This window comes from Panthera onca, chromosome A1 (assembly GCF_046562875.1).
Source record: "Panthera onca isolate mPanOnc1 chromosome A1, mPanOnc1 haplotype 2, whole genome shotgun sequence".
Classification (NCBI taxonomy): Eukaryota; Metazoa; Chordata; class Mammalia; order Carnivora; family Felidae; genus Panthera; species Panthera onca.
The window spans coordinates 155354047-155426135 of NC_138339.1; the positions used below are offsets into that span (position 1 = coordinate 155354047).

A 72089-nucleotide genomic window follows, 5' to 3' on the forward strand; every position below is an offset into this window, starting at 1 on the left:
CCATTCTGACAGGCGTGAGGTGGTATGTCATTGTGGTTTTTATTTGTATTTCCTTAATGATGAATGATATTGAATGTCTTTTCATGTGTCTTTTAGCCATCTGGATGTCTTCTTTCGAAAAATGTGTCTTCATGTCTTCTGCCCATTTCTTAACAGAGTTATTTGTTTTTTGGGTGTTGAGTTTGATAAGTTCTTTATAGATTTTGGATACTACCCCTTATCAGATATGTTCTTTGCCAATATCTTCTCCCATTCTGTATGGTGCCTTTTAGTTATGACTGTTTTCTTCATTGTACAAAAGCTTTTTATCTTGATGAAGTCCCAATAATTCATTTTCTTTCTTTCTTTCTTTCTTTCTTTCTTTCTTTCTTTCTTTCTTTCTTTCTCTTTCTTTCTTTCTTTCTTTCTTTCTTTCTTTCTTCTTCTTTCTTTCTTTTTTAATTTAGATTTTAGTTAGTTAACATACAGTGCAGTATTGGTTTCAGAAGTGGAATTCAGTGATTCATTGCTTACATACAACACCCAGTGCTCATTACAATGCTCTCCTTAATACACACTCCCTTCTAGCCCAATTCACACCCACCTCCTCCCATCAACGCTTACTTTTTTTCCTCTATCATTAAGAGTCTCTTGTGGGTTGTTTGCCTTTTTTTCTTCCCCCTCCTTCCCATATGTTCATGTGTTTGGTTTCTTAAATTCCACAAATGAATGAAATAATATGGTATTTGATTTTCCCTGAATGACTTATTTTGTTTTCCATAATACATTCTAGCTCCATCCACATTGTTGAAAGTGGCAAGATTTAGTTATTGTTCATGGCTGAGTAATATTCCATTTGTGTGTGTGTGTGTGTGTGTGTGTGTGTGTGTGTACAATCAATTTGTCAGCCAATTGATGTTCATGCTCTTTACATAGTTTGGCTATTATTGATAATGCTGCTATAAACATTGGGGTGCCTGTATCCCTTTAAATCTGCGCTTTTGTATCCTTTGGGTAAATACTTAATAGTGCAATTGCTAGATCATAGGGAAGTTCTATTTTTAGTTTTTTGTTTTGTTTTGTTTTGTTTTGTTTTGTTTTGTTTTTAATGGTTCTCCACAGTGTTCTCCAGACTGACTGCATCAGTTTGCATTCCCACCTGCAATGGAAGAGGATTCCATTTTTTCCACATTCTTGCCAAGACCTGTTGTTTCTTATGTTGTCAATTTTAGCCATTCTGACAGGTTTTAGGTGGTATCTCATTGTGATTTTGATTTGTATTTCCCTGACGAGTTATGGTGAACATCTTTTCATGTGTCTGTTAGCCATTTGTATGCCTACTTTGGAAAAATGTCTATTCATATCTTCTGCCTGTTTCTTAATTGGATTATTTAGGTTTTGGTGTTGAGTTTGATAAGTTCTTTATAGATTTTGGATAATGACCTTTATCAGATATGTCATTTACAATATCTTCTCCCATCCCATAAACTGCCTCTTAGTTTTGTCGATTGTTTCCTGTACTGTGCAGAAAGTTTTTATCTTATGAAATCTTGATAGTCCACAATAGATTTTGTTTTTCTTGCCTTCAGGGAGGTGTCTAGCAAGAAATTACTCCAGCTGAGGTAAAAGAGTTTGCTGCCTATGTTCTCCTCTAGGATTTTGATAGTTTCCTGTCTTTCATTTAGGTCTTTCATCCATTTTGAATTTATTTTTGTGTATGGTGTAAGAAAGCGAGCCAGTTTCATGTTTCTGCATGTCGCAGTCCACTTTTCCCAACAGCATTTGTTGAAGAGACTGTCTTTTTCTCATTGGTAATTTCTTCCTGCTTTGTCAAAGATTAGTTGACCATAGAGTTGTGGGTCCATTTCTGTGTTTTCTATTCTGTTCCATTGATCTATGTGTCTTTTTGTGTCAGTATCATACTGTTTTAATGACTATAGCTTTGTAATATAGCTTTCCATCTGGAATCGTGATGCCTCTATTTTTATTTTTCAGGATTGCTTTGGCTATTTAGAGTCTTTTGTGGTTCTATACAAATTTTAGGGATGTTTGTTCTAGCTCTGCAAAAAATGCTGGTGGTATTTTCATGGGGATTGCATTCAATGTGTAGATTGCTTTGGGTAGTATAGACATTTTAACAATATTTTTTCTTCCAATCCATGAACATGAAATGTTTTGCCATTTCTTTGTGTCCTCTTCAGTTTCTTTCATAAGTCTTCTATAGTTTTCAAAGTACAGACCTTTTTACCTTTTTAGTGAGGTTTATTCTTAGGTGTCTAATTGTATTTGGCACAAGTGCAAATGGGATTGATTTCTTGATTTCTTCTTCTGCTGAACCTTTGTTGGTGTATAGAAATGCAACAGATTTCTGGATGTTGATTTTATAACCTGTGACTTTCCTAAATTCATGTATTAGTTCTAGCAATGCTTTGGTGGAGTCTTTCAGATTTTCTACATAGAGTATCATGTCATCTGCCAAATGGTGCCACACTCTGTGTTTTAACTCAGGTGTGGCTGTGTTTCAAATTTCCAGACTTTAAAGATCCCAGGGCATGGATCTGCCCTGATCTTCTGGAGGGTGACCTCCCTGCATTATGTCTTGTGCTGTCTTATCACAGAAGACAAACATGTGACAGTGCAGTGGATCAGAGTTTATGGTAAATCACAACACACAGCCAATGCCAGGGTGTGCAGACCTCCACCTGGGTCTTTGTTCCTCTATTAGTGAGTCAGACAGTTTGATAGCTCCTGCAGGGTCCTTTGTCCTCAGAGAGGCCATTACCATTTACCGAAAGCACTCCAAGCAGGGCAACTGCTTCTCTCTATGTGACCCTCAGGATCCTTAGGCCGCCCACTGCAGGGGCTTTGTTCTGCTTTCCCACTGGAGCACTGCTCACCTTCCCAGGTGCAAACCTGGCAATATCTCAGACCTTCAAAACTTCAGAATATGTTCTTTTCTATGTATAAGAAAGTAGTTTTATAAACAGTTTATGGAAAAGTATTTATAAAAACTTAATGGAACTCCTTTTTTCCCCGTCAAAGGTTTTGGGGAATAATTTTCTTGTGTAGTCCTTTGTGTGTGTTTTCTCTTTGTGTGTGTGTGTGTGTGTGTGTGTGTGTGTGTGTTCTTTCTCTCATCCTTCTTTCTGGCTACTCCCAGAATGGTCAGACTTCCCTCCCCGGGGGAGCATCCAGGGTGCTTTTCTCCCACAAACTCTATGCAGTTCCGACTTTCCACAGGTCATTTTTCTGGTTTACATATGTGCAGCGTTATTCTCTAAGACTTCTTATAGATCACTTGGGTGTTCTGAATGATTTGATTTTTATCTAGCAGTGCTTGAGGGAGGAGGCAAGCTCAGGGTCACCCTACTGCTCTGCAATTTTACCAGCCATCCTTTAATAATTCATTTTTGCTTCTGTTTCCCTTGCCCCTGGAGAAGTTTCTAGTAAGAGGTTGCTACTTCCAATGTCAAAGAGGCTGCTGAATGTATTCTCCTCTAGGATTTTGATGGTTTCTTGTCTCACATTTAGGTGTTCCAACAATTGTGAGTTTATTTTTGTGTATGGCATAATAAAGTGGTCCTGTTTAACTCTTCTGCATGTTGTCGTCCAGTTTTCCCAAAACCATTTGTTGAAGAGATTTTTTTCAATGGGTTATTCTTTCCTATTTTGTTGAAGTTCAGTTGACCATATAGTTGTGGGTCCATTTCTGGGTTTTACAGTCTGTTCCATTGATTTGTCTGTTTTATGTTTATTTGTTTGTTTTGTTTTGCTTTTGTGCCAGGACCATACTGTCTTGTTGATTTCAGCTTTGTAATATAGTTTGAAGTCCAGAATTGTGATACCTCCAGCTTTGCTTTTCTTTATCAAGAATGTTTGGCTCTGGAGCACCTTGTTGTCTCAGTCAGTTAAGCATCCCACTCCTGATTTCAGCTCAGGTCATGATCTCACAGTCTTGAGTTTGAGCCCCACACTGGGCTCTGTGCTGACAGTGTGAAGACTGCTTGAAATCCTGCTCTCTGCCCTCCCCCCACTTGTGCTCTCTCTCTCTCTCTCTCAAAAATGAATAAAATAAAAAAAAAAAGAATTCTTGGCTCTTTAGGATCTTTTATGAATCCATATAAAATTTAGAATTGTTTGTTCTACCTCTGTGAAAAATGTGGTATTTTTATGGGGATTGCATTAAATGTGTAGATTGCTCTGAGTAGTATAGACATTTTCACAATTTGTTCTTCCAACCCATGAACATGGAATGTTTTCCCATTTTTCTGTCTCCTCTTCAATTTTTTTTTTCATAAGTATTTTCTAGTATCTTAGAATCTGCACCAGTTTATGGATTATTTTTCAGAGGAATTCTGAAATGACTTTCTAGAACTTCTCAGGAGATACTTTGACACTAAGAGAGTTTACAAAAACATCAATTATTATAATTATATCAGTTATTGAGAGCACATCCATATGAATGTCACTCAGTGGGAGACTCTGACTGATTTTACTAAAAGGCCAGAAAGAGAAGTCTTGTGTTAGAAGGCTGGTAACTTCTTGTGTTAGAAGGCTTGTACCAGAAGGCTGGTATATTCAGTATATTGACAGGGACCCAGAAACTAATTGGAACTAGAGAAAAATAAGAATCAGGACCTTAATGATGAGGAAAAATAAGCCAAATTTATTGAAGAACAATTGAGAAGAGGTTTGTAGGGGAAAGAACCAGAGGCTCTTATTCTTGCATAATTAAGCAGAGAAAATGATGAACAAAAGTTTACATTTAATTTGAATAAAGGAGCATGTAGAGTTTTCAAGGAAGTAATTGACAAATATACAGCTGTTGTAAAGATGATTACTCTGTAGACAAGCTGAAACTTGACAAGACTCATTTAGAAACAGTAATTCCAGCACCAGGAAAAATAATTCTTTTTAAATGGAGGCTACAGAGGAAATGAAGGTACTTTAGATTCCATCAATGAGAAAACCTTTTCAGACACTATAGTTATTGAAACTGGCATTTTTTAAAACTTTTTTTGTCATTTTAATTTTTTTCAATAATTTTTTAACTAGACTAAATTATAATTTATATTCCAAAGTGTACAAACAAAATCAAAAGTACCCATTTGTTAAACAATTACACATAAATATTAGAATAAACTAAAAATTTCCCATGTGATATGCTGAAATGGCATTACTAGTGATAAAATATGACTATGTAGCATCATTGGCAACAAAAATGAGATGCTTACATAATTTTAAAACATTACTGTTCAAATGGCTAAACATTATTTTTTAAAATATAATTTATTGTCAAGTTGGTTAACATAGTGTATACAGTGTGCTCTTCATTTGGGGGGTAGATTTCCATGATTAATCGCTTACATACAACACCCAGTGCTCATCCCAACAAGTGCTCTCCTCAATGTCCTTCTCCCATTTTCCCCTCTCCCTCACCATCTCCATCAACCCTCAGTTTGTTCTCTGTATTTAAGAGTCTCTTATGGTTTGCCTCCATCTCTGTTTGAAACTAGTTTTTCCCCTTCCCTTCCCCCATGGTCTTCTGTTAAGTTTCTGAAGTTACATATATGAGTGAAAACATATCATATCTGTCTTCCTCTGACTGACTTATTTCACATAACATAATACTTTCCAATTCCATCCATGTTTCTGCAAATGGCAGGATTTCATTCTTATTGACAAATAGTATTCCATTGTATATATAAACCACATCCTCTTTACCCATTCATCGGTTGATGGACATTTAGGCTCTTTCCATAATTTGGTTATTGCTGAAAGTGCTTCTATAAACATTGGGTACATGTGCCCCTATGAATTAGCACTCTTGCATCCTTTGGATAAATTCCTAGTAGTGCCATTGCTGGGTCATAGGGTAGTTCTATTTTTAATTTTTTGAGGAACCTTCACATTGTTTTCCAGAGTGACTGCACTAGTTTGCATTCCCACCAACAGTGCAAGAAGATTCCTACTTCTCTACATCCTTGCCAGGATCTGTTTTTTCATGAGTTGTTAATTTTAGTCAGTCTGACTGGTGTGAGGTGGTATCTCACTGTGGTTTTGTTTAAAAAGTTTTTGTTTAATGTTTATTTATTTTGAAGGAGAAAGAGACAGAGCATGATTGGGGGAGGGGCAGAGAGACAGACAGACAGAGACACAGAATCCGAAGGAGGCTCCAGGCTCTGAGCTATTACCACAAAGTCTGACATGGAGTTTGAACTCACAAGCCATGAGGTTGTGAACTAAGGTGAAGTTGGACGTTTAACCTACTGAGCCACCCAGGTGCCCCTCAAGGTGGTTTTGATTTATATTTCCCTGATGATGAGTGATAATGAGCATCTTTTCATGTGTCTTTTGGCCATCTGGATGTCTTCTTTGGAAAAGTGTCTATTCATGTCTTCTTCCCATTTCTTTTTGGGTGTTGAGTTCTTCATAGATTTTGAATACTAACCCTTTATCTGATATATCATTTGCAAGTATCTTCTCCCATTCCACTGGTTGCCTTTTAGTTTTGTTGATTGTTTCCTTTGCAGTGCAGAAGCTTTTTATCTTGACAAGGTTCCGATAGTTTATTTTTGCTTTTATTTCTCTTGCCTTTGGAGACATGTCCAGCAAGAAATTGCTGCAGCTGAGGTCAAAGAGGTTGTTGCCTGTTTTCTCCTCTAAGATTTTGATGGTTTCCTGTCTCACATTTAGGTTTTGTTTTTTTTTTTTTAATCCATTTTGAGTTTACTTTTGTGTATGGTGTAATAAAGTGGTTCAGTTTCAGTCTTCTGCATGTTGCTATTCCGTTCTGCCAACACCATTTGCTAAAGAGACGGCCTTTTTTTTTTTTTTTCCATTGAATGCTCTTTCCTGCTTTGTCAAAGATTGGTTGGCCATACATTTGTGGGTCCAATTCTGGGTTGCCTATTATATTCCATTGGCCTATGTATCTGTTTGTGCCAATACCATATTGTCTTGATGATTACAGCCTTGTAGTAGAAGGTAAAGTCTGGGATTGTGATGCCTCCCACTTTGGTTTTCTTCTTCAACATTACTTTGGCTATTCAGGGTCTTATGTGGTTCCATACAAATTTTGGGATTATTTGTTCTAGCACTGAGAAGAATGCTGGTACAATTTTGATTGGGATTGCATTGGATGTGTGTATTGCTTTGGGTAATATTGACATTTTAACAACATTTGTCCTTTCAATCCATGAGCATGGAATGTTTTTCCATTTCTTTATATTTTCTTCAATTTTCTCCATAATTTTCTATAGTTTTCAGCATACAAATCTTTTACATCTTTGTTAGATTAATTCCTAGGTATTTTATTGTTCTTGGTGTGATTGTAAATGGGATCGATTTCTTGATTTCTCTTTCTGTTGCTTCATTATTGGTGTATAGAAATAGAACTGATTTCTGTACCTTGATTTTGTATCCTGCAACTTTGCTGAATTAGTGTATGAGTTCTACCACCTTTTGGGTGGAGTCTTTTGGGTTTTCCATGTAGAGTATCATGTCATATGAAAAAAGTGAAAGTTTGACTTCTTCTTTGCCAATTTGGATGCCTTTTATTTCACTTTTTGTCTGTTTGCTGAGGGTAGGATTTCCAACACTATGTGAAACAACAGTGGTGAGAGTGGACATCCCTGTCGTGTTCCTGATCTCATGGGGAAAGTTTTCAGTTTTTCTTGATTGAAGATGATATTAGCTGCAGGCTTTCATATATGGCTTTTATGATGTTAGGGTATGTTCTTTCTATTCTGACTTTCTTGAGGGTTTTTATTAAGAAAGAAAGCTGTATTTTGTCAAATGCTTTTTCTGCAAATTACAGGATCATATCGTTCTTATTCTTTCTTCTATTAAAGTAATGTATCACATTTATTGATTTGCAAATATTGAACCAGTCCTGCATACCGGGAATGAATCCCACTTGATCATGGTGAATAATTCTTTTAATATACTGTTGAATTCAATTTGCTAGCATCTTGTTGAGAATTTTTCATCCATGTTCATCAGAGATCTTGACTTCTAATTATCTTTTTTTGGGGGGGCGGGTATCTGTCTGGTTTGGGAATCAAGGTAATGCTGGCTTCATAAAATGAGCCCAGAAGCTCTCCTTCTACTTCTATTTTTTGGAACACCCTGAGAAGGACAGGTATTAACTCTGCTTTAAAAATGTCTGGTAGAATTCCCTTGGGAAGTCATCTGGCCCAGAACTCTTATTTTTGGGAGATTTTTGATAACTGATTAAACTTCTTCACTGGTTATGGGTCTGTTCAAATTTTGTCTTTCTTACAATTTGAGTTTTGGTAGTGTGTATGTGTCTAGGAATTATAAATGTTTATGTCCCAATAGGAAACACCTAAATCAATTAATCACAAACATAAGTTATCTTTATTGCATATGACTTTAATATTCCACTTAGGGCAATGGACAGATCATCTTGGCAGAAAATCAATGAAGAAACAATGGCCCTGAATGATACACTGGACCAGATGGATTTGACACATATATTCAGAACTTTTCATCCAAAAGCAGCAGAATACACATTATTCTTGAGTGCACAAGGAATATTCACCAAGATAGGTCATATACTGTGTCACAAAAAAGCCCTCAATAAATATAAAATAATTGAGATCATACCATGCATATTTTCAGATCACAATGCTATCAAACTTGAAATCAGTCACAAGAAAAAGTTTTGAAAACCTCCAAATGTATGGGGGCTAAAGAAAATCCTACTGACGAATGAATGGGTCAGCCAAGTAATTAAAGAAGAAATTTAAAAATATATATATATACATGAATACAAATGAAAATGAAAACACAGCAGTCCAAAGCCTTTGGGATGCAGGAAAGGCAGCCCCAAGAGGAAAATACATTGCAGTCCAGGCCTATCTCAAGAAACAAGAAAAATCCCAAATACAAAATCTAACAGCACACCCAAAGGGACTATAACCAGGACAGCAGAGAAATCCCAAGGTCAGCAGAAGAGAAATAATAAAGTTAGAGCAGAAATAAACAATATAGAATAAAAAGAAAAAAAAAACAGAACAGATCAATGAATCTAAGGGCTGTTTTTTTGAAAAAATAAACAAAATTGATAACGTTCTAGCCAGACTTCTCAAAAAGAAAAGAGAGAGTACCCAAACAGATAAAATCACTAATGAAAAAGGACAGATTACAACCAACACCACAGAAATGTAAACAATTATTACAGAATATTATGAAAAATTATATGCCGACAAACTGGACAACCCCAAAGAAACTGGCCTTTTAAAAGGACAAGAGTTGAAGGAATTCAATATGAAGACATTTCTAAACTTGTCTGAGTTTAAAAATTTGTTAACAAATTAAAATCACAAAGCATGAAATTGTTTATCAAGACATTATGAGACTGTACTGTGTTGGGTGTTTCTTTTGTATAAAACAAATGGATTTATTTAAATATTAGTGTATAGTAGTTCAGATAAGTTTATAGAAAAATCTGTCTCATGAAGTAAGATAACACTGTAATTTTGTTCTTTTCGGTTTTGTTTCCTTTGTAATATTTCTTTAATGATTTTTAGACTCATTAAAAGAATGTTATTGTAAAGTGTTTTAAATAAAGCTATTTAGAAATATATACTTAGAAGAAATTCTTAATATACTCTATATTTTCGGTAGTAAAGTATCTATATCTATATCTATATCTATATCTACCTATCTATATCTACCTATCTATATCTATCTATCTATATGTATCCATAGCTATCTATTTCTATATATCATCCATATTTATATCTATGTTATCTATAATATCCCTATCTCTATCTCAATCATCACTATCTCTGTATGTAAAGAGTGTCTCAAGTACAGATTTTTTACCTCTTTGGTTGGATTTATTCTTAGGTATCTTGTGGTATTTGCTGCAGTTGTAAATGGGACTGATTCCTTGATTTCTCTTTCTGTTGCTCCATTGCTGGTATATAGAAATGCAACAGATTTCATTAAATGTATTGTAAAATGCCCCTGGCAAGGCATCTGACCTTGGATTTTTGTTTGTTGAGAGATTTTTTGATTACTGATTTACTTCCTTTGCTGGTTATTGGTGTGTTCAAGTTTTCTGTTTCTTCCTGTTTATGTGTTGGTAGTTTATGTTTCTAGGAATTTATCCATTTCTTCCTGATTGCCCAATTAGTTGGCATATAATTTTTCATAATATTCTTTTATAAATGTTTTTATTTTTGTGGTGTTGGTTATTTCTCCTCCCCTTTTTTTGATTTTATTTCGGTCATTTCTCTTTTCATTTTGGTAAGTATTGGTTGGAGTTTTATGGTTATTTAATTTTTTCAAAGATCCAGCTCCTGATATCATTGATCTGTTCTACTGGTATTTTTTGTTTGTTTGTTTCTATGTCATTTATTTCTGCTCTAATCTTTATTATTTCCCTTCTGCTTGCTTTAGGCTTCATTTATTGTTCTTTTTATAGCTTCTTTAAGTGTAAGTTTAGGGTGTGTTTGAGATTTTTCTGACTTCTTGAGTAGGCCTATATTTGTATATACTTTCCTCATAAGACCACTTTTGCTACATCCCAAACGTTTTGGACCATCATGTTTTTATTATCATTTGTTTTCCTGTATTTTTTTTTTATATTTCCTTGTTGACCCATTAATTCTTTAATTGGATTTTTTTAACCTCCATGTATTTATGTTTTTTCCATTTTTTTTCCTTATGGTTGACTTCAAGTTTCATAGTGTTGTTGTTGGAAAATATGCATGGTATGATATCAGTATTTTTGTACTTGTTGAGGCCTGATTTGTGACCTAGTATGTGATCTACTCTGGAGGATGTTCCATGTGCACTCAAGAAGAAATGTCTATTTCACTACCTTACAATGAAATGTTCTGAATATACCTGTTAGGTCCATCTGTTCCAGTGTGTCATTCACAGCCATTGTTTCCTTGTTAATTTTCTGGTGAGATAATCTCTTAATTGATGTAAGTGCGGTGCTAAATTCCTCTACTATTATTGTATTATTATTATTGAATTCCTTAATGTTTGTTATTGTTTTATATATTCAGGTGTTCCCATGTTGGAGACATAGGTATTTACAATGAGAGGCATAAGTATTCATAATTTTTAGACTTTGTTGGATAGACACCTTTATTATGTTATAGTGCCCTTCTTCAATTCTTGTTACAGCATTTGGTGTAAGATCTAGTTTGATATAAATGTTGCTACTCTGGCTTTCTTCTGATGTCCATTTGCATGATAAGTGGTTCTATATCTCCTCACTTTCAATCTGCATGTGTCTTTATGTCTAATATGAGTCTCTTGTAGGCAGCATATAGATGAGTTTTGTTTTTTAATCCATTATGACCCCTATGTATTTTGACTGGAGCATTAAGTCTATTTACATTCAGAGTAATTATTTAAATATATGAACTAAGTGCCATTTTATTACTTGTTTTGTCCTTGTTTCTGAAGATTTTCTCTTTTCCTTTCTGGCCTTTGCTGCTTTTGGTCTTTCTTTCCCACTCAGAATTCCCTTTAAAATTTCTTTCAGGGCTGGGGTAGCAGGTGATAAGCTACTTTAGTTTTTGTTTGTCTGGAAAACTCTTTATCTCTCTTTCTATTTTGAATGACATATTCTTAGCTGCATATTTCTCCCATTCATCATGTTGAATATATCCTGCCACTCTATTCTGACCTGACAAGTTTCTAACCTTATTTTTCTTCCCTTGTAGGTTATGGTTTTCTTTTCCTTTGCTGCTTTCAGGATTCTTTCCTTATCCCTCTATTTTGCAAATTTTACTATGCTATCTCTTGGTGTTGGCCTGCTTTTGTTAATTTTGATGGGAGTTCTCTTTCCCTCCTGGATCTGGTTATCTGGATATCTCCCCTTTCCCAGATCAGGGGAGTTTTCAGCTATTATTTCCTCAAATAAATTTTCTTCCCCTTTTCTCTCTCTTCTTCTGGGACTTGTATCATACAAATGTTATTACATTTGATGGAGTCAATGAGTTCCCCAAGCCTGTTCTCGTATTCCATACTTCTTTGTTTCTTTTGTTCAGCTTCATTATTTCCCATTTTTTTTCTATATCCCTCATTCGTTCCTCTGTTTCTTCCATCTTGTGTTCATTGCAAGAAGTATGTTTAAAATGTCAGTTATTGCATTTTTCTTTTCTTATTGTTTCTTCTTTTATTTCCGTGACAAAGGCCTCCCATAAGTCTTCTATTCTTTTCTCAAGCAGAGCTAATAACCTCAAAATTGTTGCTATACAATCTCCATCAGGCATATTACTTAATATCTGTTTTACTTTGAATTCTGGCCTTGACCTTATCTTCTTCTTTAATTTGGGATGAATTCCTCCATCTTGACATTTTTTCTAAGTCTCTGCCTTCTCATGTGTATTAGAAAAGCCTGTTATTTTCCTTATCCTGAGAGCAATGCCTTTATGAATAAGAGGTCATATAATGTCTGGGGCCCTGTTCTTCAGGGAGTATCTCTAGTGAGTGCTGTGTGCACTCTGCTGTGGTGTTTTGGCTGCTCTATCCTTCAGGCCAGTTGTCTGCAGAGGCTCTCCTTGCCTGCCTTAAGCAGTGTTAGCCCTGGCCACAAACCAATGAGTTTTATCTAGATGTGCTCTGGTCTGCTTGTTAAATGCGACTTGATACTGCTTCCACTAGAAATGAAGTCCTGCAGAACTCTCTGGATGGTAGATAATGTGTAGGCAGGCATTTCTGATGGTACCTTGCTGGGACTGATGCAAGCTTGACCTATATGGCAGTAATGCCAATGTGCAGGGGTGTGGATCATAACATAAGCAGGCTAGGCAGCTAGTGTTCATACTGTGCTGCTTCCTGAAGATTGCTCTGTGTTTAGGCTGAAGGCTGGGGTAGGGAAATGGTGCCAGCCATTTCCCTTGTCCCTAGACAGGCATCTCTGTTCACAGTGCCTAAGAGAAGTACTCCAAGAGGAGCAAATAATCTTCCTTCTCCGTGTCCCAGGTGTTTTTGTTTGCTGTTTCAACACTACTGTCTGCTTCTCGGTTGTTTGCCTGCCTTCTTTCCAGGAGCAGCACATTACCCTCCAGGCTCTATCCTAGCCAAGCCTGCTGACTTTTAAAACTCCAGGCTTTAGGTGTGTAGTGTGTGCAAGGGCCGGTTCTGGTCTTCTGAGGGAGGTACTGCAGTGGTCTGAGACAGGTTTGATTGACAAATGCAGTCACAGCACAATGCAAGGGTGTGGAACTTGGAGTAAGAAGGTTAGGCAACTAGTGTCTGGGTTAGATGCTTCCCACAGGTGGCTCTGCATTTATGCTGAGGGATGGAGGATAGAAGTGACACCAGCTGGCTCCTTTGTCCCTAGAGAGGCATCTCTGTGAACACTGCCTGTCAGGAACACATTCCAAGAAGAGCTAACAATATCCTTCTCGTGTGTCCCAGGAATTCTTTAGACCATTGTTTCCAGACTGCCCCCAGCTTGTTTGCCTGCCTTCTCTCCAAGAGCAGGGTAGCACTCTTAGGACTATATCCCAGATGAACCTGTTGAACTTTAGAATTGTAGTCATTAAACTTTCTGGTTGCAAAAAGTAAAAACAAAAACAAAAACAAAAAAACAAAAACAAAAACAAAAACACCTTTTTCATGTTTCCAAGAAATAGTTTTGGGGAACTATTCTCCTTGTGCATTCCTCAGTGTGCTCCTTTCTCTCTGGCCTTTCTCCATGACCATGACTCCTTCCTCTCTATAGCACCCCCAATCTATTTCTCCCCCAAACTATATCTCCACACTTCCTACCTTCTTAGATGTAGGTTCTTTCCCTTTAGTTGTGGAGTTTGTTCTTTCAGTCTTCATGCTGATTTCTGGAGTATTCAGAATGATTTGATATTTAATTGTGTTTGAGGGACAAGATGCGACTCACGACTTCCTAGTACCTCACCATTTAGCTTTCACCAAAACTGGCAATTTTAGTTAAATCTTCATTTAATGTGTTCTCTTAAATAAAATGTTTTCCCAGTTTCCACTTCTATACAGGGAACACGGATTTATTACACTGTATTTCTCTTCCATCTCTGGTTCATTTTCTTGGATATAGATAACCTGATTCACAGGCAGAAGTCCCTATGTAAAAAGAGCTTATGTGTTTACCTAAGCCATGTGTATGTGTATGTCTAGCCAAGTATATATTCAGTGGCTACAAATGACCTCAAGTTATTGGCCATTATAATTTGTGGTGACAGGAAACTCAGTTCTCATGGTGCCTAATGGATCACATTAAATAGAATAGTAAGAAACCAAAACATAAAATATTTGAAAACTCAGCAAGAATTAAAAGAGTGTAGCATTACAAGTTTTGAGAATCATAGTAATGTCATTTTAGTTGCTTTCAAATCCTTCCTTCCCCAAACTTGTTATGGTTCACTGTGAGTGGAGTTTTCTCCCATACCACATTGATGATGGATTTCATGTATGACTTGTTTTAATCAACTGAATGTAGGTGACAGTAATAGAGTCAGCATGAGCTCAGGCATTAAGAGGAATCACATAGTTATTATCAGTCCCTTTGTGCTTCTGCCATGCTCCATGTGAAGAGCAAGTTCTAGATAGCCACAGATTACAGAATGAGACCTATGTGGATTCAACCTGTACCTGAACTACAGCCTACAGAATAATGCTTCACGGAGGAGCCAAGATGGTGGAACAGCATGGAAGTTTTTGTGAAATACAGCCAGACCAACACTAAACCTTCCTACACACCTAGAAAACTGATTGTAGAATTAACACAACAATCTGCACAACCAGAACCACAGAATTCAGCAGAAAGAGAAAAAAATCATTTTTATTTTCAATTTTTATTAAAAATATTTTCTTTAATTTTTATTACTATAACTTTTCTTTTGTGTAATTATTTTCAAATTCTATTTTAATTCCATCATTTTATTTTAGTCTACTTCAGTGTATTCACCTTTTCAAATTTTTAAACGATTTCCTTTTTTTCTTTCTTTTTTTTCTCTTTTTCTTTTCTTTTTCTTGAATGCAAAAAGGAAAAACTTCATTTTTACTTTCAATTCATATTAAAAATATTTTTATTTATTTTTTTACTATATTTCTTTCTTTTATGTAATTTTTTTTCAAATTCTATTCTACTTCCACATATTTTAGTCTACTACAGTGTATTCACTTTTTCAAATTTTGAAATGATTTCCTTTTTTTTCTTTTTTTAACATTTTTTTGTTTCTTTTCTTTAATACAGAAAAAGAAAAAAATCATATTTATTTTTAATTTTTATTAAAAATATTTTTCTTTATCTTTTTTCTACTGTATTCTTTACTTTTGTGTATATTTTTTCAAATTCTATTTTACTCCCATCATCTCATTTTAGTCTACTTCAGTGTATTCATGTTTTCAAATTCTCAAATGATTTCCTTCCCCCCCACTTTTTTTCTCTAATCTGTCAAACCACTTTCAACACCCAGACCAAAACACACCTAGGATTGAGCATCATTTATTCGATTTTTGTATGCTATGTGTATGTTTAACTTTTTAGTTTTAGTATTTTTTAAAGTTTCATATTTTTTAATTTTAATTTTTCTACCTCATTAATTCCTTTTCTCCCTTCAAAACGGCAAAACGAAGGAATTCACCACAAAAGAAAGAGGATGAAGAAATGACAGCTGGGATTTAACCAACACAGATACAAACAAGATGCATGAACCAGAATTTAGAATCACGATAATAAGAATACTAGCTGGAGTCAAAAATAGATTAGAATCCCTTTCTACAGAGATAAAAGAAGTAAAAAGCCAGAATGAAATTAAAAATGCTATAACTGAGCTGCAATCATGGATGGATGCAGCAGCAGCAAGGATGGATGAGGCAGAACAGAGTACCAGTGATATAGAGGACATAATTATAGAGAATAATGAAGCAGGATATAAGAGGTATATTAAGGCAAAAGAGCATGATTTAAAAATTAGAGAAATCAGTGACTCATTAAAAAGGAACAACATCAGAATCATAGGGGTCCCAGAAAAGGAAGAGAGAGAAATAGGAGAAGGTTATGTGAGAAAATCATAGCAGAAAATTTTCCTAATCTGGGGAAAGATACAGACATCAAAATCCAGAAAGCACAGAGAACCCCCATTTGATCCAACAAAAACTGACCATCAATAAGGCATATCATACTCAAATTCACAAAATACTTAGGCAAGGAAAGAATCATGAAAGCAGCAAGGGAAAAAAAAAGTCCCTAACCTACAAGGGAAGACACATCAGGTTTGCAGCAGACCTGTCCACAGAAACTTGGCAGGCCATGAAGGAGTGGTGGGATATATTCAGTGTGCTGAATCAGAAAAATATGCAGCCAAGAATTCTTTATCCAGCGAGGGTGTCATTCAAAATAGAAGGAGAGATAAAAAGTTTCCCAAACAAAAATTAAAGGAGTTTGTGACCACTAAACCAGTCCTGCAAGAAATTTTAAGCGGGAGTCTCTGAAAGGAGAAAAGATGAATATATATATATATATATATATATATATATATAGCAACAAAGATTAGAAAGGACCAGAGAACACCACCAGAAACTCCAACTCTACAAGCATCATAATGGCTATAAATTCATAACTTTCAGTACTCATTCTAAATGTCAATGGACTCAATGCTCCAATCAAAAGACATAGGGTAACAGAATGGATAAGAAAACAAGATCCACCTATATGCAGTTTACAATAGACCCACTTTAGACTTAAAGACACCTTCAGATTGAAAATAAGGGAATGGAGAACCATCTATCATGCTAATGGTCCACAAAAGAAAGCCAGAGTAGCCATACTTATATCAGACAATCTAGACTTTAAAATAAACACTGTATCAAGAGATGCAGAAGGGCATTATATCATAATCAAGGGGTGTATCAACCAAGAAGACCTAACCATTTTAAACATTTATGTGACAAATGTGAGAGCACCCAAACATATAAATCAATTAATCACAAACATAAATAACTCATCAATAGTAATAACATAATAATAAGAGACTTCAACATCCCATTCACAGCAATGGACAGATCATTTACTCAAGAAATCAACAAGGAAACAATGGCTTTGAATGACACACTGGACCAGATGGACTTAACAGATACATTCAGAACATTTCATCCTAAAGCAGCAGAATATACATTCATCTCCAGTGCACATGGAATGTTCTCCAGAATAGACCATATACTGGGACACAAATCAGCCCTAAGTAAGTACAAAAAGACTGATATCATACCGTGCATATTTTCAGACCACAACACTATAAAACTCGAAATCAACCACAAGAACAAATTTGGAAAGGTAACAAATACTTGGAGACTGAAGAACATCCTACTAAAGAATGAATGGGCTAACCAAGAAGTTAAAGAGGAAATTAAAAAGTATATGGAAGTCAATGAAAATGATAACACCACAACCCAAAACCTCTGGGATGCAGCAAAGGTGGTCAAAAGAGGAAGTATAGCAATCCAGGCTTTCCTAAAGAAGGAAGAAAGGTCTCAGATACACAACCTAACCTTATGCGTTAAGGATCTGGAAAACAACAACAAGAACAACAACAACAACAAGAACAACAACAACAACAACAAATAAACCCAAAACCAGCAGAAGACAGGAAATAATAAAGATTAGAGCAGAAATTAATGCTATTGAAACCAAAAAACAAAACAAAACAAAACAAAACAAAACAAAACAACAACAAAAAACAATGTAGAACAGACCAATGAAACCAGAAGCTGGTTCTCTGAAAGAATTAACAAAATTGATAAACCACTAGTCAGTTTGATCAAGAAGAAAAAGGAAAGGACCCAAATAAATAAAATCAGGAATGAAAGAGAAGAGACCACAACCAACACAGCAGAAATAAAAACAATAGTAAGAGAATATTATGAGCAATATATGCCAATAAAATGGCATAATCTGGAAGAAATGGACAAATTCCTAGAAACATATACACTATTAGACCTGAAACAGGAAGAAATAGAAAATTTGAAGAGACCCATAACCAGGAAGGAAATCAATTAGTAATCAAAAATCTGCCAAAATACAAGAGTCCAGGGCCAGATGGCATTCCAGGGGAATTCTACCAAACATTTAAGGAAGAGGTAACATTGATTCTCTTGAAACTGTTCCAAAAAATAGAAATGGAAGGAAAACTTCCAAACTCTTTCTATGAAGCCAGCATGACATGGATCCCCAAAACCAGACAGAGATTCCACTAAAAAGGCAAACTATGAACCATTTTCCCTGATGAACATGGATGCAAAAATCCTCAACAAAATATTAGCCAACCGGATCCAACAGTACATTAAAAAAACTATTCACCATGACCAAGTGGGATTTATACCTGGGATTCTGGGCTGGTTCAATATTCACAAAACAATTAACGTGATTCATCACATCAATAAAAGAAAGGACAAGAAATATATGATCCTCTCAATAGATGCAGAGAAAGCTTTGACAAAATACACCATCATTTCTTGATAAAAACCCTCAAGAAAGTAGGGATAGAAGGAGTATACCTGGAGATGATAAAAGCTGTATATGAATGACCCAACGCTAATATCATCCTCAATGGGGAAAAACTGAGAGCTTTCCCCCTAAGGTCAGGAACAAGACAGGGATGTCCACTCTCACCACTGTTATTCAACATAGTATTGGAAGCCGTAGCCTCTGCAATCAGACAACACAATGAAATAAAAGTCATCCAAATGGCTAAGAGGAGGTCAAACTTTCACTCTTTGCAGATGACATGATAATGTATATGGAAAACCCAAATGATTCCACCAAAAACTGCTAGAATTGATTCATGAATTAAGCAAAGTGCAGGATATGAAATCAATGCACAGAAATTGGTTGCATTCTGATACACCAACAATTAAGTGACAGAAAGAGAAATCAAGGAATTGATCCCATTTACAGTTGCACAAAAAACATAAAACACCTAGGAATAAATCTAACCAAAGAGGTGGAAAACTATACGCTGAAAACTATAGAAAGCTTATGAAACAAATTGAAGAAGACACAAAAAAAAAAATGGAAAAAGATTACATGCTCCTGGATAAGGAGAACAAATTTTGTTAAAATGTCGATACTACCCAAAGTAATCTACATATTCAATGCAATCCCTATCAGGGTAACACCAGCATTCTTCACAGAGATAGAACAAAGAATCCCAAAATGTGTATGGAACCAGAAAAGACCCTGAGCAGCCAAAGCAATCTTGAAAAAGAAAACCAAAGCAGGAGTCATCACAATCCTAGACTTCAAGCTATACTACAAAGCTGTAATTATCAAGACAGAATGGTACTGGCACAAGAACAGACACTCAGATCAATGCAACAGAATAGAGCAACCAGAAACGGACCCACCAATGTATGGACAGCTAATGTTGGACAAAGCAGGAAAGAATATCCAATGGAATAAAGACAGTCTCTTCAGCAAGTGGTACTGTGAAAACTGGACAGAGACATGCAGAAGAATGAACCTCGACCACTTTCTTACACCATACACAAAAATAAACTCAAAATGGATGAAAGACCTCAATGTAAGATAGGAAGCCATCAAAATCTTTGAGGAGAAAGCAAGCAAAAACCTCTTTGATCTTGGCCACAGCAACTTCTTAACACGTCTCTGGAGACAAGAGAAACAAAACCAAAAATGAACCACTAGGACCTCATAAAAATAAAAATTTTCTGCACAGTGAAGGAAACAGTTAGCAAAACTAAAAGGCAGCCAACAGAATGGGAGAAGATATTTGCAAATGACATATCAGATAAAGAGTTAGTATCCAAAATCTATAAAGAACTATCAAACTCAACACCCAAAAAACAAATAATCCAGTGAAGAAATGGGCCAATGACATGAAGAGACACTTCTCCAAGGAAGACATCCAGATGGCCAACTGACACATGAAAAAATGCTCAACATCACTCATCATCAGGGAAATCTAAATCAAAACCACAATGAGATACCACCTTACACGTTTCAGAATGGCTAACATTAACAACTCAGGCAACAACAGGTATTGGCAAGGATGTGGAGACAGAGGATCTCTTTTGCATTGTTGGTGGGAATGCAAGCTGATGCAGCCACTCTGGAAAACAGTACAGAGGTTCCTCAAAAAACTAAAAATAGAACTACCCTATGACCCAGCAATTGTACTACTAGGCATTTATCTATGGGATACAGGTGTGCTCTTTTGAAGGGACACATTCACCCCCATGTTTATAGCAGCACTATCAACAATAGCCAAAGAATGGAAAGAGCCCAAATGTCCATCGATGGATGAATGGATAAAGAAGATGTGGTATCTATATACAATGGAGTATTACTCGGCAATCAAAAAGAATGAAATCTTGCCATTTGCAACTATGTGGATGGAACTGGAGGGTATTATGCTTAGTGAAATTATTCAGTCAGAGAAAGATAAAAATCATATGACTTCACTCATAGGAGGACTTTAAGAGATGAAAAAGATGAACATAAGGGAAGGGAAACAAAAATAATATAAAAACAGGGAGGGGGACAAAACAGAAGAGACTCATAAATATGGAGAAGAAACTGAGGGTTACTGGAGGGGTTGTGGGAGGGGTGATGGGTTAAATGGGTAAGGGGCATTAAGGAATCTACTCCTGAAATCTTTGTTGCACTGTATGCTAACTAATTTGGATGTAAAATTTTAAAAATAAAAAATAAAATTAAAAAAAAGAAAAATGCTTCAGCTATACAACAGTCTAGGAACAAGAAAAATAAGTGTTTATTTTCATATGTCACTGAGATTTGGGAAGTTGTTTGTTGCATCACATTAATGCAACAATAGTGAATCAATAATAAAAAATGGCAATGCTTTTGACATTGTACTTAATTTAATTTTCCTTAACTTTTTTGGTTCAGCCAGTCATGTCAGAAGATATGGACAGAAGAAACGAAACTTTAATAGCCGATTTTATTCTCTTCTGACTCTTCCCCAATATGAAGTATGTCAGTATCCTTATCTACAGTATCATCCTGATCTACCTAACTGCACTCACTGGGAACTTTATCCTGCTCCTCTGGATATGGATGTACTTAAGGCTCCACACCCTGATGTATTTTGTGATCAGCCAGTTTTCTGTTTTAGACTTGGCCCTAATAAGCAGCACTGTTCCAAATATGGCAATCAACTTTTTCTCTGGAAGGAAGACTATCTCATGTTTTACCTGCAGAACTTAGATATTTTTCTTCTTTAGGGGGTGCTGAAAGCATTCTCTTGACCCTAATGGCCTATGACTGTTATGTGACTGTGTGCAACCTTTTGAGGTATGCAGTCATTATGAACCACAGGGACTGTATGCAAATGGTTACAGTTGTTATAGACTCTAAATCTCATGTTCTTTTTTGGCCAGCAAGAGAGTGGATGCAGAAGTAAAAATGAGAGATAGCTAATGTCTGGGAAAAGACAAGAGCCCAGAATAAGGGTCCTTGTCCAATTTGTCTGTATCAGAAAGATTACAAACATGGTGATGGGCATGCACAAAGAGGCAATAAATCTATTAACATTAACTCATGGACATGAGGGAAAGGGGTTCTTGAAGATATTCAGGGTTAGGGGTTTGGGTTAATACAAAACAAAATCCTGGTGCTGGACAGTTGGGCGGAAAGTTGTTTACAACAGACATGAGGCACCAAGTCTGTTTATCTTAGCTAGCCTAGGGGATGAGACAGATAGAGAAAATAACCTCAGGGTTAATAAGGCACCTTTTCTTTGCTAATCAGCTCTGCTCTGGGAAGCTTCACCCACAGCACAGTGGTCTATAGTCCTATTCACCTGTTTACCTAATTTGGTCCTTCCTTCCTTTGAAAACAGCTTTCTGCTATAGTACTAAGTTGGGGAGCACTTCCGCCCTGAATACCTAATCTTGTTTATTTCATATACCTATGTTCTCTACAGGAGCCTCTGCACCCTGTGGGACCCAAGGAATTTAACAAAAATCCCTTACCCCTGGAAAAGCAGAGCAAGACTAACTCCATTTTGTGCTACACCCACCATCTCATGTATAACCCCCACATGACCTACTTATTGCTTAAGACACTCCCCCACCCTAGTCAAGCCGCTGAGCACACCCTTACTGGAAACCGGCTCATATAAGAATGCGGAACCCCTAACCGCCAAAGAATGGAAACCCCTAACCGCCAAAGAATGGAAACCCCGCCTTTTGCCCGCCAAACTTGCATGCCAATTCTTAAACCCCGCCTTTTGCCCGCCAAACTTGCGTGCCAATTCTGACCAGAGTGACAGGCTAGTTCAAACAGCTACTATAGGGTAAATTGTAATTCAATTGGCCACCTGCGTGTGGACTGACATGACTATGCAACTTTCTGTGTGTGTTACAATCTCATTGGCTACTGGCCCCTATAAAACTGCTATGACTTTTAACCTAGGGGTTCAAGTCCCTGCTCCACTGTGTCGGGTATACTTGGGCCCAAGCTCAAGCTTGCAAATAAACCCTTGTGCGTTTGCATCGGTATCAGCTCCTTGGTGGTCTCTCGGATTTGAAATCGGGGGCATTACACCCCACCTTCTCTATACTTATTTACCTAATCTTGTTTACCCCAAACGTGGGTGTGAGCATCCTATGACTTTGTACTTTTTATGCCTTGTTAACCCATTGATGTAAGCCAGGGAATTTCTAAGCTTATTCCTCACATACAGTGTCTTGGATTGGGGACATTTTAGCTTCTATAACTTACACATCTTATACCATGAGTCTGCCAATCTGTGGCTCCAGAGAAATACACCATTTCTACTGTGAGATGCCAGGAATCATGAAGTTCTCATGCAAAGACACTTCCACCTATGAACTAGTGGCCTTTGTGATGGGAATTGCATTTATGATTATCCCCTTTGGATTTATCATGGCTTCCTATACCCTCATTTAGAGGGTATATGCCCTTCATATGAAATCTCCCCAAGGCAGGAACAAAGACTTGGCCACCTATTCCTCCCATCTTACGGTGGTAAGTTGTTTTCTAGGACCATATGTTTATATGTATATGACACCTGATTCTTCCCACCCCCCGGAACAGGAGCAGGCTGTGTCTGTATTTTGCAGTGTTCTCACTCCCATGCTAAATTCCCTCATCTATAGTCTGAGAAACAAGAATGTGGTTGGGGCTCTTTAGATAGTCCTGGGAAATATTCAGTCTCTAAACAGAACATACGGAAAATTATGCGGAAAATTATGTAGAGGGCCAAGAGGCAAAGACCCCAGAAGTCTCCACAGTCACTTTTTCTGGCATGAAGAACTTTATTCTATCCCTCTCGAAGCACCATGTGGTTAGATTCGATCTTTAATATTAACTCAATCAAAAAGCTTAAGGACGTTAGTTAGTTTCTAATGAGTTGTTTCCAAGTGGCTAAACTCAACTGCCATTATTCTTGAAATCAGCTGATAACTTAAAAAAAATTTCAGTTTTCTCTTCCTACACCTGCTGATGTGGGCTGAATGTTTGTGTCTCTCTCAAATTTATATCTTGAAATCTTAACTTCTAATGTGATGGTATTAGGAGATGGGTCTCTGTTCCCATGGTCATAGATGAATTTCATACCCTTATAAAAGACACCCCAGAGAGCTCCCTTTTCCCTTCTGCTACGTGTGTACACAGTAAGATGGCCAACTGTAAATTAGGAAATGGGCCTTCATCAGACACTGAATCTTCCAGTACTTTGATATTGGATTTTCCATTCTCCAGAACTATGAAAAGTGAATTTGTGTTATGTCACCTAGTCCATGATAATCTCTTATAGCAGCCCAAAGGGACGAAAACACCTTCTGTAAACATTTCTCACTGTCCTTTGGGGCTCAACTTTGTTAATTATCATTGGAAATCTGGATATTGTTAATTTTCATTGTGGGAAAAAACAACTTTTTAGGAAAGTCAAATGGTACTGGTACATAAAGTGTTTCTTGTCAAAGAAATTGACAAGCCACGGCAAATATTCAGCAGACTTTCTCAGCTCAGATCATGTTCAGAGGTAAGTCTTCGTTCTCATGGGGTAATTTGTGTCCTTATAAAACTATAATTCATCTATATAAAGATACCAATAAGTCATTATGGATGTGTAGAGATTAAACTGATGGGAACTTGGGTTGGGGGAGGTTAACAGCCAATGTAAAACAGTCATAAGGTTCACCATAGAAGAGAACAAATTGAGGAAAATAGAGAGCTATGAATAAGGTTTATGTGACCAACAGAAATGAGTACAATTTAACAGCTGGTTATATAAGTATTAAAGAGGTATTGTGTTGGCATTCTTAGAAGATTTGTGACTGCATGTGGAAACACACACAAACACAGGTTGCTGCATGAAACCAAAGAGAAAAATGCTTTCACCACTCTCAAAAAAAAAAAAAAAAAAAAAAGAAAAAAAAAACCACAGGTGGGAAAGCTGACCAGCTGTTCCTGAGATCAAGCGCTGTGAGGTACATCAGGAGAGGCTTGTTTCTGTGACTTTGTGATAATTCCATCTTGGACAATCTCATTTTTCTCATGACAAAAGAGAATAAAGCCTTGTTGAAATTGTGACTCCAATGCTAGGAACCTAGTCAAGATTCTCTTATTTGAGAAAGATTTTCTTTAGTTATTTGTGGCAAAGAAAATGGTTCAGGGATGTTAGCCCACATAAATCACAATAACACTTTACAACTGGTATAACACTGTATCCACTGTTAACAACAATCAGTTGTGGCCCCACAGAAAAGATAAACTACAGTACAGTATATATTATTTATTATCTGATTACCCATCAAAACCAAAAATCACTAAAAAATCTATTGGTGCATAGAATATGTGGAAAATGGCACTCTGTGTATTGCTGGAAGAAATGTGCAATGTTATGGCTTTCTCTACTTAAATGAAATGCTTGCCTTGCTTTTCAGGAATTCTGCTTATAACTTTTCAATAAAAATGTTATTGCATAATAATGTAAAGCCTGTTCTTTTTGTTTGTTTGTTTGTTTAAATTGTTTCTTTTCAGATTGACAACAACCAGGGTAATAAGGGCTGGATAAATTGTGGTGTATTTATAATAGGGATGTACAAAAACACTATAAAGAATGAATGAAAACTGTGCCAGATACTCAGAAGGAACTGCACAATTTTTGAGAAACAAGAATTATGGAGAAATGTATATAATAAGTGTCCCTTTTAAATAAAATAAACAGCAACTCAAAGCTTATTTCTTATTTATTTATTTATTTATTTATTTATTTATATATTTTCAAGTATACTTAACAGTGTTACATTAGTTTAAGATTTGCAATATAATGATTCAACAATTCTATATATTGCTCTCTGCTTGTTAAGACAATTGTATCCCAATACTTTTTATCTATTTCCCCCATCCCCTCTTCAACTCCCTTGTGGCAACCACCATTTTGTTTTTTGTTTTTAAGTCTGTTTTTTGTTTGTCTTTTTTTCTTTATTTGTTTTTGGTTTGTTTGTTTGTTTCTGAAATTCCACACCTGAGTGAAATCATGTGGTATATATGTCTTTCTCTGGCTGACTTATTTCACTTAGCATCATACCTTCTAAGTGCATCGATACTACAAATTCTAAGATTTCATACACACACACACACACACACACACACACACACACACAGTACATCTTCTTTATCCATTTATAGAAATCAAAACCACAAGAAATAACAAGTGTTGGCAAAGTTGTTGGTAAAAAGGAACAGTTGTGCACTATTGGTTGGAATGCAAATTGGCGTGGTCACTGTGGAAAACAGTATGAAGGTTCCTGAAAAAATTAAAAATATAAATACCTATGATCCAATAATTCCACTACTGAGTATTTAACCAAAGAAAACAAAACCACTAATTTATACCTGTATTTATTGTAGTATTATTTACAAAAAGCTTGTTTTATGTCTGTACATTTGTATGTAAATATATACCTGTAGAAGATTTATTGCAGAAAGTAACTAGATTGCTTTCATGATTTTCTGGGAATTTGGAGGCCTGGAATGTATGTGATTCTGTATCAGTTACATGTGTGTGTGTGTGAGAGAGAGATAGAGACAGAGAGAGAGGGAGAGAAAGAGAGAGAGAGAGAGAGAGAAAATAAGTACATTAAAGGATGTTATCCTCTAGTTGTCTATAAGCAACAAAAACAAGATATTTTCAAAAATTTTCTATAAATTTATGCCACTTCAATATTTGAATAGAACCTTTGTTTTGTATAGAGTTTGAGAAAATATACTTTTTATATTCATCGTGTGAAATAAAATGAAAATACAGGCACTTGGGCAATTGTTTCATAATGCTTATATAAACATTGGATTGCATGTATCCCTTTGAATAAGTATTTTTGTATCCTTTGGGTAAATATCTAGTAGTGAAACTTCTGGATCAGCGGGTAGTCCTATTTTTAACTTTTCGAAGAAAATCCATACTGTTTTTGAGGGTGGCTGCATCAGTTTGTATTCCAAAAACAGTTCAGGAGTGTTCCCCTTTCTTCACATCCTCACCAACACCTCGTTTCTAGTGTTGTTAATTTTATCCATTCAGACTGGTGTGAGGTGGTATCTCATTGTAGTTTTGATTTATATTTCCCTATGAGTGATGGCGAGCATTTATTCTTGTGTATGTAAGTCATCTCTTTGTCTTCTTTGGAAGAGTCTCTACTCACGTCTTCTCCCCATTTTTCAACTGGATTATTCATCTCTTGGGTGTTGAGTTTTCTAAGTTCTTTGTATTTTTTGTATACTAACCCTTTATCAGATATGACATTTGAAGTATTGTTTCTGGTTGTGTATGTTTCCTTTTATTTTTGTTGATTGTTTCCCTTGCTGTAAATAGGCTTTTTATTTTGAGGAAGTCCCAGTAGTTTATTTTGCTTTTGTTTCCCTTGCCTAAGGAGACATCTAGAAAGAAGCTTCCACAACCAATGTCAAAGAGGTTACTGTCTGTGTTCTCCTGTAGAATTTTTATGGTTCCCTGTCTCACATTTTGGTTTTTATTTCTTTTGAATTTACTTTTGTGTAGGGTGTAAGTAAAAAAGTGGTCCAGTTTCATTCTTTTGCATGTCGTTGTCCAGTTTTTCCAAAACCATTTTTTGAAGACTTTTTCCCAATAGATATTCTTTTCTGCTTTGTTGAAGATTAGTGGACTGTATAGTGGTGGGTCCATTTCTGGGTCTTTTATTCTGTTGCCTTGATCTAAGTGTCCATTTTTGTGCCACTACCACAGTCTTCATCACTACGGTTTTGTAATATAACTTGAAGTTCAGAATTGTGATGTCCAGATTTGCATTTATTTTTCAGGTTGGTTTGGCTATTTATGGTCTTTTGTGGTTCCATAGAAATTTTAAGATTGCTCTTTCTAGCTCTGTGAAAAATGTTGGTGGTATTTTGATAGGGATTGTATTGAATGTATAGATTGCTTTGGGTAGTATAGACACTTTAACAATATTGGTTCTTCCAATATTGAGCATGGAATGTTTTTCTATTTCTTTTGTCATCTTCAATTTCTTCCTTAAGTGTTCTATAGTTTTCAGAATACAAATCTTTTACCTTTTGATTACATTTATTTCAAGGTCTCTGTTTTTGATGCAATTGTAAATGGGATGATACCTTGATTTCTCTTTATTCACTTTCATTATTGGTGTATAGAAATGTAACCAATTTCTGTACATGGATTTTGATATCCTGTGACTTTGTTAAAGTCAAGTATCAATCACAGAAATTTTTTGGTGGAGTATTTTGGGTTTTATATGTAGAGTATCATATTATCTGCAAACAGTGAAAGTTTGACTTCTTCCTTGCCAATTCAGATGCCTTTATTTCTTTTTATTGCCTGATTGCTGAGGCTAGGACTACCAGTACTATGCTAAATAACGGTGATGACAGAGGACATCCCTGTCTTGTCCCTGACCTCACAAGAAAAGCACACAGTTTTTTTCCCCATTGAGGATGATATTAGAGGTGGATTTTTCATATATGGTCTTTATGATGTTTATGTCTGTTCCCTGTAACCCTACACTGTTGAGGGTTTTTATCAAGAATGGATGCTGTACTTTGTCAAATGCTTTTTCTGCTATATTGAAATGATTATAAGGTTCTTATCCTTTCTTTTATTAATGTGTATCACACTGGTTGATTTGTGAATACTTAACCATCCTTGCAGCCAAGGAACAAATCCCAGCTGATTGAGGTGAGTGATTCTTTTAATGTACTGTTGGATTAAGTTTGCTATTTTTTTTTCTTGAGAATTTTTGCATCCATGTGCATTAGGGATATAGGACTATAGTTGCCTTTTAAATGTTGTCTTCATCTGTTTTTGGTATTATGGTAATGCAGGCCTTATGGGATGGGTTTGGAAGTGTTCCTGTATTTTCTACTTTTTGAGATAGTTTGAGAAAAGTGGATATTAACTCTTCTTTAAGAAGAGTTTGGAAGAGTTTACATGTGAAGCCATCTGGCCGTGGACTTTTGTTTGTTAGATTTCAAATTACTGGTTCAATTTCTTGACTGTGTATAGTTGTGTTCAAGTTTTCTTTGTCTTTCACTTTAAACTTTGGTAGTTTATATGTTGCTAAGCATTTATCCATTTCTTCCAGGTTGTCCAATATGTTGGAATATAGTTTTTCATATTATTCTCTTATAATTGTTTTTTTTTTAAATATGAAACTTATTGTCAAATTGGTTTCCATACAATGCCCAGTGCTCATTCCAACAGGTGCCCTCTTCAATATCCATCACCCACCCTCCCCCCTCCCACCCCCCATCAAACCTCAGTTTGTTCTCAGTTTTTAAGAGTCTCTTATGTATGGGCTCCCTCCCTCTCTAACCTTTTTTCCTTCCCCTCGCCCATGGTCTTCAGTTAAGTTTCTCAGGATCCTCATAAGAGTGAAAACATATGATATCTGTCTTTCTCTGTATGAGTTATTTCATGTAGCATAACACTCTCCAGTTCCATCCACGTTGCTACAAAAGGCCATATTTCATTCTTTCTCATTGCCACGTAGTATTCCATTGTGTATATAAACCACAATCTCATAAGTGTGAGGTAATGTCTCATTGTAGTTTTGATATTTCTATCCCTGATGATGAATGATGTTGAGCATCTTTTCATGTGTCTAGAAGCCATCTGTATGTTCTTTGGAAACATGCCTATTCATGAACTTTTTTAATGGTATTATTTGTTTTTTGGAATTTGAGTTTTATAAGTTCTTTATATATTTTGAATACTAGCCCATTATCAAATATGCCATTTGTAAATATCTTCTCCCATTCCATAGGGTACCCTTTAGTTTGGTTGATTGTTTTCTTCACTGTGCAGAAGATTTTTTTATCTTGATGAAGTTGTGATAGTTCATTTATGCTTTTGTTTCCTTTGCTTCAGGAAACATATCTAGAAAGAAGTTGCTACAGCTAATGTCGTCACTGCCTGTGTTCTTCTTGAGGATTTAGATGGTTTCCTGTTATACACTTAGGTCTTTAATCCATTTGAATTTATATTTGTGTGTGGTGTAAGAATGTGGTCCAGCTTTCATTGTTTTGCATTTGTATTGTTTTGCATTGTTTGCAGCTTCATTGTGTTGCATGTTGCAGTTTTCCCAACACCATTTGTTAAAGACACTGTCTTTTTCTTTTTTTTTTTAAATTTTTTTTAACGTTTATTTATTTTTGAGACAGAGAGAGACAGAGCATGAACGAGGGAGGGTCAGAGAGAGAGGGAGACACAGAATCTGAAACAGGCTCCAGGCTCTGAGCAGTCAGCACAGAGCCCGACGTGGGGCTCGAACTCACGGACCGCGAGATCATGACTTGAGCCGAAGTCAGATGCTTAACCGACTGAGCCACCCAGGTGCCCCAAAGACACTGTCTTTTTCTATTGGATATTATTTCCTGCTTTGTTGAAGACTAATTGCCCATATAGTTATGGTTTCAATTCTGGTATTTCCATTCTGTTCCATTGATATATGTGTGTATTTTTGTGCCAGTACATACTGTCTTAATCATTATAGCTTTATAATATAACTTCAACTCCGCAATTGTGATTCTTCCAGCTTTGACTTTCTTTTTGAAGATTGCTTTGTTTATTTGGGGTCTTTTGTGGTTCCATACAGATTTTAGGATTGCTTGTTGTAGCTCTGTGAAAAATGTTGGCATTTTGATGCGGAATGCATTAACTGTGGAGGTTGCTTTTGGTAATAGAGGCATTTTAGTAATATTTGTTCCACCAATCTATGGGCATGGAATGTCTTTCCATTTATTTGTTTTCTCTTCAATTTTTTTCATAAGTATCCTATAGTTTTCAGAGAACAAATCTTGTGCCTATTTGGTCAGGTTTGTTCCTAGGCATCTTATTGTTTTTTGTGCAGTTGTAAATGGGATTCATTCCTTGATTTCTCTTTCTGCTTTTTTTAAGTATACATTATTGGTGTATAGAAATGCAACAGATTTCTATATGTTGATGATTATATCATGTGATTGTACTGAATTCATGTATCCGTTCTCGTAAATTTTTGGTGGAGTCTTTCAGATTTTCTATATAGAGTATCATGTTATCTACAAATAATGAAAGTTTGACTTCTTCCTTTCTGATTTGGATGCCGTTTATTTCGTTTTGTTGTGGGATTACTGTGGTTAGAACGTCGAGATCTGTTAAATAGCAGTGGTAAGGGTGGACATCTCTGTGTTATTCCTGATCATAAACAAAAAGCATTCAGTTGCTCCCCATTGAGGATGATAGTAGCTGTGGGTTTTTCACATATGGCCTTTATTATGTTGAAGTATTTTCCCTGTATCCCTACTATGTTGAGGGTTTTTATCATGAATGGATGCTGTGCTTTGCCATATGCTTTTTCTGCATCTGTTGAAAGGATCGTATGGTTCTTATCCTTTCTTTTATTAATGTGGGGTATTGAGTTGATTGCTTTATGAATATTTAACCACCCTTTCAGCACAAAAATAAATCCCACTTGATCATGGTGAATGATTCTCAAAGCCATTGTTTCTTGGTTGATTTCCTGTTAGATGATCTTTCCATTGATGTAACTAGGGTGTTAAAGTCCCCTACAATTATTGTATTATTAGGAATGATGTTTTCTTAATCTTTGCTGTTAATAATTTTATGTATTTGGGTGTTTTCATGGTGGGGGGCATAAATATGTAGATCTTCTTTGATAGTTCCCTTTATTATGATAAGTGCCCTTCTTCATCTCTTTTTACAGTTTGGTTTGTTTGTGTATGTATGTATGTATGTATGTATGTATGTATTTAGAATGAGAGACAGTGCGAGTTGGGGAGGGTCAGAGAGAGAGGGAGAGAGAGAATCCCAAGCAGACTCCACACTGATAGTGCAGAGCCCAATGTGGGGTTCAAACTCATGAACCATGACATCATAACTGGTACTGAAGTCAGACGCTTAACTGACTGAGGCATCCATGAACCCCTACAGTCTTTGGTTTAATATCTACTTTTTCAGCTATAAGTATTGCTACTTTGGATTTCTTTTGAATCCCATGTTTCTCCATCACTTCCCCTTAAATCTGCAGGTGATTTTACGTCTAAAATGAGGGTTTTTTTAGGCTGTATATAGGTGGGTTTTGTTGTTTTATCCATTTTGACTTTATCCTATGTCTTAGATTGGAGTGTTCATTCCATTCATGTTTGGAATAATTATGGATAAACATTGTTTTTTTAATATTTTATTACTTATTTTGTCATTGTTTCTGGAGATTTTCTCTGTTCTTTTGTCGTCTTTGTCACTTTTGGTCTTTCGTTTCCATTCAAAGAGTCTACTTTAATATTTCTTTTAGGGCTCATTTATTGGTCATACACTCCTTTAGTTTTTGTTTTTCTGGGAAAGTTTTATCTTTCCTTCTATTCTGAATGATGGTCTTTCTGGATAGAACATTTTGTGTGGAGATTTCTCCAAGTTGAATATATCATGCCACTTCCTTCTGGCTTGCAAAGTTTCTGTTGAGAACTCTTCAGGTAGCCTTATGGGTCTCCCCTTGTAAGTTAAGGACTTCTTTTGTGTTGCTGTTTTTAAGAATTATTCTGTACCACTATATTTTGCAAATTCAATTACAATAGGTCTTGGTGTTTGCCTTCTTTTGTTGATGTTAATGGCAGTTCTCTGTGTACCTTGGATCTGTATGTCTGCTTCCTTCCCCACATTAGGGAGGTTTTCAGTTATATTTCCTTAAGTAAATTTTCTGTCCCCCTTTTTTCTTCTTCTTCTTCTGGACTCCTATAAAAATGTTATTATGTTAGATGGAATCACTGAGTTCCCTCAGTCTGGTCACATGCTTCATTATTCTTCTTTCTCTTTTTTGTTCAGCTTCATTATTTTCCATATTGTGTCTTGTACATTACTTATTCATCCCTCTGCTTCTTCAATCCTGCTACTCATTGCATTAGGTCTGCTTCCAATCTCAGTTTTTGCATTGCCCATTCCTGACTGCTTCTTTTTTAACTGTTTGATCTCTCAGGTAAAGGTCTCCATGATGTCTTCCTTTTTTTTTTTTCAGCCCATCTAGTGTCCTTATGATTGTGCTTTAAATTCTGTATCAGGCATCCTACTTATATTTGTTTCATTTAGATCTTTGGCCCAGACTTTATCTTGTTCTTTCATTTGGGATAAATTCTTATGTCCTAGCATTTTGCCTAAGTGTCTGCCTTCTTCTCTATGTTAGCAAAGCCTGTTATGTTTCTTGTTCCTGAGAGTAAGGGCTTTATGAAGAAGAGGTTATATACTGTCCAGTACCTTACATTTCAGGGAGTATCTTTGGTATATGTTTCATGCACTATACTGTTGTATCTGGCTGCTCTTTCCTTTGGGCCAGTCATCTACAGAAGCTCTCTTTGCCCACAATGGGCAGTGTTTGGTCCTTGGTCAGAATGCAGTGTGTTTTATGTTCTTGTCTGCTTGTTAAATTATACCTGATACTGCTATCACCAGACTCGAATCCCTACAGAATACTCTGGTGGGGAAATGTGGTGGGGGCAAGAATTTCTCCTGGTGTTCTAGGGGAGGGGCCCACTGCACTGGGACTAAGACAAAATTGACATAGAAAGACAGTTGCATCAGAACACAGGGGTGTGGGTCTTGGTGTAAGCAAGATAGATAGTCTATGTCAGCGCTGAACTTATGAAGGTGGGCCTGTGTTTATGGTGAGGGATGGGGAGGGAAATGGAGCCAGCCAGCTTCTTTGTCCCTAAAGAAATGTCTGTGAACACTGCCTCTCAATGTTCAGCTCTGTGAAGAGCAAATAATCTCCCCACTGTGCACTCCAGGCATTTTCCAGATCAGTGTTTACATTCTGTGTTCCCACATATTGTTTGCCTGTCTTTTTTTCCAGGAATGGGGCAGTGAACCCATGGCTCTATCTCAGCCAATCTCCTTGATCTTTAAAACTCCAGGCTATATGTTTTGGATATTATCCTTTTATCTGATATGTCATTTGCAAATATCTTTTCCCATTCTGTCAGTTGCCTTTTAGTTTTGTTGATTGTTTCCTTTGCACTACAGAAGATTTTTAGCAACACTTTCAACAATAGCCAAATTATGGAAAAAGCCTAAATATCCATCAACTGATGAATGGATAAAGAGAATGTGGTTTATATATTCCATGGACTACTACTTAGCAATGAGAAATAATGAATTCATGCCCTTTTCAGCAATGTGGATGGAACTGAAAGATATTATGCTGAGTGAGATAAATCAGTCAGAGAAGAACAGATATCATATGTTTTAACTCATATGTGGATCTTGAGAAACTGAACAGAAGACCATGGGGGAAGGGAAGGGGAAAAATAGATACAAACAGAGAGGGAGGGAGGCAAACCACAAGAGACTAAGGGTGGATGGGGGAGGGGTCGAGGAGAGGGAAAATGGGTGATGGGCATTGAGGAGGGCACTTGTTGGCATGAGCACCGAGTGTTGTATAGAAGTCAATTTGACAACAATTACATTCATTAAAACAAAACAAAACAAAACAAAACAAAACAAAACAACACTCCAGGTTAAACCCCACTGGAAACAAAACTCATTAAAATCAGTCCTTTTCTTTTTCCTTGTGTATTCCCCTGTGTGCCCCCCTCTCTTTTGCCTTTCTCCACAATCTTGGCTCCCTCCCACCTGTGATTCCTTTCTCCCCTAAATCATGTCTCTGCATTTCTCACGCTCTTGATGTGGCTTCTTTACCTTTAGTTGTGGGGTTTGTTCTATTATTCTTCAGGTTGATTTCTGGGATATTTATAATGACTTGATAGTTATCTTGTTGTGTTCATGGAATGAGATGACCTTAGAGTCCTCCTATTCCACTGCCATCTTCTTGAACCTGTCTTCTTTAAAAAAATGTATTTATTTAAATTAAATTTAAATTATTTAAAAATTTTTAAGTTAACACACTGTTATATTAGTCTCAGGTGTGTAATATCATTATTCAACAATTCTACACATTACTCAGGGCTCATCACTGTAAGTGTATTCTTAATCCCTTTCACCTATTTCAGCCATCCCCCATACATTTCTCCTCTGGTAACCCCTACTTTCTCCTCTATATTTAAGATGCTATTTTTTGGTTTGTTTGTTTGTCTCTTTATTTTGTTGTTTATTTTTGTTTCTTAAATCTACATATGAGTAAGTTATATATTTGCAATCATTTGCAAATATCTTCTCTCATTCATTGTGTTCTCTTTTGCTTTTGTTGATGGCTTCTTTTTGTATGCAAAAACTTTTAATCTTATTTGGTATTTTCTAACTATTTTATCCCAATAGTTTAATTTTGCTTTTGTTGTCCTTGACTGATGAGACATATTTAGAAAAATGTTTCTGTGGTTCATGTTAAAGAGATTATTGCCTATGTTTTCTTATAAGAATTTTATGGTTTCTGGTCCCAAATTTAGGTCTTTAATTCATTTTGATTTTTTTTGTATGTCTGAATTATAACTTTATTTTCTGTAACTGGTCACTTTTTTTTCTAGGCCTTATTATTCCCTCTGATGGTAGAAAAATTGAATCTAGTAAATTCAAGGTAAATGCTAACCCGTTATGTTTTGTTTTTATCTAATATATTATTTTATTTTATTTTATTTTATTTTATTTTATTTTATTTTATTTCCAGTATAGTTAATATTCAGTATTGTATTAGTTTCAAGTGTACATATAGTGATTCGACAATTCCATACATCACCTAGTGCTTATCACAAGTGCATTTTCACTTAATTCTGTGTGGTGTAAAAAGGGGCCCAGTTTCATTCTTTTCAGGTAACTTTTCAATTTTCCCAACACCATTTGTTGAAGAGACTGTCTTTTTCCCTGGTGTAGTCTTTCTTTCTTTTTTTTTTGTTTTTTGTTTTTTGTTATGGATTAATTGGATATATAATTATGGACTTATCTATGGGCCCTCTATATGTCCATTTTTATGTTAGGGAAAAGAGTCATTTTAGAGCAGTGTTGGCCACTCCTACAGCTCTTTGTACAATGAGATGCTCATGATGCTGCTTAAATAGAATCCTTTCAGGTGGGTGTGTTGGATAGTCTTGTCCATAAGAGAATTTGGAGGCAAGACACATGGTATTCACAATGTATGTGCCAGGCTGCTTGCATGATGGGACCTGGAGCTTCTTTGGAAGAACTTTTGAATAGGGCAGGTTGGATGTGGCAGTCTTCAGGGGAATGTGGAGTCAAGGTGCATTGTGTTAGCACACTAGTTGTTGAATGTTCATGCTGGAGTCACATGTGTCTGGATTTTCTGGCTGGGAGGCAGGAAAAAGCAATAGTGTCACCAGCTCTTTTGCTATTGGGGAAGCCTCCTAAAGATCTCTGCCTTTCCAGTGCATATTCTGAGATTACTAAATAAATTCTCCTATATACCTCATGTGCTTTTCAAACTGCTGCTTCTATGCTGCATCTCCTGAAGATTATTTTTGTGTGTGTACTGTCTCTTTAAGAGTAGGAACTGTCTCCTGTCACCTTCTTGCTCCCCCACAGCCAAGTCTGTAGGTTCTCAGTGTTAAGACCCACTGACTGTCAAAACTGGTGATATTAAGCTCTTGTGGTTTTCAAAACCAAATGTTATGAAGACTCCTCTTTCCTCTTCCCAGTGCAGGTCCCCCATGTCTGGGGTGACTGGTATGGGGTCTGTTCCTGGTCATTCTTCATGATTGTGGCTTCCCTTCTTTTTGTGGTTAGTCTCACAGGTTAGGTTTTTTTCCCAACTACATCTTCAATCTTCCTACTATTTTTGATGTGGCGTCCTCTCTTTGATTAACTGTGGAGAGATTGTTCTGCCAGTCTTTGAGCCATTTTCTAATGTGGGTGTTATCCAATGCATCCATGGGACAAGGGATGCTTACGATCCTCTTATCCTGTCATCTCCCTTAAAAGTGTGATAGGTGTTCTTTAACATAATTTCTGAAATCCCTGGTTTGATGTTGAAATACAATGTACTATATTGTTGTCATTAAGTGAAAGGTTAAAAATGTGCAAATACTTCTTGGATATGTTCATATTTAAGCTTTTTTTTTTACTTTTAACTTTCCTGGACTAATGGACTTTCTACTTAATACTAAACACCTATTATCTGGCTACATTATAATTTTGAAATTCCATTATTTTCCTTCTAACTTCCAAAGAACTGTTAATCTGTCCTAAATCTAAATCCAGGTACCTTTTTTTTTTCCTTATGCAGGCAAACCCCATGTTTGTTTTTGTTTTTTTGTTTTTTAAATGGCTGTTCAAATGCTGGATGGTACTTTAGATTATTAATTTTGAGTGATGATATTTTAAGAATGATTAAAATGAAGCTTACTATTGACGAGATATACCATAACTTCTAAACACTTTGTTATAGATGCATCTTAAAAAAATCTACAACTCATTCTATTTGTCACTAAGTAGTATGTGAGTGATTAAATGTAAGTCTCCATCCAAAGCCTGTCTAGTAGACAATGGTTTAGGCAGTTATAGCTATACTTTTAGTAGAGATATCTTTGACATTGTTTGTTTTATAAGTATATTCTAGAGATAAAGTTAATTTTTACTTTCTGTAGACATCCCAGTTAAAATTGAGAAATTTTAATGACTTAATAGAGACAATATGTTGTCCAAAAAACTTTATTAATATTTAAGTTCACTCTTAAGCTGACATTTTAAAAACCAAAATTACCACTGGTTGTCCGTCAAGCCCTTCTCTAGGCAATGATAGAAATGCCTGTTCAAAATTGCAAACATACATATTAGTGGAGAAATTTTCCTGTGATGCTTAATAAGTTATGTTGCCTTTTTAGTAATTATCATAATTCTGAAAACAACATCAGGGTAAATGTGAAGGCTCTAAAAAAGCTTCTCCATTTAAATTTTTATCAAGATGTACTTGTTCAAATTATAAATCTTTAGTGTGTTTTACAAGTTTGTAAGTTTCTGGTTACATCAAAGTTTCCTTTTGAAAAAACCCTCAATTCCTTGCCAAAAGTTCATGGTAGTTTTAACCCAGGTTCAAAATACCTAATTTTACTCCTTTTAAAATGTGATTTTTATTCTCTTGTTAGTATCACTTTCATATTATTTTTATTTAATAAACTTAGACTGCCCTTGCTTGGTAACAATCTATGGATTAATTTCCCCTTATAAGAGAAAATGTGCATTACCTAGAGCAAGTGTCTCTTTTTTGCTTCTCACACGTTTTACTTAAATAATGTCAAATTGTTTTCTTTTTCTTTATTTAAAAAATTTTTAATGTTTATTTGTTTTTCAGAGAGAGAGACAGATAGACAGAGAGTGAGCAGGGGAGGGACAGAGAAAGAGGAGACAGAATCTGAAGCTGTCAGCACAGAGCCCAACACGGGGTTTGAGCCTGCAAACCACGAGATCATGACCTGAACTGAAGTTGGATGTTTAACTGACCAAACCACCCAGGTGCCCTATTGTTAAATTGCTTTCTAAATTGCATTACCAATTTCCACTCCTACTTGCGGCATAGGATTTATTTCCCCATACTCTTACCAATAATGGGAATGAACTGTTGATTCATTTTTTCTTAAATTTGCATTTTCCTGCTTGCAAATACCAAAGTATAAACAAAGACCTGATTTACACATAGTTTAAAATTGTAAAAAATGAACCATATAATTTCTTTATAATATTTTGTAATACTTTCACAAAAGGAAAATAATAGATCACAATGAAAATTTTAAATTAAAGATACTCTGATTTTTTATAGCTTTTTGGAAAGTATAAACAGGAAGAGGAAATAGTGATGTGTACATTTATGCATAAAAGACATATTTTGAGCAAGTATTTTCCACAAAACATCTTTCATTATGTCTAAGTAGTAATTATAAACCTCAAGGGTTTTACTGCCTTAATAAACATTTACTAAAATATCCCCTTTTTTAAAAAAATGTAAATTACAAAAAAATGTATAGCAAACAGAAGAGTTAAATTCATTTTGAAGATGCCTTTATTATCTTAACATCTATTCAAAGCTGCCTTTCAGTTTACTTTTCGTATCAGCTTAAATTGTGGTCTTAAGCAATACAGTAGATGCAGATACAGCATTATCTTTCTTATAAGTTTTTCTTTTCTGTAACATTTTTTCAAATTTTTATTTAAATTAATTTATATTTAAATTCCAGTTAGTTAACATACAGTGTAATATTAGTTTCAAGTGTGCAATATAGTGATTCAATACTTCCATATAAAACCTGGTGCTCATCACAACAAGCGTACACCTTAATTCCCATCACCTATATAACCCATCTGCTCACTAATCTCCCTTCTGGTATTCAGCATTCGTTCTTATAGAGTCTCTATTTCTTGGTTTGCCTCTCTTATTTCTCTTGGCTCGTTTGTTTTCTTTCCTAAATTCCACATGTAAGTGAAATCATATGATATTTGTCTTTCTCTGACTGACTTTTTTTGCTTATCATAATATTCTCTAGCTCTATCCATGTCATTGCAAAGTACAAGATTTCATTTTTTTAATGACTGGAATATATTTTTATTACTGTATATATATATAATATATATATATACATATACATTATATATATAACTGAATATATTACTGAATATATATATATATATATATATTACTGAATATATATATATGTGTGTGTGTGTATATATATATAGGATATATGTTCAGGAATATATATATATATATATATACATTCAGAAATTGATAGACACTTGGGGTGTTTCCATAACATGGCTATTATAAATAATGCTGCTGTAAACATTGGGGTGCATGTATCCCTTTGAATTAGTACTTTATATTCGATGGGTAAATACCTAGGAGTGCAATTGCTGGATTGTAGGGTATTTCTATCTTTAACTTTTTGGGGAAACTTCATACCGGTTTCCCTAGTGGCTTCACCACTTTGCATTTCAACCCACAGTGCAAGAGAGTTCCCCTTTCCCCACATCCTCACCAAAAACTGTTGTTGTGTTGTTGATTTTAGCCATTCTGAAAAATGTAAGTTGATACAAGATTGTAGTTTTTATTTGCATTTCTCTGATCAGTGATGTTTTGCATCCTTTCATATGTCCATTGGCCATCTGTATATATTCTTTGAAAAAATGACTTTCATGTCTTCTGTCCAATTTTAAATGGATTATTCATTTTTTGGATGTTGAGTTTTATAAGTTCTTTATATATTTTGGATACTAACATTATATCAAATATGCCATTTGCAAATACTTTTTCACACATTAATAAAAAAAGGATAACCATATGATCCTTTCAATAGATGAAAATAAAGCATTTGACAAAGTAAAACATCCATCCATGATAAAAAACAAAATACAATAAAAAAAACAAAACAAAACAAAAAATAAACCTTCAAAAGTAGGTTTAGAGGGAGCATACCTAAATATAATAAATGTCATGTATAAAACACACTCACTTAATATCATCCTCAATGGAGAACAACTGAAAGCTTTTTCTCTGTGTTCAGGAAGAAGACAGGGATGTCCACTGTCACCACTTTAATTTTAACGCAGTTCTCAAAATCCTTAGCCACAGCAATAAGACAACAAAAAGAAAAAAAAAAGGCATCCAACTTGACAAGGAAGAAGTCAAACTTTGACTATCTTCAGATGACATGATGCTCTACATAGAAAACTCGAAGTCTCCACCAAGTAATTGCCAGAACTGATACACAAATTCAGTACAATTATAGGATACAAAATCAGAATACAGAAATCTGTTGCATTTTATACTCCAATGATGAAGCAGCAAAAAGAGAAATTAAGAAAACTATTCCACTTACAATCACACCAAAAATAATAAGATACCTAGTAATAAACTTAACCAGAGGCACCTGGCTGGTTCAGTTGGTACAGCATACAACTTTTGATCTTAGGGTTGTGAGTTTTGAGCTCCTTTTTGGGTGAGATCACTTAAAAATACAATCTTAAAAAAATTAATCCACTCAAGAGATGAAAGACATGTACCCTGAAAACTATAAAAACACTGATGAAAGATACTGAAGATGACACAAAGAAATGGAAGGACGTTTCATACTCATGGATTGGATGAACAAATATTGTTAAAATGATACCCAAATGTTGTTAAAATATTACCCTAAGGAATCTACACACTTAATGCAATCCTTACCAAAATACCAGCATAATTTTTCACAAACCTAGAAGAAACTACCCTAAATTTGTATGAAACTACAAAAGACTATAAATAGCCAAAGCAATCTTGAATAAGAAAAGGAAAACTGGAGGCATTACAATTCTGAACTTCAAGTCATATTGCAAAGCTATAGTCAACAGAACAGTATGGCACTGGCACACAAATAGACATGTTGATCAATGAAACAGAATAGACAACCCAAAAATGAACCCATAATTATATGGTCAATGAATCTTTGACAAAGCAGAAAAGAATATCTGAAGGTAAAAAGACAGTCTCTTCAACAAGTGGTGTTGGTAAAAACTGGACAGAACATGCAAAAAAGTGTAACTGGACCATTTTCTTACACCATACACAAGAATAAATTCAAAATAGATTACAGACTTAAATGTGAGTCCTGAAACCATAAAAATATTAGAGAAGAATACAGGCTGTAAATTCGTTGACATTGGCTGTAGCAACGTCTTTCTAGATATGTCTCCTGAGGCAAGGGAAACAATAGCAAAAATAAACTATTTGTACATCCACAAAATAAAAAGCTTGTTTACAGCAAAAGAAACAGTCAACAAAACTAAAAGGCAACCTGTGAAATGAGAGAAGATATTTTCAAATAACATAGATGATAAAATGTTAGTATCCAAAATATATTTAAAAACTTACAAAATTTAATACATAAAAATGAATAATCCAATTAAAAATGGGCAGAAGTCATGAATAGACATATTTCCAAAGAAGACATTCAGATGGCCAACAGACACTGAAGATGCTCAACATCACCATTCATGGGGAAAATACAAGCAAAACTACATCATTTCACCTCATATCTATCAGAGTGGCTAAAATAAACAACAGAGGGAAAAAAAGTGTTAATGACAATGTAGAGAAAAGGAATGCTCTTTCACTGTTTGTGGGAATGCAAAGTGTTGCAGCCAGTATGGAAAACTGTGTGGAGGTTCTTCTAAAGGTTAAAAATAGAACTACTCTATGATCAAGCAATTGCACTACTAGGTATTTACCCATAGAATACAAAGTACTAATTCCAAGGGATACATGCTTATAGCAGCCTTTTCTACAACAGCAAAATTATGGAAACAGTTCAAGTGAGCATCAGTTGATGAATAGATAATGAAGAAGTGGAATACAACTCAACCTTAAAAAAGAACAAAATCTTGCCATTCGCAATGACACAGATGGAGCTAGAGAGTATTATTCTAAGCGATATAAGTCAGTCAGAAAAAGACAAGTATCAGGCTATTTCACTCAATATGCAATTTAAGAAACAAAACAAATGAGCCAATGGGAAAATGGTGACAGAGGCAAGCCAAGAAAGAGAATCTTAAGTACAGAGAACAAACTGATGGCTCCCAGAAGGGAGGCAGGTGGGTGGATGTGTTAAATAGGTGATGGGGAGTAAGGAGTACACTTGTTATGAACACTGGGTGTTGTACAGAAATATTTAATCACCATATTATACTCCTGAAACTAATATTACACTGTTATGTTAACTAACAAGAATTTAAATGAAAGATTGGAAAAAAAGAGTGTATTTATATTGATGAGCACTGAGTACCATAGAATTCTTGAATCACTATATTTTACACCTGAAACTAATATAACACTGTATATTATCTATATGGAATTAAAACAAAATAAAATTAAATTGTGCATTCTGTTGTTTGTGAGTGGAATGTTCTCTATATATTTGTTTGTTCCAACTTGTCTAGTGTGTAATTGAAAGGCACTGTTTCCTTAATTTTCTATCTGGATGATCTATTCATTGATGTGGGGTATTATGGTCCCCTACTATTACTATATTACTATCAATTTCTTTATTTTTGTCTGTTAGTATTTTCTTTACATATTTATGTACATGGTCCTCTATATATTGATACAAAATGCCAATCATTCAATCATAAATTTCTACATATGCTGAGTGAGATATAATTGAAAACAAAAGAAAAAAAGACCTTTGAAAAACATTGTAGGTGACCTAGTTACTGGAGTAAGAAAATAAGAGCTTAAAAATATTCTAACATTTAATATGTTTATGTAGAGAAATAGAAAAAAAGGCAAAATGAAGGAGAATTTTATCAGAATATGAGATTTTATAAATAGAAATTAAATAGATATTCAAAATCTGTAAACTACAATATCAGAAATTAAAACTCTTTGGCTTTTTTTAAGGTAATATGTAGATTTCTATGAAGTGTTTTCTATGGGCTGGAGAGAATATGTTGCTTTCAGGTTTATTAGGACTCAGTGTAAAAGAGTATTAACACCATGAATTTCTAACTTGATATTTTTGAATATTAAATTAATATTTTTTAGAATTATTTGTAAGTGTATCATCTGTTATTTTTTAAAAATATAATTTAGAGGTGCCTGGGTGGCTCAGTCAGTTAAGCATCCAACTTTGGCTCAGGTCATGATCTCGCCATCACATCGAGCCCCACATCGGTGGGGGAGGGCTTTTGAAGAGTGGAGATGTGGTCAATAGCATTAAGAGTGAATATATGAATGAAAGAAAACACAGAGATGATGGTTTTTAAATAAGAAACATCAATCAATCTGTGCTGACAGCTCAGAGCCTGGAGCCTGTTTCAGATTCTGTGTCTCCTTCTCTCTCTGTCCCTCCTGAGTTCATGCTCTGTCTCTCTCTGTCTCAAAAATAAATAAACATTAAAAAACATATATACATAATTTATTGTCCAAAACTGTCTGTTAGTTTAAAGCAGTAAAAATTAGACTATTAACACAGTGAAGCTCACCTCACCTTGTGCATGTAATCTGGACTATGAATATTTGTCATCAAACATCATTTTTGCAACATATATACAACTTTAGTCATGATGTATGTGAATCACAGAATGTGATGAATTCTGGGAATAGAGAAGGAATGAGATAAGCAGGGATCTTTTGCTTTTCATTTCTCTCTTGTTTATTTTTTGAAAAATTATATCTCAAGCATAATATGTTATTTATATTTGATAAGCTGATTTTCACACTCTCTCTCAAAAATAAATAAATAAAATTTAAAAAAGAATTAAGGGATCGTCAGAAGATGGCGGCATAGGAGGTCGCTGGGCTCACCCCGCGTCCTGCTGATCACTTAGATTCCACCTACACCTGCCTAAATAACCCAGAAAGCCGCCAGAGGATTAGCAGAAGGGAGTCTCCAGAGCCAAGTACAGACGAGAGGCCCACAGAAGAGGGTAGGAAGGGCCGCGAGGTGGTGCGCGCTCCACGGACTGCCGGGAGGGAGCCAGGGCAGAGGGGCGGCCTGCTGGCCAAGCAGAGCCACTGAGTCTGGCTTGCAAAAGCAGAGGGGCCAGACGGAGTGTGTTCTGACAGGAAGCGGGACTTAGCATCTGGGAGGTCATAAATTAACAGCTCTGCTCAGAAACCGGGAAGGCTGGAGGACAAAGGGAGGGAGAGTTGTTGAGCCCCAGGAGGACAGAGCTCAATTTGGCGGGGAACAAAGGTGCTCGCCAGTGCCATCTCCCTCACGCATCCCCCAGCCAAAATCCCAAAGGGAACCAGTTCCTGCCAGGAAACTTGCTTGCTCTGCACAAACAGCCAACGCTGTGCTTCTGCGGAGCCACCCCTCCGGCGGCGGGTCTGACTCCCTCCCTCTGTCACAGGGCCACTCCTGAAGTGGATCACCTAAGGAGAAGTGAGCTAAGCCTGCCCCTCCTGCTCCCGTGCACCTTGCCTACCCACCCCAGCTAATACTCCAGATCCCCAGCACCACAAGCTTGGCAGTGTGCAAGTAGCCCAGATGGGCCACACCACCCCACAGTGAATCCCGCCCTAGGAGAGAGGAAGAGGAGGCACACACCAGTCTGACTATGGCCCCAGTGGTGGGCTGGGGGCGGACATCAGGTCTGACTGCGGCCCTGCCTAACAACTCCAGTTATACACCACAGCACAGGGAAAGTGCCCTGCAGGTCTGCACCACTCCAAGGACTATCCAAAATGACCAAATGGAAGAATTCCTCTCAAAAGAATATCCAGGAAATAACAACAGCTAATGAACTGATCAAAAAGGATTTAAATAATATAACAGAAAGTGAATTTAGAATAATACTCATAAAATTAATCACTGGGCTTGAAAACAGTATAGAGGAGAGCAGAGAATCTCTTGATACAGAGATCAAGGGACTAAGGAACAGTCACGAGGAGCTGAAAAACGCTTTAAACGAGATGCAAAATGAAATGGAAATGACCACAGCTTGGAATGAAGAGGCAGAGGAGAGAACAGGTGAACTAGAAGATAAAATTATGGAGAAAGAGGAAGCTGAGAAAAAGAGAGCTAAAAAAATCCAGGAGTATGAGGGGAAAATTAGAGAACTAAGTGATACACTGAAAAGAAATAATATACGCATAATTGGTATCCTAGAGGGGGAAGAGAGAGGGAAAGGTGCTGAAGGGGTACTTGAAGAAATAATAGCTGAGAACTTCCCTGAACTGGGGAAGGAAAAAGGCATTGGAATCCAAGAGGCACAGAGAACTCCCTTCAGACGTAACTTGAATCGATCTTCTGCACAACATATCATAGTGAAACTGGCAAAATACAAGGATAAAGAGAAAATTCTGAAAGCAGCAAGGGATAAACGTGCCCTAACATATAAATGGAGACCTATAAGACTCGTGACCGATCTCTCTTTTGAAACTTGGCAGGCCAGAAAGGATTGGCACGAGATCTTCAATGGGATGAACAGAAAAAATATGCTGCCGAGAATCCTTTATCCAGCAAGTCTGTCATTTAGAATAGAAGGAGAGATAAAGGTCTTCGCAAAGACACAAAAGCTGAAGGAATTTGTCACCACTAAACCAGCCCTACAAGAGATCCTAAGGGGAATCCTGTAAGACAAAGTACCAGAGACATCGCTACAAGCATAAAACATACAGACATCACAATGACTCTAAACCCGTATCTTTCTATAATAACACTGAATGTAAATGGACTAAATGCGCCAACCAAAAGACATAGGGTATCAGAATGGATAAAAAAACAAGACCCATCTATTTGCTGCCTACAAGAGACTCATTTTAGATATGAGGACACCTTTAGATTGAGAGTGAGGGGATGGAGAACTATTTATCATGCTACTGGAAGCCAAAAGAAAGCTGGAGTAGCCATACTTATATCAGACAAACTAGACTTTAAATTAAAGGCTTTAACAAGAGATGAAGAAGGGCATCATATAATATTTACAGGGTCTATCCATCAGGAAGAGCTAACAATTATAAATGTCTATGCGCCAAATACCGGAGCCCCCAAATATATAAAACAATTACTCACAAACATAAGCAACCTTATTGATAAGAATGTGGTAATTGCAGGGGACTTTAACACTCCACTTACAGAAATGGATAGATCATCTAGACACACGGTCAAGAAAGAAACAAGGGCCCTGAATGACACATTGGATCAGATGGGCTTGACAGATATATTTAGAACTCTGCATCCCAAAGCAACAGAATATACTTTCTTCTCGAGTGCCCATGGAACATTCTCCAAGATAGATCATATACTGGATAACAAAACAGCCCTTCATAAGTATACAAGAATTGAAATTATACTCTGCATACTTTCAGACCACAATGCTATGAAGCTTGAAATCAACCACAGGAAAAAATATGGAAAACCTCCAAAAGCATGGAGGTTAAAGAACACCCTACTAAAGAATGAGTGGGTCAACCAGGCAATTAGAGAAGAAATCAAAAAAAATGTATGGAAACAAACGAAAATGAAAATACAACAATCCAAACGCTTTGGGATGCAGTGAAGGCAGTCCTGAGAGGAAAATACATTGCAATCCAGCCCTATCTCAAGAAACAAGAAAATTTCTAAATACAAAATCTAACACCACACCTAAAGGAAATAGAAGCAGAACAGCAAAGGTAGCCTAAACCCAGCAGAAGAGGAGAAATAATAAAGATCAGAGCAGAAATAAACAATACAGAATCTAAAAAAACTGTAGAGCAGATCAACTAAACCAAGAGTTGGTTTTTTGAAAAAATAAACAAAATTGACAAACCTCTGGCCAGGCTTCTCAAAAAGAAAAGGGAGATGACCCAAATAGATAAAATCATGAATGAAAATGGAATTATTACAAGCAATCCCTCAGAGATGCAAACAATTATCAGGGAATACTAGAAAAATTATATGCCAACAAATTGGACAACATGGAAGAAATGGACAAATTCCTAAACACCCACACACTTCCAAAACTCAATCAGGAGGAAATAGAAGGCTTGAACAGACCCATAACCAGCGAAGAAATTGAATCAGTTGTCAAAAATCTCCCAACAAAGAAGAGTCCAGGACCAGATGGCTTCCCAGGGGAGTTCTACCAGACGTTTAAAGCAGAAATAATACCTATCCTTCTCAAGCTATTCCAAGAAATAGAAAGGGAAGGAAAACTTGCAGACTCATTCTATGAAGCCAGTATTACTTTGATTCCTAAACCAGACAGAGACCCAGTAAAAAAAGAGAACTACAGGCCAATATCCCTGATGAATATGGATGCAAAAATTCTCAACAAGATACTAGCAAATCAAATTCAACAGCATATAAAAAGAATTATTCACCATGCTCAAGTGGGATTCATTCCTGGGATGCAAGACTTGTTCAACATTCACAAATCAATCAACATGATACATCACATTAATAAAAGAAAAGATAAGAACCATATGATCTTGTCAATCGTTGCAGAAAAGGCCTTGACAAAATTCAGCACCCTTTCTTAATAAAAACCCTCGAGAAAGTCGGGATTGAAGGAACATACTTAAAGATCATAAAAGCCATTTATGAAAAGCCCACAGCTAACATCATCCTCAATGGGGAAAAACTGAGAGCTTTTTCCCTGAGATCAGGAACACATCAGGGATGCCCACTCTCATCGCTGTTGTTGAACATAGTGTTGGAAGTGCTAGCATCAGCAATCAGACAACAAAAGGAAATCAAAGGCATCAAAATTGGCAAAGATGAAGTCAAGCTTTCGCTTTTTGCAGATGACATGATATTATACATGGAAAATCCGATAGACTCCACCAAAAGTCTGCTAGAACTGAAGCATGAATTCAGCAAAGTTGCAGGATACAAAATCAATGTTCAGAATTCAGTTGCATTCTTATACACTAACAATGAAGCAACAGAAAGACAAATAAAGAAACTGATCCCATTCACAATTGCACCAAGAAGCATAAAATACCTAGGAATAAATCTAACCAAAGGTGTAAAAGATCTGTATGCTGAAAACTATAGAAAGCTTATGAATGTAATTGAAGAAGATATAAGGAAATGGAAAGACATTCCCTGCTCATGGATTGGAAGAATAAATATTGTCAAAATTTCAATACTACCCAAAGCTATCTACACAGTCAATACAATCCCAATCAAAATTGCACCAGCATTTTTCTCAAAACTAGAACAAGCAATCCTAAAATTCATATGGAACCACAAAAGGTCCCGAATAGCCAAAGTAATTTTGAAGAAGAAGACTAAAGCAGGAGGCATCACAATCCCATACTTTAGCCTCTACTACAAAGCTGTAATCATCAAGACATCATGGTATTGGCACAAAAACAGACACATAGACCAATGGAATAGAATAGAAACCCCAGAACCAGACCCACAAACGTATGGCCAACTAATCTTTGACAAAGCAGGAAAGAACATCTAATGGAAAAAAGACAGTCTATTTAACAAATGGTGTTGGGAGAACTGGACAGCAACATGCAGAAGGTTGAGACTAGACCACTTTCTCACACCATTCACAAAAATAAACTCAACATGGATAAAGGACCTGAATGTGAGACAGGAAACCATCAAAACCCTAGAGGAGAAAGCAGGAAAAGACCTCTCTGACCTCAGCTGTAGCAATCTCTTCCTCGACACATCCCCAAAGGCAAGGGAATTAAAAGCAAAAGTGAATTACTGGGACCTTATGAAGATAAAAAGCTTCTGCACAGTAAAGGAAACAACCAACAAAACTAAAAGGCAACCAATGGAATGGGAAAACATATTTGCAAATGACATATCGGACAAAGGGCTAGTATCCAAAATCTATAAAGAGCTCACCAAACTCCACACCCAAAAAACAAATAACCCAGTGAAGAAATGGGCAGAAAACATGAATAGACACTTCTCTAAAGAAGACATCCCGATGGCCAACAGGCACATGACAAGATGCTCAACGTCGCTCCTCATCAGGGAAATACAAATCAATACCACACTCAGATATCACCTCACGCCAGTCAGAGTGGCCAAAATGAACAAATCAGGAGATTATAGATGCTGGCGAGGATGTGGAGAAACGGGAACCCTCTTGCACTGTTGGTGGGAATGCAAACTGGTGCAGCCGCTCTGGAAAGCAGTGTGGAGGTTCCTCAAAAAATTAAAAATAGACCTACCTTATGACCCAGCAATAGCACTGCTAGGAATTTACCCAAGGGATACAGGAGTACTGATGCATAGGGGCACTTGTACCCCAATGTTTATAGCAGCACTCTCAACAATAGCCAAATTATAGAAAGAGCCTAAATGTCCATCAACTGATGAATGGATAAAGAAATTGTGGTTTATATACACAATGGGGTACTATGTGGCAATGAGAAAGAATAAAATATGTCCCTTTGTAGCAACGTGGATGGAACTGGAGAGTGTGATCCTAAGTGAAATAAGCCATACAGAGAAAGACAGATACCATATGTTTTCACTCTTATGTGGATCCTGAGAAACTTAACAGAAACCCATGGGGGAGAGGAAGGAAAAAAAAACAAAAAAAGGTTAGAGTGGGAGAGAGCCAAAGCATAAGAGACTGTTAAAAACAGAACAAACTGAGGGTTGATGGGGGGTGGGAGGGAGGGGAGGGTGGGTGATAGGTTTTGAGGAGGGCACCTTTTGGGATGAGCACTGGGTGTTGTATGGAAACCAACTTGACAATAAATTTCATATATTGAAAAAAAAAGAATTAAAAAAAGAAGGTACACTGAATAGGATTTTAAAGCTATAAAGTTAACCTATTTTATTAGCTTGAAAATTATTAATGTTAACATACCAACAAAAAATTTAAAAAATGTGAAAATTAGTAGGAAAAAATAAAAAAAAAATAATTCCCATAAAATCCATCAAAAATTTCCTGAATGTACCTCATTGTTTCTATTCTCATATGGATATATATATTCTTTAATTTAGAAAGCAAAATAATGCAACTTGCATAAATTATATGCAATAAAATATAAAATAATATATGATTACCAATAAGAGATTGCTGAATGAAAATTTTATATACAAAGATTTTATGGAACAAGTGATCTTGATATTTTGAAGAGTGGAGGTTTGGTCAATAGCATTAAGATTTAATATATGAATGAAAGAAAACACAGAGATGATGGTTTTTAAATAAGAAACATCAATCAACGAGTTATTTCTAGGATGACAATTTGTTTTAGACCATGTGTCCTGATACACTGACGCTGCTCAAGGCGGTAGAGATTATCTCTGCACAGACGTTATTGTCAAAACCCACGTAATTTCTCAAAAGGTTAATCATAAATAACACATTAAGTTTGTACTCTAAGAAAGCCTTGACTATGGAACTAGAAACAACTTTATACCAACAAACAAATAACAATATGCCTGAGTCCTAATACTTTTCTGATCCCTTATTATGTTACATTTCCAGTATGACAATCCAATGATAATAGCTACTTTCAATATTGAGTATGAAACGTTTCTTACAGTGACATTGTGGAAACATAGCATTTTCTCAATTGCCACATCTTCTCATGCACTTCCTCAGGGCCCCCACCACTTCTTTGTTCCTTAAGCTGTAGATGAGGGGATTTAGCATGGGGGTCACTATGGTGCCAAGTACAGCTGCAATCTGATCTTGTTCAGGTGTGTGAGAAGAACTGGGTGTCATGTAAATGAAGATGGCTTGACCAAAGTAGAGACTCACTACTGTCAGGTGGGAGAAACAGGTGGAAAGTGCTTTTTTACTTCCTTTCCAAGAATTCATCTTCAGAACAGTGAGGAAGATGAGAGTGTAGGAGACCAGAATAAGAAAAAATGGGACGAGGAGAAACACAATTGTTGATACAAATTTTACCATTTCATAGACTGATATATCCACACAAGACAACCTCAGGATGGCAGGCATCTCACAAAAGTAATGATTAATTTCCATGGAACCACAGATAGGGAAATTCATTGGGTAGATGGTGTGTATAAGGGCTGCAAGGGACCCTCCAATCCAGGCTGCAGCAGCCATCTGCAGACAGACGTTGGGATTCATGAGAATTGTGTATCTCAGGGGGTTACACACAGCCACACAGCGGTCATAGGCCATTAGGGTCAGCAAGATGCACTCAGCAAGACCAAGGGTGAGGAAGAAAAAGAGCTGAGTGGCACAGGCGAAATAGGAAATGTTCTTCCTCTCTGTGAAATAGTTGGTAACCACCTTGGGGACTGTGCTGGAGATGTAAGCCAAGTCAATGAGGGACAGCTGACTGAGCAGGAAGTACATGGGGGTGTGGAGGCAGGAGTCCAGCCAGATGAGGAGGATTAGTATGGAGTTTCCAGTAAAGGCAATAATGTAAATAAAAAGGAGGAGGAGGATGAGGAGGTAGGGATAACTGAACCAGGGAAAGAGTCCCAGGAGGATAAAGTCAGTTGAGTTTTCATTCTTCTGCTCCATGTTTTAATTTAAATGCTTTATTCAAACTGAAAAATTGGAAAAGTTATATAACAAAGGATGTGGTGCTTTGTTAAAATAATCTGTCAGTCAACATTCACTACTCTGTACACTTACAGCTAGGACTTTAAAACAGTACATTCTCATAAAAAAGAAATTGAAAAGAAAACTAAAAAGAAAACTGAAAAGAAAATTGAAAAATTTCTACTCAGAAATTAGCAATGTTATATTCTAATTTGATTGGTTTGACTTGGCCAGATGAATATTTAGTCCCTTTGGTAATAATTACAAACCTGACCATTATGTTTCCCATATATTTAACTTTTTAATGTACTCCAATCTGTTGACATTCTTGTGTTTTTCATATTGCTTTCCTGACTGTACTGTTCTGCTCACCTCCACCCCAAAGTATCTCAAGTGTCCCTTGTGGCCATTTCACAGCTTTTCTAAAGAAATTTGAATCGCCACCGAAATGATATAGACTGTTTATTCTATTTTACATACTAACTTCCTTAATTCTTACGTTTTCAGTTTTCTTTTTAATTCTCATGTCTTACCTTCATTTTAAACTTATTTTTTCACTTGAATAATTTCCTTTGTCAATGAACAGCCTAAAAGACAGCAATCATATCTCTTGGTTAATCTTTCAGTTATTGTTCATTTCCCATTGAGTAAAAATTTCTTCAAAATACTTTTAAGGTGGTGATTAAAGTCATGCAAATAAATTTTAATTTCCCATCTTTGTAAAAGTGATGGTGACACTAATGACAAATGAAGAAATATCCTCTTTTGCTTGATGAGAAAGGTCTCATACATATTCAATTCCTGGATCAATGAGTTGATTTCCTTTGTAAACCCTGATGGTCCACATGCAATGTTTCCTCTTTGTGAAGCAATCATAATGAGAATTTTTGCTTTTATTATCAATAATATACATGAAATATTTTATTTTATATCAAATCCTACATTATTATGCTTTTCATGATTTGAGATAATGAAAAAAAATCATTGTATAATGTTCATCTGTCAATGGAAATAGAATAGTGTCATTCATGATTGGGTCATAATAAGCTTGTGGCAGAACTTTGGTCTTGGGGAAATTTTATTTTTTTTTATTTTTTTTTACATTTATTCATTCTTGAGAGACAGAGAGACAGAAAATAAGTGAGGGAGGGGCAGAGAGCTAGAAGGAGACATAGAATCTGAAGCAGGCTCCAGGCTTTGAGCTGTGAGCACAGAGCCCAACACGGGGCTGGAACCACAAAGCGTGAGATCATGACCTGAGCCCAAGTCAGACACCCAACCAAGTGAGCCACCCAGGCACCCCTGAAATTTGTTTTCTTAAGTTACCACTCTGTGCACCTCAAGATCCTGGTCTCCTCTTCCTGGGCACTATCCTTCATGATGTTTCTCTAGTTTCCTGTGTTTTTTGACATAAAGCCTTTCCCTACAGAGCTTAGTTCATTGGGAAGTGAAATAATGGGAGAATATCTTTGAAAATAATGTCTCATGGTCCCACATAATTATGTGTAAAATATGACATTATGTTTACAAGTATAACAGTGTTATTAACTATAGTATATTCAAATAAATATAGACTGGGAATGGGAAATAGATATAAACACTGTAAAATATCTTGCTTTAGGAATGATAAAACATCAAGCATTGTGCCTGGCATCTAACTGATGACTCGTTTTGTAAGTCTATGTGCTTACATGCAAGCCTCTTTTAAGTGTATATTAATAATTTTGCACATTAGCAAATTAGGTCTACGATATATTGTATATTGAAAATATTGTAATGTTTTATATTAATCACATACGATTACATTCTCTTAGATTTAGGAATGTGGAGTAAAAGTGATTTTTGTGATTTTGTTAGGAAGACCTTAGTTCTACCAATATCTTTGTGACTTGGAAATGAATGAATACCTCTAGGATGTAATTATTTCAAATGCTAAAGGAAACGTTAACTTACCTGATTTATAAGGGCGGCACTTGCCTTCTTCAAAATTATAATTAGACAATATGTATCGATAAAAATCATTGAGCACACACTTTATTACACTGAAACAATGATTCAACAATAAACTATACATTTAGCTAGATACAGACTCTGACTAAATAATGCACTAGCAGTATATTATAAAAATTTTTGAAAAATATTTTTTTGTCAACATATATGTTTTGTCTTCAAGTGGTCAATAGATTTACCATGATTTACTCAAGAAATAAAGAAAAACAAATTTAATTTTGTTTCTCTTAAAGTAATGTCATTCTTTTATTTTCTTCTAAGGAAAGTCACATTTCCTTTCAATTTCTAGAAAGTCTTAACTTTCTCCATCACATAAGATTTGAAACTAAGTGATTAACAATCAAAGCATCACTAAAAAGATATTTGTATGAATGGCAAAACACAGATCCTATTAGAGAGATGTGAGCAGATTGCTCTCATCTGTAACTCATCCTGTCCTTAATAAATATCCTTAAACTCTACAGTGCTCCTCACAAGCTAAGTCGCAGTAATTGCAAAATATTTGCTGCTGGAGTACATGGAGTATATTGGAGGACATACTAACACCGATGGCAGTATATTGGAGGACATACTAACACCGATGACCCTTATAAGAACAGTAGTTCACACTTATGGAAGACAATAAATTCCAGAGTAGTTTGCATACATTAACCTATTGACTGCTTGTAAGGACCCTATGTGCAATCTTGAGCAACTGGGGCAGACAAAAATGGTGCAATGTGTTCTTACTGTGTCTTTTGTCAGGCAGTGGCTGAACAAAATGAGACAGAGACCTTTCCCTACAGATCCTCCCTCCCTGAAGACACTGAATTTTTCATTTAAGGACTCACTGTGAGAAGCAGACTCCATTTTCATGCAATCCAAATTTATCTGCTTTTGCTTTACAAAGGTCCTTTGGTATGGAGGCTGGGTAGAAAAACAGAGTTAACTACCTGCCTAGAAGAAAATTATTTTATTAATAGGCAAAAACATTCTCCTACCCCTGCCTTCAGCCCCATAGTTACTGCCGCCTGGTGTACTTCCAGTAACTGCTGTCATTTCCTTGTGCCCTGTCACTCTTTTACATTAAATTAGTCGATACCTGTCTTGACTGAAATTTCTGAAATTTCAAACTCCCTGAAAGAGGACTAATTACATTTCTGCTACACACCTGGTTTAGGTCTGAGATCAGCATGTGAGAAGTCAATATCATCTTCTGTGTTTCATCAAGTTCTGTATCTTTTGTGTACCTCAAAATGGGGAAGACATGAAAAGTGTCTCATGGGAATTTGTCTCCAGACTTTAATTAATTGTAAGCTCAGAATAAGTGCAGGGCTCTAAGAAGACTCTTATGAAAGATAATTACTGCCCAGTATTCTATGCTTTTTCTTGAAAAATGATACTGTTGGGTTTTGATTATCTCTACGGAAATAGAAACATCAAAGAAATTCCATATTGAAAATATGAGAGCAAACTATTTGGATGACTTTTAAGTCAATGGGGGAGGAAAAACATTTTTTTTTCGAGGGAAACTTTTTTGTGTGTCAAACTTTTTATTTTTATATTTTTAATATGAAATTTATTGTCAGATTGGTTTCCCTAAAACACCCAGTGCTCATTCCAACAGGTGTCCTTCTCAATGCCCATCACCCACCCTCCCCCCCCCTCCCACCCCCCATCAACCCTCAGTTTGTTCTCAGTTTTTAAGAGTCTCTTAAGTTTTGGCTCCCTCCCTCTCTAACCTTTTTTTTTTCTTCCCCTCCCCCATGGTCTTCTATTAAGTTTCTCAGGATCCACATAGGAGTGAAAACATATGGTATCTGTCTTTCTCTGTATGGCTTATTTCACTTAGCATAACACTCTCCAGTTCCATCCACGTTGCTACAAAAGGCCATATTTCATTCTTTATCATTGCCACATAGTATTCCATTGTGTACATAAACCACAATTTCTTTATCCATTCATCAGTTGATGAACATTTAGGCTCTTTCCATAGTTTGGCTATTGTTCAAAGTGCTGCTATAAACATTGGGGTACAAGTGCCCCTATGCATAGGCACTCCTGTCTCCCTTGGGTAAATTCCTAGCAGTTTTATTGATGGGTCATAGGGTAGATCTATTTTTAATTTTTTGAGGAACCTCCACACTGTTTTCCAGAGTGGCTGCACCAGTTTGCATTCCCACCAACAGTGCAAGAGGGTTCCCACTTCTCCACATCCTCTCCAGCATCTATAGTCTCCTGATTTGTTCATTTTAGCCACTCTGGCATGAGGTGGTATCTCAGTGTGGTTTTGATTTGTATTTCCCTGATGAGTAGTGACGTTGAGAATCTTTTCAGGTGCCTGTTGGCCATCTGAATGTCTTCTTTAGAGAAGTGTCTATTCATGTCTTCTGCCCATTTCTTCACTGGATTATTTGTTTTTCGGGTGTGGAGTTTGGTGAATTCTTTATAGATTTTGGATACTAGCCCTTTATCCAATATGTCATTTGCAAATATCTTTTCCCATTCCATTGGTTGCCTTTTTGTTTTGTTGGTTGTTTCCTTTGCAGTGCAGAAGCTTTTGATCGTCATGGGGTCCCAATATTTCATTTTGTATTTTAATTCCCTTGACTTTGGAAATGTGTCAAGTAAGAAATTGCTGTGGCTGAGGTCAGAGAGGTCTTTTCCTGCTTTCTCCTCTATGGTTTTGATGGTTTCCTGTCTCATTCAGGTCCTTCATTCATTTTGAGTTTATTTTTGTGAATGGTGTAAGAAAGTGGTCTAGTTTCATTCTTCTGTATGTTGCTGTCCAGTTCTCCCAGCACCGTTTGTTAAATAGACTGTCTTTTTTCCATTGGATATTCTTTCCTGCTTTGTCAAAGATTAGTTGGCCATACTTTTGTGGGGCCAATTCTGGGGTTTCTATTCTATTTCATTGGTCTATGTGTCTGTTTTTGTGCCAATACCATGCTGTCTTGATTACAGCTTTGTAGGAGAGGCTAAAGTCTGGGATTGTGATACCTTTGGTTTTCTCCTTCAATATTATTTTGGCTATTCGAGGTCTTTTGTGATTCCATACAAATTTTAGGATTGCTTGTCCTAGACTGAAGAAGAATGCTGGTGCAATTTTGATTGGGATTGCATTGAATGTGTAGATTGCTTTGGGTGGTATTGACATTTGAAAAATATATATTCTTCCAATCCATGAGCACAGAATGTTTTTCCATTTCTTTGTATCCTCTTCAATTTCCTTCATAAGGTTTCTATAGTTTTCAGCATACAGATCTTTTATATCTTTGGTTAGGTTTATTCCTAGGTATTTTACGATTATTGGTGCAAATGTGAATGAGATCAGTTTCTTTATTTGTCTTTCTGTTGCTTCATTTTTGGTGTATAAAAATACAACTGATTTCTGTACATTAATTTTGTATCCTGTGACTTTGCTGAATTCATCTATCAGTTCTAGCAGACTTTTGGTGGAGTCTATCGGGTTGTCCATGCATAATATCATGTCATCTACAAAAAGTGAAAGCTTAACTTCATCATTGCCAATTTTCATGCCTTGATTTTCTTCCGTTGTCTTATTGCTGATGTTAGAACTTCCAACACTATGTTAAACAACAGAGGTGAGGGTGGACATCCCTGTCTTGTTCCTGATCTCACAGGGAAAGCTCTAAGTTTTTCTCTATTGAGAATGATATTATCTTTTCATAAATGGCTTTTATGAAGTTTAAAGTTGTTCCTTCTATCCTGACTTTCTCAAGGGTTTTAATGAAGAAAGGATGCTGTACTTTGTCAAATGCTTTTTCCACATCGATTGACAGGATCATATGGTTCTTATCTTTCCTTTTATTAATGTGATGTATCACATTGTTTGATTTGTGAATGTTGAACCTGCCCTGCAGCCCAGGAATGAATCTCACTTGATTATGGTGAATAATTCTTTTTATATGCTGTTGAATTCAATTTACTAGTATCTTGTTGAGAATTTTTCCATCCGTATTCATCAGGGATATTGGCCTGTACTTCTCTTTTTTTTTGCTGGGTCTCTGTCTGGTTTGGGAATCAAAGTAATGCTCCCTTCATAGAATGAGTCTGGAAGTTTTCCTTCCCTTTCTATTTTTTGAAAAGCTTGAGAAGGATAGGTATTATCTCTGCCTTAAATGTCTAGTAGAATTCCTCAGGGAAGCCATCTTGTACTGGACTCTTATTTGTTGGGAGATTTTTGATAACTGATTCAATTTCTTCACTGGTTATGGGTCTGTTCAAATTTTCTATTTCATTCTGTTTGAGTTTTGGTAATGTGTGGGTGTTTACGAATTTGTCCATTTCTTCCAGATTATAAAGTTTGTTGGCATATAATTTTTCACAGTATTCCCTGATAATTGCTTGTATATATGAGGGAGTGGTTGAAATAAATTCCACTTTAATTCATGATTTTATCTATTTGGGTCATCTCCATTTTCTTTTTGAGAAGCCTGGCTAGAGGTTTATCAAATTTGTTTATTTTTTCAAAAAACCAACTCTTGGTTTCATTGATCTGCTCTACAGTTCTTTTCAGAGTCTATATTGTTTATTTCTGCTCTGATCTTTATTATTTCTCTTCTTCTGCTGGATTTAGGGTGTCTTTGTTGTTCTGCTTCTATTTCCTTTAGGTGTGCTGTTAGATTTTGTATTTGGGACTTTTCTTGTTTCTTGAGATAGGCCTGGATTGCCATGTATTTTCCTCTCAGGACTGCCTTCGCTGCATCCCAAAGCGTTTGGATTGTTGTATTTTCATTTTCATTTGTTTCCATGTAATTTTTAATTTCTTCTCTAATTGCCTGGTTGACCCATTCATTCTTTAGGAAGATGTTCTATAACCTCCATGCTTTTGGAGGTTTTGCATATTTTTACTTGTTGTTGATTTCAAGCTTCAGAGCATTGTGATCTGAAAGTGTGCATGGTATGATATCAATTATTTTATATTTATGAAGGGCTGTTTTTTGACCTTATATGTGATATATCTTGGAGAATGTTTCATATGCACTTGAGAAGAAAGTGTATTCTGTTGCTTTTGGATGCAGAGCTCTGTCATGTCCATCTGGTCCAATGTATCATTCAAGGCCATTGTTTTTTTATTGATTCTCCATCCAGATGATGTATGCGTTGTTGTAAGTGGAGTATTAACGTCCCCTGCAATTACCACAATCTTATCAATAAGGTTGCTTACGTTTGTGATTAATTGTTGTATATATTTGGGTGGTCTGAATTCGGTGCATAGACCTTTATAACTGTCAGCTCTTCCTGATGGATAGACCCTGTAATTATTATATAATGCCCCTCTTCATCTCTTGTTACAGCCTTTAAGTTAAATTCTAGTTTGTCTGATATAAGTATGGCTACTCCAGCTTTCTTGTGACTTCCAGGAGCATGATAGATAGTTCTCCATCCCGTCACTTTCAATCTGAAGGTGTCCTCATGTCTAAAATGAGTCTCTTGTAGACAGCAAATAGATGGGTCTTGTTTTTTTATCCATTCTGATACCCTATATCTTTTGGTTGGCGCAGTTAGTCCATTTACATTCAGTGTTATTATTCAAAGATATGGGTTTAGAGACATAGTGGTATCTGTAGGTTCATGCTTGTAGTGGTGTCTCTGGTACTTTGTGTTTCTTGCAACATTTCATTCACAGAATCCCCCTTAGGATCTCTTGTAGGGCTGGTTTAGTGGTGATTAATTCCTTCAGTTTTTGTTTGTTTGGAAAAAGCTTTATCTCTCCTTGTATTTTGAATGACAGGTTTGCTGGATAAACGATTCTTGGCTGCATATTTTTCCTGTTCATCACATGAAGATTTCCTTCCATTCCTTTCTGTCCTGCCAAGTTTTAGTAGACAGGTCTGCTACTACCCTTATGCTTCTACCTGTGTATGTTAAGGCCCATTTATCCCTAGCTGCTTTCAGAATTCTGTCTTTATCCTTGTATTTTTCCAGTTTCACTATATGCCCTTCAGAAGATTGATTCAAGTTATGTCTGAAGGGAGTTCTCTGTGTGTCTTGGGTTTCAATGCCTATTTCCTTCCCCAGACCAGGGAAGTTGTCAGCTATGACTTTTTCAAGTATACCGTCAGACCCTTTCTCTCTCATCTTTGTCTGGAATTACTGTGATATGGATATTGTTCCATTTATCTGCATCACTTAGTTCTCTAATTCTCTCGTACTCCTGGATTTTTTTTAATCTCTCTTTTTCTCAGCTTCCTCTTTTTCCATAATTTTTCTTCTAATTCACCTATTCTCTCCCCTGCCTCTTCAATCCTCACTGTGCCCACCTCCATTTTTTTTGCACCTTATTTATAGCATTTTTTAAATTTATCACAACTATTTCTGAGTCCCTTGATCTCCGTGGCATTAGATTCTCTGCTGTCCTCTATGCTTTTTTTCAAGCCCAGCAATTAATTTTATGACTATTATTATAAATTCTTGTTCAGTTATATTGCTTAAATCAGTTTGGATCAATTTGTTAGCTGTTGCTATTTCCTGGCATTTCTTTTGAGGAGAATTCTTGCGTTTCATCACTTTGGCTAATTCTCTGTCCCTTATGGGTTTTAAGCGCTTGTTGTGTGCTCTGCACCTGTGAGTGCTGCTATATTAAAGGAGGGTCATACACTATCCAGGGCTTGGCCCTTCAGGGGGTGTTTTTTTCAGAGATTGTTACTTGCTGTCTGTTGTTGTGACTTTTGTTATTTTATTACCCAACTCATAGTGATATTTTGGACCCTCCACCAGATGTGCTTTGATTTATTCCTTGGAGTAGCCCAGATGATCAGCCCCCCTTAGAACAAGTCAACCCTTCTATGGGGGATTCGATATCCTGCAGAGCCCCTTGAGCTTACTGCTCTCTCACTGCCTCAAAGGGTCATATGCACTTCTCAGATCCTCTGCACCTTTGCTTTTTGAACTTTCAGACTTTGAAACTTTCTTTTTCTGGACTGTATCGTGAAACTGACTGGGACTGGACAGGGTCTGACTTAGAACAAGACTGGGTTCAAGGTTGGACTGAGTCCTACAAAGAAACCAGACTGGTCCAAGTTCAGGCAGAAACTGGCTTACAAACTGGACCAGATTCAGGAGTCTAACATAGAAACTGGCTATAGATTTTGGATACTAACCTTTGATCCAATATGTAATTTTCAAATATCTTCTCCTATTTCATACGTTGCCATTTAGTTTTGTTGATTGCTTACTTCTCTGTGCAGAAGAAATTTTATCTTTAAGAGGACCAAATAGTACATTTTTGCTTTTGTTTCCCTTGCCATTTTATTAACTTTGTAATTTAACTTTATTTTTTATTTTTTAAAATTTACATCCAAATTAGTTAGTATATAGTGAAGCAATGATTTCAGTAGATTCCTTAATGCCCCTTACCCATTTAGCCCATCCCCCCTCCCACAACCCCTCCAGCAACCCTCAGTTTGTTCTCCGTATTTATGAGTCTCTTCTGTTTTGTCCCCCTCCCTGTTTTTATATTATTTTTGTTTCCTTTCCCTTATGTTCATCTGTTTTGTCTCTTAAATTCCTCATATGAGTGAAGTCATATGATTTTTGTCTTTCTCTGACTGACTAATTTCACTTAGCATTATACCCTCCAGTTCCATCCACGTAGTTGCAAATGGCAAGATTTCATTCTTTTTGATTGCTGAGTAATACTCCATTGTATATATATGCCACTTCTTCTTTTTTTTTTTTTTTTTTCCTCTTTTTTTAATTTTTATTTTTTTTATTTATTTTTTATTTTTTCTTATTTTTTAATATATGAAATTTACTGTCAAATTGGTTTCCATACAACACCCAGTGCTCATCCCAAAAAGTGCCCTCCTCAATACCCATCACCCACCCTGCCCTCCCTCCCACCTTGCCCTCCCTCCCACCCCCCATCAACCCTCAGTTTGTTCTCAGTTTTTAACAGTCTCTAATGCTTTGGCTCTCTCCCACTCTAACCTCTTTTTTTTTTTTTTTTCCTTCCCCTCCCCCATGGGTTTCTGTTATGTTTCTCAGGATCCACATAAGAGTGAAACCATATGGTATCTGTCTTTCTCTGTATGGCTTATTTCACTTAGCATCACACTCTCCAGTTCCATCCATGTTGCTACAAAAGGCCATATTTCATTTTTTCTCATTGCCACGTAGTATTCCATTGTGTATATAAACCACAATTTCTTTATCCATTCATCAGTTGATGGACATTTAGGCTCTTTCCATAATTTGGCTATTGTTGAGAGTGCCGCTATAAACATTGGGGTACAGGTGCCCCTATGCATCAGTACTCCTGTATCCCTTGGATAAATTCCTAGCAGTGCTATTGCTGGGTCATAGGGTAGGTCTATTTTTAGTTTTCTGAGGAACCTCCACACTGCTTTCCAGAGCGGCTGCACCAATTTGCATTCCCACCAACAGTGCAAGAGGGTTCCTGTTTCTCCACATCCTCTCCAGCATCTATAGTCTCCTGATTTCTTCATTTTGGCCACTCTGACTGGCGTGAGGTGGTATCTGAGTGTGGTTTTGATTTGTATTTCCCTGATGAGGAGCGACGTTGAACATCTTTTCATGTGCCTGTTGGCCATCCGGATGTCTTCTTTAGAGAAGTGTCTATTCATGTTTTCTGCCCATTTCTTCACTGGGTTATTTGTTTTTCGGGTGTGGAGTTTGATGAGCTCTTTATAGATTTTGGATACTAGCCCTTTGTCCGATGTGTCATTTGCAAATATCTTTTCCCATTCCGTTGGTTGCCTTTTAGTTTTGTTGGTTGTTTCCTTTGCTGTGCAGAAGCTTTTTATCTTCATAAGGTCCCAGTAATTCACTTTTGCTTTTAATTCCCTTGCCTTTGGGGATGTGCCGAGTAAGAGATTGCTACGGCTGAGGTCAGAGAGGTCTTTTCCTGCTTTCTCCTCTAAGGTTTTGATGGTTTCCTGTCTCACATTCAGGTCCTTTATCCATTTTGAGTTTATTTTTGTGAATGGTGTGAGAAAGTGGTCTAGTTTCAACCTTCTGCATGTTGCTGTCCAGTTCTCCCAGCACCATTTGTTAAAGAGACTGTCTTTTTTCCATTGGATGTTCTTTCCTGCTTTGTCAAAGATGAGTTGGCCATACGTTTGTGGGTCTAGTTCTGGGGATTCTATTCTATTCCATTGGTCTATGTGTCTGTTTTTATGCCAATACCATGCTGTCTTGATGATGACAGCTTTGTAGTAGAGGCTAAAGTCTGGGATTGTGATGCCTCCTGCTTTGGTCTTCTTCTTCAAAATTACTTTGGCTATTCGGGGCCTTTTGTGATTCCATATGAATTTTAGGATTGCTTGTTCTAGTTTCGAGAAGAATGCTGGTGCAATTTTGATTGGGATTGCATTGAATGTGTAGATAGCTTTGGGTAGTATTGACATTTTGACAATATTTATTCTTCCAATCCATGAGCAGGGAATGTCTTTCCATCTCTTTATATCTTCTTCAATTACCTGCATAAGCTTTCTATAGTTTTCAGCATACAGATCTTTTACATCTTTGGTTAGATTTATTCCTAGGTATTTTATGCTTCTTGGTGCAATTGTGAATGGGATCAGTTTCTTCATTTGTCTTTCTGTTGCTTCATTGTTAGTGTATAAGAATGCAACTGATTTCTGCACATTGATTTTGTATCCTGCAACTTTGCTGAATTCATGTATCAGTTCTAGCAGACTTTTGGTGGAGTCTATCGGATTTTCCATGTATAATATCATGTCATCTGCAAAAAGCGAAAGCTTGACTTCATCTTTGCCAATTTTGATGCCTTTGATTTCCTTTTGTTGTCTGATTGCTGATGCTAGAACTTCCAGCACTATATTAAACAGCAGCGGTGACAGTGGGCATCCCTGTCGTGTTCCTGATCTCAGGGAAAAAGCTCTCAGTTTTTCCCCGTTGAGGATGATGTTAGCTGTGGGCTTTTCATAAATGGCCTTTATGATCTTTAAGTATGTTCCTTCTATCCCGACTTTCTCAAGGGTTTTTATTAAGAAAGGGTGCTGGATTTTGTCAAAGGCCTTTTCTGCATCGATGGACAGGATCATATGGTTCTTCTCTTTTTTTTTTGTTAATGTGATGTATCACGTTGATCGATTTGCGAATGTTGAACCAGCCCTGCATCCCAGGAATGAATCCCACTTGATCATGGTGAATAATTCTTTTTATATGCTGTTGAATTCGATTTGCTAGTATCTTATTAAGAATTTTTGCATCCATATTCATCAGGGATATTGGCCTGTAGTTCTCTTTTTTTACTGGGTCTCTGTCTGGTTTAGGAATCAAAGTAATACTGGCTTCATAGAATGAGTCTGGAAGTTTTCCTTCCCTTTCTATTTCTTGGAATAGCTTGAGAAGGATAGGTATTATCTCTGCTTTAAATGTCTGGTAGAACTCCCCTGGGAAGCCATCTGGTCCTGGACTCTTATTTGTTGGGAGATTTTTGATAACTGATTCAATTTCTTCGCTGGTTATGGGTCTGTTCAAGCTTTCTATTTCCTCCTGATTGAGTTTTGGAAGAGTGTGGGTGTTTAGAAATTTGTCCATTTCTTCCAGGTTGTCCAATTTGCTGGCATATAATTTTTCATAGTATTCCCTGATAATTGTTTGTATCTCTGAGGGATTGGTTGTAATCATTCCATTTTCATTCATGATTTTATCTATTTGGGTCATCTCCCTTTTCTTTTTGAGAAGCCTGGCTAGAGGTTTGTCAATTTTGTTTATTTTTTCAAAAAACCAACTCTTGGTTTCGTTGATCTGCTCTACAGTTTTTTTAGATTCTATATTGTTTATTTCTGCTCTGATCTTTATGATTTCTCTTCTTCTGCTGGGTTTAGGCTGCCTTTGCTGTTCTGCTTCTATTTCCTTTAGGTGTGCTGTTAGATTTTGTATTTGGGATTTTTCTTGTTTCTTGAGATAGGCCTGGATTGCAATGTATTTTCCTCTCAGGACTGCCTTCGCTGCGTCCCAAAGCGTTTGGATTGTTGTATTTTCATTTTCGTTTGTTTCCATATATGTTTTAATTTCTTCTCTAATTGCCTGGTTGACCCACTCATTCGTTAGTAGGGTGTTCTTTAACCTCCATGCTTTTGGAGGTTTTCCAGACTTTTTCCTGTGGTAGATTTCAAGCTTCATAGCATTGTGGTCTGAAAGTATGCATGGTATAATTTCAATTCTTGTAAACTTATGAAGGGCTGTTTTGTGACCCAGTATATGATCTATCTTGGAGAATGTTCCATGTGCACTCGAGAAGAAAGTATATTCTGTTGCTTTGGGATGCAGAGTTCTAAATATATCTGTCAAGTCCATCTGATCCAATGTATCATTCAGGGCCCTTGTTTCTTTATTGACTGTGTGTCTAGATGATCTATCCATTTCTGTAAGTGGGGTGTTAAAGTCCCCTGCAATGACCACATTCTTATCAATAAGGTTGCTTATGTTTATGAGTAATTGTTTTATATATCTGGGGGCTCGGGTATTTGGCGCATAGACATTTATAATAGTTAGCTCTTCCTGGTGGATAGACCCTGTGATTATTATATAATGCCCTTCTTCATCTCTTGTTACAGCCTTTAATTTAAAGTCTAGTTTGTCTGATATAAGTATGGCTACTCCAGCTTTCTTTTGGCTTCCAGGAGCATGATAAATAGTTCTCCATCCCCTCACTCTCAATCTAAAGGTGTCCTCAGATCTAAAATGAGTCTCTTGTAGACAGCAAATAGATGGGTCTTGTTTTTTTATCCATTCTGATACCCTATGTCTTTTAGTTGGCGCATTTAATCCATTTACATTCAGTGTTATTATAGAAAGATATGGGTTTAGAGTCATTGTGATGTCTGTATGTTTTATGCTTGTAGTGATGTCTCTGGTACTTTGTCTCACAGGATCCCCCTTAGGATCTCTTGTAGGGCTGGTTTCGTGGTGACAAATTCCTTCAGTTTTTGTTTGTTTGGGAAGACCTTTATCTCTCCTTCTATTCTAAATGACAGACTTGCTGGATACAGGATTCTCGGCTGCATATTTTTTCTGTTTAGCACACTGTAGATATCGTGCCAAGCCTTTCTGGCCTGCCAAGTTTCAAAGGAGAGATCAGTCACGAGTCTTATAGGTCTCCCTTTATATGTGAGGGCACGTTTATCCCTTGCTGCTTTCAGAATTTTCTCTTTATCCTTGTATTTTGCCAGTTTGACTATGATATGTCGTGCAGAAGATCGATTCAAGTTACGTCTGAAGGGAGTTCTCTGTGCCTCTTGGATTTCAATGCCTTTTTCCTTCCCCAGTTCAGGGAAGTTCTCAGCTATAATTTGTTCAAGTACCCCTTCAGCACCCTTCCCTCTCTCTTCCTCCTCTGGGATACCAATTATGCGTATATTATTTTTTTTTAGTGTATCACTTAGTTCTCTAATTTTCCCCTCATACTCCTGGATTTTTTTATCTCTCTTTCTTTCAGCTTCCTCTTTCTCCATAACTTTATCTTCTAGTTCACCTATTCTCTCCTCTGCCTCTTCAAGCCGAGCCATCGTGGATTCCATTTTGTTTTGCAATTCGTTTAAAGCGTTTTTCAACTCCTCGTGACTGTTCCTTAGTCCCTCGATCTTTGTGGCAAGAGATTCTCTGCTGTCTTGTATACTGTTTTCAAGCCCAGCGATTAATTTTATGACTATTATTCTAAATTCACTTTCTGTTATATTATTTAAATCCTTTTTGATCAGTTCATTAGCTGTTGTTATTTCCTGGAGATTCTTCTGAGGGGAATTCTTCCGTTTGGTCATTTTGGAGAGTCCCTGGCGTGGTGAGGACCTGCAGGGCACTTCCCCTGTGCTGTGGTGTATAACTGGAGTTAGTGGGCGGGGCCGCAGTCCGACCCGATGTCTGCCCCCAGCCCACTGCTGGGGCCACAGTCAGACTGGTGTGTGCCTTCTCTTCCCCTCTCCTAGGGGCGGGATTCACTGTGGGGTGGCGTGTCCCGTCTGGGCTACTTGCACACTGCCAGGCTTGTGTTGCTGGGGATCTGGCGTATTAGCTGGGGTGGGTAGGCAAGGTGCACGGGGGCTGGAGGGGCAGGCTTAGCTCGCTTCTCCTTAGGTGATCCACTTCAGGAGGAGCCCTGTGGCAGCGGGAGGGAGTCAGATCCGCTGCCGGAGGTTTGGCTCCGCAGAAGCACAGAGTTGGGTGTTTGCGCGGAGCGAGCAAGTTCCCTGGCAGGAACTGGTTCCCTTTGGGATTTTGGCTGGGGGATGGGCGGGGGAGATGGCGCTGGCGCCTTTGTTCCCCGCCAAGCTGAGCTCTGCCGTCCGGGGGCTCAGCAGCTCTCCCTCCCTTTGTCCTCCAGCCTTCCCGCTTTCCGAGCAGAGCTGTTCACTTATGACCTCCCAGACGCTAAGTCGCGCTTGCTGTCGGAACACAGTCCTTCCGGCCCCTCCGCTTTTGCCAGCCAGACTCGGGTGCTCCGCTTGGCCGGCGAGCCGCCCCTCCGCCCCGGCTCCCTCCCGCCAGTCCGTGGAGCGCGCACCGCCTCGCCGCCCTTCCTACCCTCTTCCGTGGGCCTCTCGTGGGCGCTTGGCTCTGGAGACTCCGTTCTGCTAATCCTCTGGCGGTTTTCTGGGTTCTTTAGGCAGGTGTAGGTGGAATCTAAGTGATCGGCAGGACGCGCTGTGAGCCCCGCGTCCTCCAAGCCGCCATCTTCCCGCCACTTCTTCTTTATCCATTCACCCATCAATGGACTTTTGGGCTCTTTCCATACTTTGGCTATTGTTGATAGTGCTACTATTAACATGGGGGTGCATGTGTACCTTCAAAAGAGCACACCTGTATCCCATAGATAAATGCCTAGTAATGCAATTGCTGGGTCATAGGGTAGTTCTATTTTCAGTTTTTTGAGGAATCTTCATACTGTTTTCCAGAGTGACTGCACCAGCTTGCATTCCAACAAACAATGCAAAAGAGATCCTCTCTCTCTGCATCATTGCCAACATCTGTTGTGGCCTGAGTTGTTAATGATAGCCATTGTGACAGGTGTAAGGTGGTATCTCATTGTGGTTTTGATTTGTGTTTCCCTGATGATGAGTGACGTTGAGCATTTTTTCATGTGTCAGTTGGCCATCTGGATGTCTTGGAGAAGTGTCTATTCATGTCTTTTGCCCATTTCTTCATTGGATTATTTGTTTTTTGGGTGTTGAGTTTGATAAATTCTTCATAGATTTTGGATACTAACCCTTTATCTGATATGTCATTTGCAAATATCTTCTCCCATTCTGTCGGCTACCTTTTAGTTTTGCTGGTTGTTTCCTTTGCTGTGCAGAAGCTTTTTATTTTGATGAGGTCCCAGTAGTTCATTTTTGCTTTTGTTTCCCTTGCCTCTGGAGACGTGTTAAGAAATTTTTGCAGGCAAGATCAAAGAGGTTTTTGCCTTCTTTCTCCTCGAGGATTTTGATGGCTTCCTGTCTTACACTGAGGTCTTTCATCCACCTTGAGTTTATTTTTGTATATGGTGTATGAAAGTGGTCCAGGTTCATTCTTGTGCATGTTACTGTCCAGTTTTCCCAGCACCACTTGCTGCAGAGACTGTCTTTATTCCATTGGATATTCTTTCCTGATTTGTCAAAGATTAGTTGACCATATGTTTTTGGGTCCGTTTCTGGGTTCTCTATTCTGTTCCATTAATCTGAGTGTCTGTTCTTGTGCCGGTACCATTCTGTCTTGATAATTACAACTTTGTAGTATAGCTTGAAGTCTAGGATTGTGATGCCTCCTCCTTTGGTTTTCTTTTTCAATTTTGCTTTGGCTATTGGGGGTCTTTTCTGGTTCCATACAAATTTTAGGATTATTTTTTCTAGCTCTGTGAAGAATGCTGCTGTTACTTTGATGGGGATTGCATTGAATATGTGGATTCCTTTGGATAGTATCGACATTTTAACAATATTTGTTCTTCCTATCCAGGAACATGGAATCGTTTTTTCCATTTCTTTGTGTCTCCGTCAATTTCTTTCATAAGTTTTCTATAGTTTTCAACGTATATATTTTTCACCTCTTTGGTTAGATTTATTCCTTGGTATTTGGGGTTTTGGTGCAACTGTAAATGGGATCGATTCCTTGATTTCTCTTTCTGTCACTTCATTGTGTATAGGAATGCAACCAATTTCTGTGCATTGATTTTATATCCTGCAACTTTGTTGAATTCATGAATCAGTTCTAGCAGGTTTTGGTGGAATCTTTTGCATTTTCCATATAGAGTATCATGTCATCTGTGAAGAGTGAATGTTTGACCTCTTCCTGGCCCATTTGGATGCCTTTTATTTCTTTGTGTTGTCTGATTGCAGAGGCTACGACTTTCAATACTATGTTGAATAAAAGTGGTGAGAGTGGATATCCCTGTCTTGTTCCTCACCTTAAGGGGAAAGCTGTCAGTTTTTCCCCTTTAAGCATGATATTAGCATCGGGTCATTCATATATGGCTTTTATGATCTCTAGGTATGCTCTTCCTATCGCTACTTTCTTGAGGGTTTTTATCAAGAGAGGATGCTGTATTGTGTTAAATGCTTTCTCTGCATCTATTGAGAGGATCATATGTTTCTTGTCCTTTCTTTTATTGATGTGATGAATCACGTTAATTGTTTTCAGATATTGATCCAGCCAAGTATCCCAGGTATAAATCCCACTTGGTCATGGTGAATAATTTTTTAATGTCTTCTTGGATCTGGTTGGCTAATATCTTGTTGAGGATTTTTGCATCCATGTTCATCAGGGAAATTGGTCTACAGTTCTCCTTTTTAGTGGGGTCTCTGTCTGGTTTTGGAATCAGGGTAATGCTGGCTTCATAGAAAGAATTTGGAAGTTTTCCTTCCATTTCTATTTTTTTGGAACAGTTTCAAGAGAATCGGTGTTACTTCTTCCTTAAATGTTTGGTAGAATTCCCCCGGAATGCCATCTGGCCCTGGACTCTTGTATTTTGGCAGATTTTTGATTATTAATTTGATTTCCTTCCTGGTTATGGGTCCATTCAACTTTTCTACTTATTCCTGTTTCAGGTTTAATAGTGTATATGTTTCTAGGAATTTGTCCATTTCTTCCAGATTACCCATTTTATTGGCATATGATTGCTCATAATATTCCCTTACTATTGTTTCTATCTCTGCTGTGTTGGTTGTGATCTCTCCCTTTCATTCTTGATTTTATTTATTTGGGTCTTTTCCTTTTTCTTTTGGTCAAGCTGGCTAGTGATTTATCAAATTTGTTCATTATTTCAAAGAACCAGCTTCTGGTTTCATTGATCTGTTCTACTGTTTGTTTGTTTTTGTTTGTTTGTTTGTTTTGATAGCATTAATTTCTGCTCTAATCTTTATTATTTCCTGTCTTCTGCTGGTTTTGGGTTATATTTGCTCTTCTTTTTCCAGTTCCTTAAGGTGTAAGGTTAGGTTGTGTATCTGAGATCTTTCTTCCTTCTTTAGGAAGGCCTCGACTGCTATATACATTCTTCTTATGACCGCCTTTCCTGCATCCCAGAGGTTTTGGGTTGTGGTGTTTTCATTTTCATTGGCTTCCATATACTTTATAATTTCCTCTTTAACTGTTTGGTTAGCCCATTCATTCTTTGGTAGGATGGTCTTCAGTCTCCAAGTATTTGTTACCTTTCCAAATTTTTTCCTGTGGTTGATTTCAAGTTTCATAGCGTTGTGGTCTGAAAATATGCACCATATGAATCTGATCTTTTTGAACCTAATTAGGGCTGATTTGTGTCCCAGTATATGGTCTATTCTTGAGAACTTTGCATGTGCACTGGAGAAGAATGTATATTCTGCTGCTTTAGGATGAAATGTTCTGAATATATCTCTTAAGTCCATCTGGTCCAGTGTGTCATTCAAAGCCATTTTTTCCTTGTTGATTTCTTGCGTAGATGATCTGTCCATTGCTGTGAGTGGGGTGTTGAAGCCTCCTACTATTATGTATTACTATTGATGAGTTTCTTTATGTTTCTGATTACTTGATTTATGTTTGGGTGCTCTCACATTTGGCGCATAAATGTTTAAAATGGTTAGGTCTTCTTGGTTGATACACCCTTTGATTATGATATAATGCCCTTCTGCATCTCTTGATACAGTGTTTATTTTAAAGTTTAGATTGTCTGATATAAGTATGGCTACTTTTGGCTTTTGGCTGGCTTTCTTTCGTTGACCATTAGATGATAGATGGTTCTCCATTCCCTTATTTTCGATCTGAATGTGTCTTTAGGTCTATAGTGGGTCTTTTGCACACAGGAATTAGATGGATCTTTTTTTCTTTTCTTTTTTTTTTTTTGAGGTTTTTGTTTATTTATTTATTTTTTAAATATGAAATTTATTGTCAAATTGGTTTCCATACAACATCCAGTGCTCATCCCAAAAGGTGCCCTCCTCAATACCCATCACCCACCCTCCCCTCCCTCCCACCCCCCATCAACCGTCAGTTTGTTCTCAGTTTTTAAGAGTCTCTTATGCTTTGGCTCTCTCCCTCTCTAACCTCTTTTTGTTTGTCTATCTTCCCCTCCCCCATGGACTTCTGTTATGTTTCTAAGGATCCACATAAGAGTGAAACGATATGGTATCTGTCTTTCTCTGTATGACTTATTTCACTTAGCGTAACACTCTCCAGGTGATGGATCTTGTTTTCTTATCCATTCTGTTACCCTATGTCTTTTAATTGGAGCACTGAGTCCATTGATGTTTAGAGTGAGTACTGAAAGATATGAATTTATTACCATTATGATGCTTGTAGAGTTGAAATTTCTGGTGGTGTTCTCTGGTTCTTTCTAATCTTTATTGCTTTTGGTATTTGCATATATATTTTAATATATCTATATCTATCTATCTATCTATCTATCTATCTATAGATAGATTCATCTTTTCTCCTCTCAACGAGTCCCCCTTAAAATTTCTTGCAGGGCTGGTTTAGTGGTCACATACTCCTTTAATTTTTGTTTGTCTGGGAAACTTTTTATCTCTCCTTCTATTTTGAATGACAACCTTGATGGATAAAGAATTCTTGGCTTCATATTTTTCTGATTTAGCACACTGAATATATCCCACCACTCCTTCTTGGCCTGCCAAGTTTCTGTGGACAGGTCTGCTGCAAACTTGATCTGTCTTCCCTTGTAGGCTAGGGACTTTTTTCCCTTGCTGCTTTCATGATTCTCTCCTTGCCTCAGTATTTTGTGAATTTGACTATGATATGCCTTAGTGATGGCTAGTTTTTGTTGAATCGAATGGGGATCCTCTGTGCTTTCTGGATTTTGCTGTCTGTGTCTTTCCCCAGGTTAGGAAAGTTTTCTGCTATGATTTGTTCACATACCCCTTCTATCCCTATTTCTCTCTATTCATCCTCTGGGACCCCTATGATTCTGATGTTTTTCCTTTTTAATGAGTCACTGATTTCTCTAATTCTTAAATCGTGCTCTTTTGCCTTAATCTCCCTCTTTTTTTCGTTATTCTCTATACATTTGTCCTCTATATCATTGATTCTCTGTTCTGCCTTGTCCATCCTTGTTGCTGCTTCATCCATCTGTGATTGCAGCTCAGATATAGCTTTTTTTAATTTAATTCTGGCTATGTTTTACTTCTTTTATCTCTGTAGAAAGGGATTCTAATCTATTTTTGACTCCAGCTAGTATTCTTATTATCGTGATTCTAAATTCTGGTTCAGACATCTTGCTTGTGTCTGTGTTGGTTAATTCCCTGGCTGTCGTTTCTT

The 72089-nt window shown here is 36.8% G+C and overlaps 1 protein-coding gene and 1 pseudogene across 1 annotated transcript; one reads left to right on the plus strand and one right to left on the minus strand.

Annotated features, from left to right (window-relative positions):
• The first annotated feature begins 20890 nt into the window (after positions 1-20890).
• Positions 20891-23152, plus strand: LOC132680519 (olfactory receptor 2T27-like; annotated as a pseudogene).
• Positions 23153-40593: 17441 nt separating this feature from the next.
• LOC132680520 (olfactory receptor 2T2-like) lies at positions 40594-51350 on the minus strand. Its single transcript, XM_060634188.3, has 2 exons — positions 50446-51350; positions 40594-40660 (listed from the first exon to the last, which is right to left on the minus strand). Exons 1-2 carry the CDS (start codon positions 51348-51350, stop codon positions 40594-40596), a joined length of 972 nt encoding a protein of 323 aa, XP_060490171.3.
• Between the last annotated feature and the right edge of the window lie 20739 nt (positions 51351-72089).

Excerpts from the sequence above, each read along its gene's own strand:
- LOC132680520 (XM_060634188.3), bottom strand. The coding sequence starts at position 51,350 with ATGGAGCAGAAGAATGAAAACTCAACTGACTTTATCCTCCTGGGACTC. Across the intron at positions 40,661-50,445 it reads GTGGTGGGGGCCCTGAGGAA|GGTAGTTTCTTCTAGGTTTG; the intron begins GTGCATGAGAAG and ends ATACAAATTTAG.